This window comes from Bos grunniens, chromosome 16 (genome assembly GCF_055505025.1).
Source record: "Bos grunniens cultivar Pamir isolate PY7600 chromosome 16, Bosgru_T2T1.0, whole genome shotgun sequence".
Lineage (NCBI taxonomy): Eukaryota > Metazoa > Chordata > Mammalia > Artiodactyla > Bovidae > Bos > Bos grunniens.
This window is the reverse complement of record NC_141180.1, coordinates 66,673,089-66,745,177: the sequence shown is the minus strand read 5'-3', so window position 1 is coordinate 66,745,177 and position 72,089 is coordinate 66,673,089. Positions and strand designations below refer to the sequence as shown.

The 72,089-nt window shown below is 37.3% G+C and overlaps 1 pseudogene across 1 annotated transcript; it reads left to right on the top strand.

Annotated features, from left to right (window-relative positions):
• The first annotated feature begins 11,765 nt into the window (after window positions 1-11,765).
• Window positions 11,766-62,916, top strand: LOC147356950 (large ribosomal subunit protein uL24 pseudogene; annotated as a pseudogene). Its single transcript, XR_015142897.1, has 3 exons — window positions 11,766-11,941; window positions 17,363-17,431; window positions 62,405-62,916. The product of XR_015142897.1 is annotated as a large ribosomal subunit protein uL24 pseudogene (transcript).
• Window positions 62,917-72,089: the final 9,173 nt, after the last annotated feature.

Below are 72,089 nucleotides of genomic sequence, written 5' to 3'. Positions count from 1 at the left end.
ACACACTCCTTTTCTTATTTGGAACCAGTCTGTTGTTCCATGTCCAGTTATAACTGTTGCTTCCTGACCTGCATACAAGTTTCTTAAAAGGTAGGTCAGGTGGTCTGGTATTCCCAACTCTTTCAGAATTTTCCACAGTTTATTGTGATCCACACAGTCAAAGGCTTTGGCATAGTCAATAAAGAAGAAAGAGATATTTTCCTGAAACTCTCTTGCTTTTTTGAAGATCCAGCAGACGTTGGCAATTTGATCTCTGATTCCTCTGCCTTTTCTAAAACCAGCTTGAAGTACAATTCAGGAAAAGAAATGAAGCCTCCTCAGTGAAAGAGAAAATATACTAATGAACATATAGAAAAATGGAGCAAATTTGTTCTTAAAATAAGAGGTATATGTGAGAAAATACTGAAAATAAAATTATAATTTAAATAAAATATATTTATTATAATAACTGCATATTTTAGCATGGAAGTTAAATAGTATGGTAGAGATTTCAAATCTTACTAAAAACTATGGTCATTGATATGTGTTGCAGAACATCTTGGGAGTTTACAAATAAATTCTCACATTTTTGGTTGTTGAATTTTGACAGTGCTGACCATACAGTCCAGTTGGAAGAGAGAAGGTGTTTTCACAAATTGTTCTGTGACAACCAGATACTCATTTTATATGCATACACAACCTGCAAAACAGATCATAGACACAAATTTAAAACACCAAACTTTAAAACTCTTGGGCACAACATAGGAGTAAATCTTTGTGACCCAAAGTTAGGTAGTGGTTTCTTAGACAAGACCAAAAAGCCTAGGTGAAAATATTAAAAAAAAAATAGGTTTCATCAAATTTAAAGCTTTTGTGCTGCAAACAATTTCAACCTAGAGAATAGGAGAATATATATCCATATTTCTAAGAAGAGAAACATATCTGTAGTATGTAAAGAATACTTTCAAATAAATAGTAAAACAACTCAATTGAAAATGAGCAAAAAATTTGAATTATTTCACCCAAAGTTTATTTATACAAATGCTCAGTAAAAACTTATAAAAAGATCTCAACATTATTTGCTATTAAGGCAACGCAAAGCAAAAAAAAAAAAAAATGAAATACCACTTCGCACTCCCATTTTTAAAAAAATTTTCCTATAATTTTTTAAAACAAGTATTGGTGTGTATGCAGGAAAACTGAAACCCTAATTCATTGCTGGTGGAAATGTAAAAAGATACAGCCACTTAGGAAGATACATTAAGCATAAATTAATCACATGAGTCAGCCTTTCCATTTCCTAGGAACATACTCAAGAGAAATGAGAATATGTCCACACAAAATCAAGAACATAAATATGTATATCAGCATTATTCATAGTAGTCTATATGTCAATCAACTGGTGAATGGGTAGGAAAATATACATTTATACAAGGAAATGTTATTTGGCAATAAAAAAAAAGAATGCTGGAACATGCTACAATATGAAAGAATCTTGAGCACAGTATGTAAAAGAAGGAAGACCACACAATATATTATTTACATGAAATTTAAACGCTAGATACATCTAAAGAGACAGTAGGTAGTTTAGTTGCTTAAGGTTAGTGGTTGTGATACAAAGTGAACTCTGGTGGACATGTGGTTTCATTTTTATGGAGATGTAAATGTTTTAGCATTAGGTCATGGTGATGGTTACAGAACTCTGCAAATATATTAAAAAACATTGAACTGTATTCTTTAAAGAAGTTAATTTTATATGTAAATTATAACTAGATAAACTTTAAAAATATGGTATACCCAACTGGAGACAGATTTAGTGAATGGACAGTTAGGTCAGAGAAAATCACTTAGAATTAACTATAATGAGATAAAATTATGGAACAGAAGTTAATATACATGAAGCATAGTTTTTAAAAACCAATAATACACATAAGTATTGTCATAGTCAATGAATAAGTAAAAACTAAGATCAACTAATTAATATTTTAAGTGGTGAGAAATTTCCAAAATTGAAGAATGACATGAGATTTTAGCTCCAGTCTAAAAAATTATCAAATTCACATCCATATATAACCTGTGTGTGTGTGTTCAGTCACTCAGTAGTGTCAGACTCTGCAAACCCATGGACTGTGGCCAGTCTTATTTGTCTTGTCCATGGGATTGCCAGTCAAGATTACTGGAGTGTGTTGCCATGCCCCCTTCCAGGGGATCTTCCTGACCCAGGTATCAAACCCATAGCTCCTGCATTGGCAGGCAGACTTTAACAGTGAGACACCTAGAAAGTCTCACTATATAGCCTAGAAATATTTAAAGTAAATTCTTAAAATAACAGATAAAAATGGTAAAATCTCAGAAAACAATACAGACAAGTGAGCAGACCACTTTTCATTCTCCCCACTGCTAAAAAGATATAACAGAAAAAATAGAACAATATAAATCTGTATTGTTAAGAATATATACCTACTAGATAATTCCTTCCATGGAAAGTAATAGTCTGGGATGTTTTTATGTCTAATGTCTTTACCTGTAAGCATTTATTACAATGACCTGGCTTTTATATCAAAATTATGTTATGAATTATTTTTCAATTTGTTGTTGTTCTGTTGCTAACTCATATCAACTCTTTGTGACCCCATACACTGTAGTATGCTAGGTTTCACTATCCTTCACTGTCTCCCAGAGTTTGCTCAAACTCATGTCCACTGAGTCAGTGATGCTATCTAACAATCTCATCCTCTGCTGACCCCTTCTCCTTTTGCCTTCAAGCTTTCCCCGTGAGTCAGCTGTTGGAATCATGTAGTAGTAGTAGTAGTTAAGTCGCTAAGTCGTGTCTGACTCTTGCGACCCAATGGACTGTAGCCTGCCAGGCTCTTCTGTCCATGGGATTCTCCAGGCAAGAATACCAGAGTGGGTTGCCATTTCCTTCTCCAGAGGATTCCTGGGTTCAACCCAGGAATCGAACCCAGGTCTCCTGCGTTGCAGGCAGATTCTTTACCGACTGAGCTATGAGGGAAGTGGCCTAAGTATTGTAGCTTCAGTTTCAGTATCAGACCATCCAAAGAATATTCAGGGTTGATTTCTTTAGAACTGACTGGCTTGATTTCCTTGCCATCCAAGGGACTCTCAAGAGTCTTCTCCAGCACCACAGTTCAAAAGCATAAATTCTTCCATGCTCAGCCTTCCTTATGGTCCAATTCTCACATCCATACATGACTACTGCAAAAACCATGCTTTGACTATATGGACCTGTATAGGCAAAGTGGTGTCTCTGCTTTTTAATATGCAGTCTGTTGTTCAGTTGTTAAGTCATGTCCAATTCTTTGCCCCCCACCCAGAGACTGCAGCAAGCAGGCTTCCCTGTCCTTTGCTATCTCCCAGAGTTTGCTCAAACTCATGTCCATGGAGGCAGTGATTCCATCCAACCATCTCATCTTCTGGCACCCCCTTTTCTTCCTGCCCTCAATGTTTCCCAGCATCAGGATCTTTTCCAATGAGTCAGCTCTCTGCATCAGGTGGCCATAAGAGCTTCAGTGCCAGCATCAGTCCTTCCAATTAATATTCAGGGTTGATTTCTTTTAGGATTGATTGGTTTGATCTCCTTGATGTCAGAGGGACTCTCAAGAGTCTTCTCCAGAACCGCAATTCAAAAGAATCAATTATTTGGTGCTCAGTCTTCTTTATGGTTCACTTCTCACACCTGTACATGACTATTGCAGAAACCACAGCTTTGACTGTAGAGACTTCTGTAAGCAAGTGATGTCTCTGCTTTTTAACAGGCTGTTTAGGTTTGTCATAGCTTCCCTTCCAAGAAGCAAGTGTCCTTTAATTTCATGACTGCAGTCACAGTCCACAGTAATTTTGGAGTACAAGAAAATAAAATCTGTCACTGCTTCCACTTTCCCCTCTTCTATTTGTCATGAATGATGGAACTGGATGCATGATATTCGTTTTTTGAATGTTGTTTTAAGCCAGCCTATTCACTCTCCTCTTTCACCATCAAGATGCTCTTTGGTTTTTCTTTACTTTCTGCCATCAGAGTGGTATCATCTGCATATCTGAGGTTGTTGATATTTTTCCTGGCAATCTTGATTCTAACTTGTGATTCATCCAGCCTGGCATTTCTCATGATGTATTCTGCATAAAATTACATACGCAGGGCAATGATATATAGCCTTGTCATACTCCTTTCCCAATTTTGAAGCAGTTTGTAGTTTCATATCCGGTTCTAACTGTTGTTTCTTGTCTTACATACAGGTTTCTCAGGCAGTCTGGTATTCCCATCTCTTTAAGCATTTTCAACATTTTGTTCTGATCCAAATACTCAAAGGCTTTAGTGTAGTCAATGAAGCATAAGTAGATGTTTTCTTGAAATTCCCTTGCTTTCTCTATTACCATATAATATGAAAATAAAGAAAGTGAAGTCACTCAGTAATGTCCAACTTTTTGCGACCCCATGGACTGTAGCCTAGGAGGCTCCTTGGTCCTTGGGATTTTCCAGGCAAGAGTACTGAAGTGGATTGTCATTTACTTCTCCAGGGGATCTTCCTAACCCAGGGATCAAACCCAGGTCTCTCACATTGCAGGCAGATGCTTTACCTACCAAGCCACCAGGGAAGTTATGCAATATAGTACCCCACAATTTAGTGTCTTAAAACAATAAATATTTTTACAATCTCAGTTTCTGTGGGTCAGAAATTTAGGTAATGCTCAGCTTAATCTTTAGGCTTGCTATCCCCCACAAGTATGCAGTTTGGGTGTTGACTGTGAATGTACATATTTCAGGATTCAAGTAAGGGAAAATTTGCTTCCCAAATCAAACATATTATTGTTGGAAGAATTCAATTCTTCACTCTTTTCAGAAGCTAAATGTGGAAGGTGGATTCCATCACAGCAAGTGAGAGCAAAAGAGAAAGAGGATAACAGAAGTTCATCTTTTTATTATGATTATTTCATATAATTTATTCCTTCAAGTGAGTCAGTTTTCACATGCAAGGGGGAGATTATACAATGACATGAACAGGAAGTAGTGATCACTGAAAGGCATTTTAGAGGCTGCCTACCACTTGATCATTTGCTGTCTGCTTTCCTATTGTCTGTCTACCTTCTCAGCCTATAAAGTAGCTGAGGCCATTCAGTTTCTAGTCTCATGTCCATGTAATTCCGAATTATCAAGTGGGAATATTGGATGATATTCCTGGGAGTGATGAGAACTTGACCACACTCTTGCTGTGTACACTCTCTTGTACATCTTGTCTTCTAGTTGATGTTAGATGACGCTTAGTTTCATTTAATGAAACTAAGGAGATGAAGTGTCTCCTTAGTTTCATTTTGATCTGAATTTGAATTACTGTCAAGCGGAGCAGACCTTTATATCACATCAGGTTCCATTTCCTTTTTTCCCACTGCTTTTGGAATTCATTGTTTATTTATTCCTCAATATGTCACTTCCATAAAAACATACAATTTCAAATCTTAATTAAATTGGAAGTTTAAAAAATTTCTTCTTTTTCTTGGAGAAAGGTAATTTTTCATGATAAGGAATGCAAAGAAATCAGAGATGCTTTTCTAAAATAAAAATTTTTTGAGCATTCCTGAAAAGAAAATTTGAGAAAAAAGAAAACAAACCAATAAATCAAAACTAACTTGAACCTTATATATTTGTCTTCATGGTGTATGGCTACATGACATTTCATTGCCAATTTCACATGTCTTCCTAAATATGCACACTTTTAAAATAAGTTATTAGGTATATGATTATTGAGAGGACCCTCCTGATCAGATGCATATGTGTCTCTTGTGTTCCTGTTTTCTTTGTGCTGGTTGTATATCTGCACACTACATCAAAACCACACTAGATTTTTAAGTCTTTTTATGAAATCTTGAAGTTACTTGTCTTACCCACACCAGCGCCCATCTGGAACTTAATTTATGCTTCCCTTTCTGTTGTAAATGAATTTTCTCCTTCTCCTGTCACTAACCATAGATCCACAGACCTTGTGAAACTAACTGCTACTAATAATTCATATCTTTTTTTTTATTTGATTTTATTTTTTTTATTTATTTTTTTTTTACATGTGTTCCCCATCCTGAACCCTCCTCCCTCCTCCCTCCCCATAACATCCCTCTGGGTCATCTCAGTGCACCAGCCCCAAGCATCCAGCATCGTGCATTGAACCTGGACTGGCATCTCATTTCATACATGACATTTCACATGTTTCAATGCCATTCACCCAAATCTTCCCACCCTCTCCCTCTCCCACAGAGTCCATAAGACTGTTCTATACATCAGTGTCTCTTTTGCTGTCTTCCAATAATTCATATCTTAAATTAAATGTTTCCTTGCCAAGAAAATTACTCTTTGACATCCTTAGACCAGAAAATTACCTTTAATAATAAAAGCTAATAATATCATATACATATACATGTATATATATGTCCTTTTTGTTGAAGTAAGTTAATTTACAATATTGTATTAGTCTCACATGTACAGCAAAGTGATTAGTTTATATATATATATATATATATATATATATATATCAGATTATTTTCCAGTATAGGTTATTGAAAGATACTGAATATAGTTCTCTGTGTTATACAGCAAATCCTTGTTGTTTGCCTATTTTATATATAGTATATTTTATCTATTAACCCCATACTCCTAATTTATCCCTCTCTCCAACATCTTATATTTTTGATAGCTCATCTGGTGGTCTCTAATTAAATTTCTGTAATTTTGTGATTTATTTTATCTACTTATTAACCTGTGCAGCCCTTGAGGACAAAAGATGTGCTGCTTCTTTTTTTCTTTCTCAATCATGGCAAACAGAGTGTTAGGTCAGTGTCTACAAAAAGTAGATTGTCCACAAGATTGGTGGAGTGTATGAATAAACAAATGGAGGAGATATAACTGAAATTTAGTAGAAATACATATAAATGTACACCTGTGTTATTGCCGTTCTGCAAAGGTGAGAGAGACCTCCACCCAAAATTTAATTTGAAGTTTGAGGCTGATGGAGCCACACACACAATAGGGTATGAATAATTTATTAGTTACATAAGGAAGTTTCCAAGGAGAGCTGGCATACTTCCCAAGCTGTCCTGAAATGACTTGAGAAAGAAAGGAGACTGGCTTGTGGTTAGAGTGTAGGACTGGGGGACAGGATTTTGTATCTGAGCAAGAGATTGTGTTCTTTGGTACTTAGGCTAGAGCCCAAACGGGCAGCATCCTGCTTTCTTATAAACTGAGCCAGATAATAAGCAAAAGGGGATGAAGGAAGGGTGAAGCATAAAAGCTGTCAGCACACATCTAAAAAATAGGTTCTGTGTATTTACTAATTTATTTGTCACTGTGTTGTGTTCTTTTTATTCATTTAATCCTCATAACAAACTTAAATTGCCAATAATACTACTGTATTATACAGATGAATAAACAAGACAGGAAAGTCAATTCAATGGATCACACTTAATCTCAGCAGAACTAAAAGAAAAGGAAAGGTATATTTGATTCAAAAACCTATTATCTTAAACATAATTTAATCTTCTTTCTCCTGACCTGGATATTTTACCCTCTTCCTTATTTTTTTACGGGTTTCTCTCGTAGCTTAGTCAGTAAGGAATCTGCCTGAAGTGCAGGAATCCTGGAGAAGGAAATGGCAACCCACTTCAGTATTCTTTCCTGGAAAATCCCATAGACAGAGGAACCTGGTGGGCTACAGTCCATGGGGTCCCAAGAGTTGGACATGACTTAGCGGCTAAACCAACATAATTACATATCTGATGCCTTATTTTTCAAAGACATACATAAATATGAATATAGAAAAGAAAAGGTTACTAGGATTGGGTATGTTCATGCATAAATCACACTGAGATTGAAAAAGTCACATTAAGATAATTACACTTTTAATGACTTTTTCAATTTCAGTGTGATTTAGCTCCTGTATAATGTCTATAGGATCTGTCAATCAAAAAAAATTTGTAAAATGATTTAAAGCTAATATACACATGGTCCTATGACATTGGTATTGGGATTTAGTACTTGTAATATATTTTTGATCTCTCACAAGTTACTTTTTCTTTTTATTATTCTAATACCATGTATACATGTCTACCAGCACATAACATATAGAAAAAATAATAATCCCTAACTTTACCCATCATTTCTATTTTTTTTCATAGGTTGTGGAATCAGAGATAACTGACTTTAAATGTTGGCTCTGTCATTTACAACTTGTGTTACAAAACCAATTTGAATAATGCTTCCTACCTGACATATTTTGAGGATTGAGAAAAAGTTTAAAAAAATGCTTAGCATAGCAACTGTCAAAACCATATAATCAATAGTTCTCTTTCTTTTCTTTCTTTTTAAGCTTTCTCTTTAATTGTCTCCATTGAATTTTTAATTTCTTTATTTAGATTCCAGAGCTTTTTAAATAGATTAAAAACAATATATAAAAAATTATTCTGGCAACATATTTTTAGACAAAATCATATTATGTTGATACATTTGAATCAGTAAATATTATCAGACTAATAGCCTGTTAGTTATTATTTAGTACTTTAACAATTTAAAATGCATCTTTATTGTATGGAAGATGAATTATTTTAATTTTATTTTAATAACACCTCTAACAACTTATCTTTTGGTTTCTATTTGAATAACCTCTATAACAAGTGCATGAATTTAGATGCTCTGCTGTGTAGTATTTATGGTGGGAAAGTTGATGACATCTGACATAAAATGGATTTTGTCTAATGTTCCATAATAAACTCTTCCTAAATTTCTCCTTGCATGCATGCATACTAAGTCACTTCATTCGTGTCTGACTCTTTACGACCCCATGGACTATAGCCAGCCAAGCTCCTCTGCCCATGAGATTCTCCAGTAAGAATACTGGAATGGGTTGCCATGCCCTCTTCCCAGGATCTCCCCACCTCGGGGATTGAACCCACATGTCTTAAGTCTCCTGAATTGGCAGACGGATTCTTTACCACTAGCACCACCAGGGAAGCCCCAAGTTTCACATGAAGCCCTAGGAAAAGAGTAATTATAACTTCAGCATTTCTAAAATTTACTGATAGCAACCACTAGGATTTAGAGAGGCATTTCAAGTACTTTGGGGCTTTCCTGATAGCTCAGAGGGTTAAAATTTGGCCTGCAATACAGGAGACCTGGGTTGGGAAGATACTCTGGAAGAGCACATGGCAATCCACTCCAGTAGTCCTGTCTGGACAATCCCATGAACAGAGGAGCTTGCCAGGTGATAGTCCATGAGGTTGAAAAGAGTCCAATGGGACTGAGCGAATAACACTTTCAATTAATTTGGGGGAGATTTCAATTAATGACAGTGAAGCTATACAGGATACAGAAACATAATGTTGAGTAATAACAAATTTACCTTCTGACACTGTGTAATAATACAGAATTCTCTCAACTTTTTTTTTTTTTAACTAAGAGGTGCATGCTATGTACTATGAAGAATACCAAGCAGCCTCACTTTAAACACAGATCTTGCTTTTGGAGAAAATCAACTTTATCCCCATTACATCTATATGCCTCTTCTTCTTCTTCTTCTTTTTTAATCATTACTCTTCTCTGTTTATGTACTTCTGTTTCTCACTGGTCTAATTGATATTCTCAATATCATCAATTCTCAAATATCTCAAAGTGATCTTAAAATGTAAATTTGTTTACTGTTTCAACCACTTGAATAAATGATTATAATTTCCTATTTCCTTGAGTAAGAAACAACAAAAAAATGTCTTCAGTGGTATATTACTATCAAATGTGTGTGAATTTATTAATGACATTTTATTATATTGTTTCTATATGTTTTTAAATGCAATTACTTTATCAAGTCCTTCCCATGTGACAGGAACATTGCTAAACACTTTAATATTTTAATTGCATTATCTCACTGAACATCACAATAGCCAACGAAGTACATATTGTTATTATAGTTGCCATTATAAAGATGGTGGAATTAAAGCTTATAGAAGCTTTTAGAAGTTAAACAAATTGCCCAAAGATATATATACTCTTTAGCAATAAAGCAATAAAGTTGGTGTTCAAACCAACTGATGGATATAGAGATACATACAGACTGATTTCCTATATAGCCCTAGTATGAAATACTTGTTGAAAAAAGTGAAAATGACATATGTGTATAATTATGGTTAGTAGAGTTAGATAATTGCTCAGAATTATGGGTAGGTAATCAACAGAACAAATTTAAATACATGGGTAACTCTTTCAAGGTAGGATTTGCTGCCTTTTGAGTGGAATGAGCACTTTAATACAGATAATAATATCTGGAAATTAGAAATAAGTATAGAATGTTGACAAAATTTACCAAGCTAATGTGAATTTGTCTCTTAATGAAAGTGAGCTAATGTACCAGTGCCTATGCTGCATTCTATGGGCAGACGGTTTTGTTATAATCCATTATCAGCTCTACTAGTATTGGATTTCATAGTGCGATAAGAGCTTATCTCTTTTCACCTTGAGGAATATAGGCATCCTCACTTCAGGATAGTTTAAATGAGTCTGCACTAGCAAGTTCTGCCATCTGTATATCCCCCCTCCCAGAAAAAATGAAAATTGTCTTAAAAAATAGTAATAACCAGCAGGCTGCACATCTGCACATGTAAGGAACTCAGAAGTCACTACCAGAAAATCACTACAAGTGAAAATCTGAACAGCTTGTTGGCTCCTTGAGACTGAGATTACAGGGAAAACCACTGCCCCCAAGACTGCAGAGACTGACAATTTGGAGAAACTAAGGGGTGAATACAGGGAGCCCCAGTTTATTTGAACAGAGATTCATGAGCAGAAACCACCAGGAGAATAAGCCTTGTGTGAGGACAGCAAACCCTGAACTTGACTTGATGAATGGCTGGAGGTCCAGTGTGGACAACTTGGACAGCAAATGCTAGAGGGAGGCTGAGGCATGGGGTGGGGACCCTCAGTATTGTAACATTTATCTCCAGAACCTCAGCCACACTCCCACAGTATCACAGGGAAAAAAAAAGAGAAAACATACCTTCAGGCTTCTGGTAGGGAGAGGGAAAAGAGGTAAGCATTTTGAAATACACGAGTGCCCTCTTCTTCTTCTTCTTCTTTTTTGTCCTGCTCTTAGCAAGACCTGTCTTATAAAAAGTTAACTTGAGTCTGAAATGGATGGAGTATTTTCAAACCTAACAGACCTGGGGAAGGGAAATAACCAACTTCAGGACCAGTCTAGCCATCCTGTCCCACCTAAAGGAAAGAGAAAAAAAAAAAAAAAAAAGGGAGAGAGAGAGAGAGAAATTCTCATGAAATTCAGTCCAGAGGCACAAGCTTACTAAGAGTGAGACCTAATTAAAGATGATAGAACACTTCCCTTTCCCCTACACCTCACTACTATACCACCAAGACCTGTTTACAGCTCCTGCTGCTGCTGTTAAGTTTATAGCAGTTCCTTTACTCAATACATTATGTAGTCCTGTCAAAAAATAAATAAATAAATAAAATGCCTACCAAAAAGCAAAAACACAATTTGAATAGAAAGAATAAACATCAGACCGGAAACTGTAGGGATGTTGGAAGTATTGAGTATTGATTATACCAAGAATATAAAGCAGCTATGATTAAAATACTAAAGCTGTGATTAAATACTTGATCTCTAAATGCTGAGGATGCTAAAGGATGAGGTGACAGCATTCAAGAACAGACAGGCAATGTAAGCAGACAGGTTGGAAGTTCTAAGAACTAAAAAGAAATGCTAGATTTCCAAACTGTTGCAACAGAAATGAAGAATGTCTTGAATGCGCTTATTAGTGGACTGGACGTGGTTGAGGCAAGGATCTTTGAGGCAGTGAATATAATTGATAGAAACCCGGAAAAACGAAATGGAAAGAAACAGGCTGAAAAAAGCAAAACAATATTCAAGGACTGTGGGACAACTACAAAAGATATGACAGATGTGTAATGGGAGTAGCAGAAGAAAAAGAAGAGAGAGGAAATAAAAAAGGAACAGAAGAAATATTTGAAACAGTAATGACTGAGAACTTACCCAAATTCATGTCAGACACCAAACAACATATCCAGCAAACTCAGAATATAACCCCTCTCCCAAAAAAGAACTCCACACCTAGGTATATCATTTTAAAACTACAGAAAAATCAAAGATAAAGTATAATATAAAATATAAAAATCAAAGAAAAGATATTCTGAAAGAAGCCAGAGGAAAATAAAGCACCTTATCTGTAGAGGAAAAAAGATAAAATTATATCCAGCTTCTCAGAAACCAGGCAAGCAAGAAGAGAGTAAAGTGAAATAGTGTTGGGAGAAAAAACTACTAACCTAGAAAATTCTGTTCCCAGTGAAATTATCCTAACAAATGAATAATAAATAATATTTCTTCTCATAATGTTTCTCAGGAAGAAATATTCAGATAATTTTTTGCCAGTATACCCGCCTTTGTAAAAATGTCAAAATAAGTTCTTAAGGTAAAAAGGAAATAATAAAGGCAGAATAAAGTGAGTAAGAGCACGGAAGAAGGAATTATACCTTATAAATTATACCTCATTTGCTATATTTCGTAAGTTTAAAATTGTTTTGAAAGAAAAATTTTAAATGTCAAGTTTTTAATCCTTGTTTCTTTTTCTCAATCCAACCCTTCTCCCAGGGTGATCTCAACCAGTTTTATGGTAGAAAGTACACCGATACTTTTTAAAAATTTTATCTTTGGCACTGCCCTCATTCTGCTGGTATATTTAAATAAAAAATAGATATCTTAGGGTAAATAATCATAATAAACACTATTTTCAACTCTTAAATTTATCCTTCCACAATTATTTTCTTCTCAATAAATAGCACTGCTACACACCCAATAGTTCAATACTAAACACTTTGGTTCCTGCTGCCCTCATCACCCAGTTTACCCTGTTGCTACCACCTTGCAATGCTTCTCAACGTTCTCCTCCATTTCGACTCCTATTTCTCTAACTTTCGTCCCTGTCAATCTCCGGGCTGTTTTAACACAGTAGCCTCTTGTCTCCTACTTTCGGTCTTGTTCACCTAAAATTATTTCCACACACAGCAATCACAAATCATAGTTTGGATCATAGCCTTACCCCACTTGTATGCTTTTGAAGTGTAACATCCACCGGCAAGTTTCAATTCGGTCTAGCTCTTGCCCAGCTCTTCATCACGATTCCCTTTAATTCTCCCTTCCTTGCAGTCTACATCAGCTCTCCTAGCTTCCCTTCTGTTCTATTGTGCCAAATGCTGACTAAGTTTAATCCTTCATTTTAGGTAGCAACTCCCCATTCCTTAGTTAAAATTATCATGTCACAATAATTTATTTTACAGATTGTGACCCAACTAGAAATGATCTTATTTACTTTTTGACAGCTTATTTTTTGTCCATCTCTACCCACTCAAATTTGAAGACCCCTGGTAGCTCAGATGGTAAAGAATCTGCTTGCAGTGCAGCAGACCTGGGTTCAGTCCCTGGATTGGGAAAATCTCCTGGAGAAGGGAATGGCAACCTACTCTAGTATTCTTGCCTGGAGATTCCATGGACAGAGGAGCCTGGCGGGCTACAGTCCATGGGATTGCAAAGAGTCAGACATGACTGAGTGACTAACACCCACTCAAATTAAGCTCCATGATGGCAACAAATTGTTTGCCACCTCTCCATTCAAAATAATTAACTAACTCCAAAATGATCTTAGGAAAATATAAATTAGGATGGATATATGAACCTGTATCACTCTGAAATTAATTCCAGCTTTCTCTTGTAATGTTTTTGTACATCAGTTGGTGAATTATTTAAATGACAGACACATTGTTACATTTCCTTGTGAAGAATATGAGGCTATTATTGATATATACAGAAGAGAGAGAAAATGGAAATTAGCTGGTTGTCTAGTTGACTGACTCCAATTACCTGGCATAAGTCAGAACACAGCAAAGGGGTCCTGCCAAGAAAAGAGAGAAAGGCTCAGTCTTATCATTTCTTTGCAGGTGGCCATCATTCAGAGCTCACCGTGACTTTCTTGTGCATTCAGTGAAGATAGTTTCAGAGTAGTAGATATTGATGCACTGTAGAAAAAATTCATTGTTTTCAGTTAAAGAAAAAAAAAATCAACCTTAAGCATTCAGTTGCAATCACAGGTAAATGTTATTGTCCTTTAATGTAAAAAAGAGAGAGAGAGAAAAAAAAAAAAACTCATCTGCCAAGAACAAGAGAAATATTATTACTAAGACTGGTAATAATAGTGGCAGACACATTTAAAGATATTTAACTTACACTTCTCTTTTTTAAGCACACTTTCTTTTGGATGCCAAGGACAGACTGCTTGAAACAGCAGACCCAAGTAAATACTTCAGCACCTTCTGTCAGGGCAAGTGTAGCAACACAGAGCTGCCTTTCAGCTGCTATTTTGTAACTAGCCTCTTTCCTCAACAAACTATGCTGATTTGTAGCTTATGTTTTACCTTAGGAATGTAGCACTTGAATACCCCTGGAACTGTTGTTTGCTGGGCTAGACAATATTTGTTCCTTAGTTTATTTCAAAACAAGTGCACCTACTGTTTTATTCCTGTTAAAAGGGAGATCACATTTTTTATTTTTCTATTTGTTGGAAAGCTCTCGTAGCACTTTGTAATAAGTTAACTTCATTTATTCATTGTTAAAGTCGATCATTGAGTGACATATAAGCTATTTACTGATGTTCTCATACTCTCCCATTCTCTAAAGACACTGAGAATAAAACTGTGAGTAAAATTGTGTTACCCTCAGGATGCATAGAGTTTAGTGTGGAGACACATTGATCAGATGATCACTGAAACTGAAATGCTTGGAAATGTTGAAGAGCACATAATTGCTGTAATTGACCTAGACAATTTTATCATGATGGCCATAGTTAGAAAAATTTATGCTGCCATAAAATGTACCAGTAGGGAATCAGGCTGAAGAATGAGGTTTATGATTGCTTCTAGTTTTTTAAATGCACCAAACAAGACTCTAATATTTTAATACAGTAAGAGGTAGACAATGTGTAGATAAGAGGACATGGAATAAGGACAAATTCGTGGTTCTTGCCAGGTCATCACTGTTATGTCTTATAATGCAAAATCATAAGAAAATCAAACTACCTTAAGTGGCTCACTTTGCTTTTCATGTTTGCTTCATTGTATCTAGCATTATTTCATTCATTAATTTTACTGCAAGCCAGGAAATATTTCACCTTTGAGGATGTCATAAACAAGTAAAAGCTAATAGCCTCTGTCCTCAGAGATCTTACGGGTTATATCCGTATATATTAAAGGAGAAATTTTATATTTATACTAATACCTTACTTGTTCTTTTCCTTTAAAGGGAAGAAATAACAAATATCCATGCAAAAATTTAGGGAGGAGATGCTAAAGCTGAAACTCCAGTACTTTGGCCATGTCATGTGAAGAGTTGACTCATTCGAAAAGACTCTGATGCTGGGAGGGATTTGGGGCAGGAGGAGAAGGGGACGACAGAAGATAAGGTAACTGGATGGCATCACTGACTCGATGGACGTGAGTCTCAGTGAACTCCGGGAGTTGGTGTTGGACAGGGAGGCCTGGTGTGCTGCGATTCATGGGGTCGCAAAGAGTCGGACACAACTGAGCGGCTGATCTGATCTGATCTCTATTATATTTTCTCATAAATTAGTTTTAAGTAAAGCAGAGCATAATACCCTATTTTATTTTGTTTCTCTTGTTCTTCCATTAAGTAACTTTAAAAGTCAAAAAAAAAGGAGAATCTTGTAAAAATACATATCTTTTGATTAACCAAGTTAAATAATTTTATTGGCCAAATTAAAATTGATTTCAGAGGCATCCAAAATTGTAAACTGCTTTCTTTATTATTGGAGTTAATGATGAGGACATTGCTGCTGATACTACAAATATTTCTTCTATAAGTTTGTTAGGGAGTTTATAGGTTTTGGCAAGGAGCATTTACCTATTTTTAAAATAATTTTACTTATGTTTGGCTCTGCTGGATCTTTGTACTCTTCGTTGTGTTACACGGGCTTCTCATTGCAATGGCTTCTCCTGGTGTGGATCGTGGACTGTAGGGTGTGCAGGCTTCGTAGTTGTGTCATATGAGCTCAACAGTTGCAGCCCCCAGCCCAGTGCACAGGCTCAGTTGCTGCAGGGCATGGGTCAGTTGCTCTACTGCATGTGGGATTTTCCCAGACCAGAGATTGAACTCCTGTGTGTCTCCTGCATTACAGGCAGATTCTTTACTGCTGAACCACCAGAGAATCCCCCTGTTTACTTCTTTTTGACTGAAGAATAGTTTTTTTTTTTTAAAAATTTGGTTTTGTTGACTGGGTAGAAGGGAACGGTTATAGAGTAGTGAAAGACAGTGCCTAGACAGCCAAATTACTTCAATCTGGAAATAAATTGGGTAACAGATGTTATAGCCTCATATCCTACATTTCTATACATGCTTATATCCTCCATTTGACTATTTACAAAGTCATTTTCTTTGTTTGACGTTTTTCATCCAAAACAACAAAGCTATTACAATGCATATATGTGTCCACATTTTACAGATGAAAAACCTAAGACTGAGAGTTTCCTTTCCTTGCCCAAGTTCACAGTGCTTACAAATAACGGAGGTAATAAAAAAGCCGAGTTTTATGAATTCAAGTCTGAGGCTGTATGGATTAAGTCACTCTGCAAGATATGAAATCCAATGTGATCACTGCTAATTTAAATCTTTTAAAACTGTGACAATTATAGTAGAGATGGAAAAAGCTCTTAAGCCAATAAACCTTTTTGAAATGTATGCAGTACAAAGTGCTTATATTTGCTACTTTGGAGAAGATATGATTATGTCGATAAGTCTGAGGGAAATATAAAACGAAGTGAAAGGTCCCCTTCATAATTGTTATGATGTATGCACACTTATGTGGATTCAGATTTTCCACTTTCCTGTGGAGTTACTCATAAAAGCATTACAGTGTACTCTGAAAGATTACTTTTCAGTTTCTCTCTGTGATACCTGTGGTCATATAGTACTTAAATCCCTGCTGCTATTCTGAAAACTCGCATTTTCTGAGGTAGTTAGTAGATTATCCACTCCATGGAATGATTTGTGCCAACAGATAGATTGACACATACCTAATTTACTCTCAGCTACGTGAAACCTCTCATTTTCTTCAGCGTGCGCTTCAAATCAAGTGCGCTCTGACCATCTTGTCTGCTCATTACTTCTGAGTAAGTGTTGTGGTGGAACTTGCCATAGAAATGACAGTGGTGCTCTGACCTCGCTCAGATGGTAGTTCATGGAGTCCGTCAGTGAACTGGAATGTTTTCAGAGTTGGAAGTCTTGTTTCTGTTGATGTGTTTCAGCGTGGTGCCTCGGATACACAGCATTCACCAGTTCACCGTTTTAGAGATGACTGCCTCTGAGGAGCAAAAGTAATGATTCAACTCCTCAGATGAAAGTTGGAAACCCACTTTAAATGAAGTAGATTGTGCATCTCTTGGTGATGTATTAAATAAGTCATCTAAAGTGAACCGAGAAAATATGCCCAATTGTGAACAACTAACTTCACTTTATGGTCTTCCGATGTGGCCCAGCAGTGAAGAACCTGTCTGCCAAAGCAGGAGACATGGGATCCATCCCTGGGTAGGGAAGATCCTCTAGAGGATGAAATGGCAACTCCACTATTCTTGCTGCAGAATCCAATAGACAGAGGAGCCTGGAGGGTTACAGTTCATAGTGTTTCAGAGTAGGACATGACTAAGCACGCAGGCACACACTTTCCTGTATAATAGGAATCGTATAGAAATCCTCTGAGCTTGAAGCAAGAAGCACTAAGGATGGTGTTACATGTAAAAATTGTAAAGATATTCTGTAAGGCATTAAGACAGCATTCGTCAAACTAGTTAAAATCTGGAGATTTAAAGTTATTTTCTCTTTTTATTTCTTGATATATTTAAATGTACCCTCTCTCCCTCCCTCCCTCTCTCCCTCTCTCTCTCTCTCACTCTGCACATTTGTAAACCAACAAGCATTATTAAATAACTTGAAGCTGTCTCTGCCACGTGATTTAGAACTTTATGGAAATCTTATTGTTACTGTTGTGGTTTCTGTGTTTTTCCCTTTAAACATATAAAACTGTTTATAAATGATTGGGTTTTCTCTATCCCTTTTATCCATAATAATGAAAAAAAAAATTCTTTAAATCTTCATTTTCTTACTGATTGAATGAACTACTTTTCAAAATTCACCATGTGATTAAATTTGGAGTGGGAAGAAATTCTCAAATTGCCTGGAAGACTCTGTTATGGTAAATATAAAATGATATTTATAATGACTGTTGTAGAAACTGATATATTCTATCGAGTTTCATTCAGCATGTCATTCATTTCATTGTATGTCACCAATGACACTCAACATGTCATAATTGTACATAGGAAAAATAATTTTCTATTAGGCTTCTTTCTAAAATAACATAAGACCATATATTCCATATCATAGAACCAAGAAAGGCCTTAGACTTAAAATAGTCCTATTCCCTTTATTCTATGAGAAAGAAAATGAAAAAATAGAGACTATTGCAACATTTGTTCGAGTCACATCTTATTAACAGGAAATGGAGTAAAAATAATTTTATATTTATTTTTCTATTGAAGTATAACTGATTTACAATGTTGAGTTACATTCTGCTGTACAGCAAAGTGGTTCAGTTTATATATATATAAATTATATATAGTATATATGTAGTTTATGATTGTTCAGTCACTTTGTTGTATCTGACTTTATATATATATATATAATTTATATGTTATATAAATTGTTTATATATGTATAATTATTTTAAAATATTTTTCCATTGTGGTTTATCACAGAATATTGACTCGAGCTCCCTACCTATACCTTATTATCTATTCTATATATAATAGTTTGCATCTGCTGAACCCAAACTCCCATTCCATCCCTCCCTCCACCTACTTAGCAACCACAAGTCTGTCTTCTATATCTGAGAGCCTGTTTCTGTTTTGAAGATAGAGTCATTTATGTCATATTTTATAATCCACATATAGCTGAAGTCTAATTATAATCTATTATATGGTGTTTGTCTTTCTCTTCCTGACTTCACCTAGTATGGTAATCTAGATCCATCCATGTTGCTGCAAATGACATTATTTTGTTCCTTTTTTATGGCTGAGTAGTATTCCATTGTATATATGCACCACATCTTTATCCATTGATCTATTGATGGACATTTAGGTGGTTTCCATGTCTTGGCTATTGTGAATAGTGCTCCTATGAACATAGGGGTGCATATATCTTTTTGAATTATAGTTTTGTCCTGATATATGCCCAGGAGTGGAATTGCTGGATCATATGGCAACTCTATTTTTAGTTTTTTGAGGAACCTCCATACTGTTTTCCATAGTGGCTGCACCCGTTTATATTTACACCAACAATGCCAGAAAGCTCCCCTTTTCTCCACACCCTCTCCAGCATTTGTTATTTGTACAGTTTTTAATGATTGTCATTATGATCAGGGTCAGGCAGTGGCTCATTGTAGTTTTGACTTGGATTTCTCTAATAATTAGCAACAATGAGCATTTTTTCATGTGCCTATTGGCCATCTGTATGTCTTTTTTGGAGAGATGTCTATTTCATTCTTCCCCATTATTCAGTTGGTTTATTGTTATTGAGTTGTGTGAGCTGTTTGGTTATTTTTGAAATTAAGCTTTTGTTGCTCACGTTGTTTGCAAATGTTTTGTTTCAATCCTTATATTGTCTATTTTGTTTGTTTATTTGTTTGTTTATTATTTCCTTTGCTATGCAAAAGCTTATAAGTTTGATTTTGCCTCAGGAGGCTAACCTAAGAAAATATATTGGTATTATATATGTCAGAGATTGTTTTGCCTATTTTCTCTTTAGGAGTTTTATGATGTTATGTCTTATATTTGTCTTTAAGCCATTTTGAGTTTATTTGTGTGTGTGTGTGTTGTGAGAATGCGTTCTAACTTCATTGACTTACATGTGACTGTCCAGTTTTCCCAACATCATTTGCTGAAGTGATTGCCTTTATGGAAGATTAATTGACCATAGGTGTATGGGTTTATTTCTATGCTCCTTATTCTGCTACATTGATCATGTTTGTTTCTGTGCCAATACCTCACTATTTTGATTATTGTAGCTTTGTAGTATTGTTTGAAATTAGGGCAGAGGGGTTATGCTTCCTGCTTTGCTTTTTGTTCATTTTGTCCTTTTTCTGGAAATTCTGGATCTTTTATTGTTTCATACAATTTTAGGATTGTTTGTTCTAGTTCAGTTAAAAAATGTAATGGGTGATTTGATAGGGACTACTTAAATCTATAGATTGCTTTGAGTAAATATAAATATTGACTTATTTTATATGCTTTTTCAACTCTTCCAAACAGTCTTATTTAGGGAAATTTATGAAAACTATGTGGAGAAGGCAATGGCACCCCACTCCAGTACTCTTGCCTGGAAAATCCCATGGATGGAGGAGCCTGGTAGACTGCAGTCCATGGGGTCGCACAGAATCGGACACAACTGAGCAACTTCACTTTCACTTTTCACCTTCATGCATTGGAGACGGAAATGGCAACCCACTCCAGTGTTCTTGCCTGGAGAATCCCAGGGATGGAGGAGCCTGTTGGGCTGCCGTCTGTGGGGTAGCACAGAGTCGGACACGACTGAAGCGACTTAGCAGCAGCAGCAGCATGAAAACTATGTAACCTAGTTGAAATAATTGTGAACACCAGAAGGCTTAGAGGTGCTGTTTTGCTCAGACTGAGAGTTTTTCAGTGGCTAGGTATTATATTGGCTATTTAATTCATTTTGCCTATATATTTAGTGAATATTAGTGAGAATGGACTTTTGGCCAGAGCATAAATTTCTGTAGCAAAGGAAATACAGGGAAAAGAAGCCATATTCCTAATACCAATTGATAAAACTAATTAAAAACTAAAACATAGAGACCAAAAGCATATGTGTATCATTTCATCCCAATTTTTTTTTTACTTCAGTTAATTTTCCCATAGTTCTTAAATGTCATCACTAAAGAAAATGAACGATGGTCTTACTAAATTTCTTTTACTATGTCTCATTCGCCTATATCATTTAAAACTCAGTTTTCATCAACCAACCAACAAATAAATAATCTAAAATAAAAATCTACTTAGAGCTTTCTCCTTTTGGATAATGTCAATCTCTTATTTCTCTTTGTTATAAACAGATAATAAAATCTGCCTCTCAACTTTGCCATGATAATTAAATGGCTTATAACAAGAACTCAGGGTATCTCCCTCCCATCTTCTCTCTTTGTTTCTCTCTATCTCTCACCACTTCCACCTTCAAAGATTTTTTTTTTTTTTTTTACTTCAGAAAACATTTCACTTAATACAGCATACTTGGAGTGAGGTATTTTCATTAATTCCAATTATACACCAGAAATTGTAAATGTAATTCTTATTTATCTCTGGACTATGTGCAACACAAGCCTGTGTTGTTCTGTTTCTTCACCATATTCCTCTATCTGTCCTGCTTTGCTCTTCCCCACCAAAACCATCTGAGCACTGATTTTCAAGCCATCCCATTATACTTTCTGAAATGTAGTTTCCTTTACTGTAAATTTTTTGTAGTATGTAAACCATCAGAGATTTTAAGCATTCTGGTGGTTTTGTTGTAACCTGAAGTGAGAACTTAGTCTTTCACATCTATCTAAATCCTTTGCATGTTAAAAGCATTACTAGATATTCCATCTCCTTGTGTAAAATGTGTCAATTACAAATGCCAGACAAAGCAGTCTGTATATATATTATCCTTGATTTGCCATTTGTCAATATCTTTGACATTTCCTCAAATTGTAGTTAATTTCATAATCCACTGATATTGGGTCATTCCTCCTCATTTCAAAAGTATTATGGCTTACAGTTCATTTTAACTCTAATACTAATCCATCTTAATTTTTTTGTCATTTCAGTGTAGATGCATATAAAGGATTTTCCCTTTCCTTGAATCAATTTTTTGTCTCATTAATTATTTTCATCAGTGTAATTTCATGCTGGTGTTTCTCTCATCTTAAAACCAACCAACAAACAAATAAGCAACTAGCCAATGCCTCATTTTTCCCCCGCTTTGGCTATTCTTTTCAAAAGCAAAAGCAAAAGGATTATTTATAGCCTTTCTCCAGTTCTTCTTCTCTTTTATGATCTCTTTCCAAATCAAGATTCATACACTTCACCAGTTAATGTCATTGTTCTTACAAAGTTTGATAGTGATCTTCATTTTGCTAATCCCAGCAACCAGTTATCAGTTTTTATTTCAGCTAATGTATATCCTTCCTCCTTGATGTGTTTTGTCCTGTCTGGTTTCTAATCTCTCACATTTGTGCTTTTGCTCTCAGTGCTCTTCAGTCTCTATCAAGTCCTCTGCCTCTTCCTGCTCCATTAACATGAACACTTCAACCCTCCTCCACCCCAGTGGACACTCCTAGGTCTTAATTGTTGATTTTCTTCTTTATACCCTTGCCTTTTGTGATCCCACTTAGTATGTGAGATTAAATATCATCTATATGCCAATAATTAACAATTTCCGCACAGGTATCTCACCCTAATACCAGACCTTTGCTTTAACTTGTACAGTGGACGGTTGACATTTTACACTTGATAGATATCTCAAAATCTATATTTCAAGGATAACTTAATCTGAGCCATCAAACATATATTTCCTCCTGCTCCCTACAAGCACATACACATACATCTCTCATTTTGATGGCAGCTTTTTTTTGGGGCAGATTATTGAGTTCATCACTGACATCTTGCTTTATTTCACATTCTGTATTTAATGTGGGCTTCTGTGGTGGCTCAGTGATAAAGAATCCATCTGCCAATGGAGGAGATGTGAGTTTCAATCCCTGGGTGGGGAAGATCCCCTGGAGAAGGAAATGGCAACCCACTCCAGTATTCTTGCTTGATAAATGCCATGGACAGAGGAGCCTGGTGGGCTATCATCCACAGGATCTCAAAAGAGTCAAAGACAGCTTAGCTACTAAACAACAACAACATCTAATGTACCAGAAAATCTGTCTCTATCTTCATATATTAGAATTTTGCCACATCTCAATTCCTATTCTCATCATCACATTTTCCACTTTGGTACTATAATTTGCAGACTTGAAGTTTAAAGGTTATATTAAAAAAGTTGTGTAGGGTAGCTCTGTGTATGTGTGTGTGTTTAATGGTGTCTTGACTCAGGTCTAAGGCCTTGATTAGAAACTGACCAGTTCCCTTTTTGAGTAGTAAGTGAAGGTCACAGTCCAACCACAATGCCTGGTTGGGTTCTCCCACTCTGGGCCACTATGCAGTTGCCTTCATTGCCATGGGGCCCAGTACCAGATAGCTGGGGACAGTTCTTTGTCCTGATTCTAGGGAAATTATTCAAATTAGGTAATCAACAGGGAGCCCAGGAAACAGCCAACTGTACCCCAGTTACCATAGAGAAGCTTCCCCCCAAACTCCAGCTTGTTGTCCTCTCCCCACTATAGCCATCTCTGTAGCTCTGCTTGACATCCTTCTTTTGTTCAGAGGTGTAACCAAGAGTTCAGCTTTTCATCTATTCAGGTGACATATATTGTGTCCTACATCAAAGAATCTTTAAATCGCAAAAAGCACTTTGCCTTCTGAATTCTTCTTACTTTCTTCAAAATGGAGAAACTTACAGAACAGCAGATGAGAAAAGAAATTGGTTGGAGCATTCATTCCCTAGTTTCTTCTCTGGTGAAAGTGATTTTGGAGGGAGAGCAGTGATCAGTCCTGAAGAGAGATCTTAGTTCCCAGTCCAGGAATTAAACCAGGGTAACCTGGATGAAAATCAAGTGTCTTAGCCACTAGAATGCCAGGGGCTAGAGGCAAGAAGCAAAGTGGCCCTGGCTTTTGCCCCTGTTTGAAAGCAAGAATGTTTCAAGGAGGCAAAAATGGTAAAAACAGGTACAAAGTTTATTATTAGAGACACAGAACAATGCATGGGAGAGCACAGAGGAAAATAGTTTGTTTATCCAACTCAGAAGCAGGGCAGAGATGCACACCCAGAGAGAAAGGGTATAGGCATCCTCTCGAATGAAGGGGAGGGCAGTAAGTCAGGCACTAGGCAGACACACACCCAGAGAGAAGTGCGAGCATCCTGAGTGATGAGGAGCACAGTGCAGAGGTGATGTCAATCACTTATATAGGATGGTCCTTCTGGACGTTGTTCAGTTCAGTCACTCAGTTGTGTCCGACTCTTTGTGACCCCATGGAACACAGCATGCCAGGCCTCCCTGTCCATCACCAACTCCTGGAGTCCACCCAACTTCATGTCCATTGAGTCGATGAAGCCATCTAACCATCTCATCCTCTGTCGTCCCCTTCTCCTCCCACCTTCAGTCTTTCCCAGCATCAGGGTCTTTTCAAATGAGTCACTTCTTTGCATCAGGTGGCCAAAGTATTGGAGTTTTAGCTTCAGCATCAGTCCTTCCAATGAACACTCAGGACTGATCTCCTTTAGGATGGACTGGTTGGATCTCCTTGCAGTCCAAGGGACTCTCAAGAGTCTTCTCCAATGCCACAGCTCAAAAGCATCAATTCTTCGGCACTCAGGATCTTCGTTTACCTTTGGCCAATTATCTTTCTTCTTTCTTTACATCTGTTTGGTCCATGGATCCTCCCCAAGATGAATGAGCAAATTTTTGCTAAGGTAGATCCCACCACAGAAGCCTATGGGTGTATGTCCACGTTTATTATGGGATGTGTTCCCTCTCTTTTTGACCCCCAAGAAGCCTTCCCGTGCATGTGCAGATAAAGAAGTCTTCCTTGACCTCAGAAGTGGACACCTTATCTCTTTGTTCTAGTAGAGCTCAGCTTTTACCACTAACTTTGTCCTTGGAGAATCTTGGGGAGAACGAAGCTTAAATTTTACTTCCCTTGATAAATACAGGGTGTCTGGCTTAGAGACCACCTGTCTTGTACCTCAGAAGTTCAAAAGTGATTATGTTTCTCTACCAAAGGGCACAGCTCATAAGGTGACTTTTTCTATGGCTAAAAGTTTCACCGAGTTCTGTTCACTACTCATTCTCCTGATCTTTTAGGTGTGTGGTAGGTGTTTTCTTCTTGACTCATCATGCCTTGTTTCTTTTTATTTTTTCCTTTAAACAAGGAAGCAATTTTGTAAAAGTTTTCTTTATTATATTACATTTAATTATTTATAAATTAATATTTATTACTTTAAGAGTGCGATTTGTTTCCTCCTTGGACCCTGACTGATACTATTACTGCCATGCAAAATTGAACCATTGTCATATGTGCCTGGATTATAGTCTCCCAACAGGCATTCTTGCTTCCACCATTGTCCCTTTATAAGTTCTCTGCAAAACAGCCATAGGTTCAAAAACATATCCTTTTATCTATTACTCCTCTGCTCAAAGCCTTCCAGCAGATCTCCATTCTGCTCAAAGTAAAAGCCAAATTTTAAAAAGTAACTTTAAATAAAATGGACCATATTATCACTCTGATATTAGCTCCTATTGTCCTTTCTCTTTACTTAACCCAGAAATACAATCCAGATTGATTCCTCAGTGGTATAAGCATCTTCTAATGCTGGGCTTCCCTGGTAGCTCAGTGGTAAAGAATCCCCTGATCCCTGATTAGGGAAGATCCCCTGGAGAAGGAAATGGCAAACTACTCCAGGGTTCTTGCCTGGGAAATCCCACGGACAGAAGAGCGCTGTGGACCACAATCCATGGGGTTGCAAAAGAGTCGGACAAGACTTAACAACTAAAACAAAAAACAACAAATCTTCTGACTCTAGACAATTTCAGTATTAATTATATAAATATTTAAGACAATAAAATTACCTTCAATAAGTTTTCCTTAAAGAATCAAAAAATATATGTGATTTCAATTATTTGTCATTTTTGTGATTAAGAGAATTTAAACTATTGGATAATAGTTCAGTCTTTTAATTCCATTTATGATATCATATTGTGCAACTGAATTATATGTGTTTAAAGTGATATTTTGCTGATATAATTATATAATTTTAGGTATATTTCTACAAATATATCCCTTCTGCATACTCATGTTCATATAATTAAGAAATATCTTGTTAAAATTTTAATTTATTATAACCTATCAATTATTTTTTAAAGTTATGATAAGTCATTAAAACAGAAACATATTTGTTAAGGAAATTATCTATAGCAACTTTCAGTGCACTTAAAGTAATTAACAGTATAAACCAATTCAATAAATAGATTGAACACTAATTCAAATACTCCTAAAAGGAGTTGCAAATATTTACTAGACTTATAAATAGAAAAATAATATTTAGAAACTGAGCTTAAAAGACTTAGGAAGGACATGGATTTCGAACATAAATCCTGACTGAACTGATGGTACATTTATAAGACTCTAGTAACTTCTAAAAATTTTTTATTTGTACATAGAAACCGCCCTGAGGTTTCAGCTTTTGCTTGAATTGTATAAATCTACAAAGAGCAGTGCCCACCTTTAAGCAAAAGCAGACAATCTAAAAAAGTCACTTCCTTCCTTGATCCCATCAGAGAGGGAAGGGTGAGAGACAGGGGAAAGCTTCCACAGTCATGCAGGCATGGGGAGGGGAAAGAGAAGACATAGCAGGAGATGCACAAACCAGAATCATTCTTCTCATTTTCCCTGTGGAACAAAAGCCTTCGGCCATTGGAGAAAGGGCAGATTTAGTGTCACCTTATGGGGATAGGTGAAGGCTCATTAGATCTAAAGAAGGATAATAACTTCAAAAAAAAAGACCAATATAAGGGGCAACAAATACAAGTATTTCCTTCAATCGCTCTTCTGTTTTCCCCTGGAAATAAAAACATGCACACATGCTCCTTCTTAAAACCTGAACAAACGAAAAATATGTACTTTTTTTTTAAAGTGCTGCTCCTTTTCTCTTTTATCTCTGTGTGTATTTTCTTATTCTTCATCCACTCCTCAATTCGGTACAATCTGGCATCACTCCCCTAGCCCTCTATTGAGAACGCCAGTCCTAATTGCAGCAGCAGCCTCTGATTTGTCAGTCCTTAGCTTTTATACCCTACACTTTCTGTAGCACTTTGCTTTATGAAAATATGTCAACATTTCTATTTTTAAATGTCCAGTCCTTTAACTTCATTAATTGTACATTGTTTCTTGGTTTTCTGCTTATTCTATGAGAGGTTCACCTGCCTTCATTTGCAAGGGATTCTTTTCTTACACCTGTCCTTTCTCAGTTAAAATCTTATCTACTGTTCTCAGACCAACCCCTTTGTGATCTTTTTCTTGCATTAATGTCACTTCATGGGTACATTAATTCAAGACCCATCTTTCATGTTTCCTTGATTAGTGCATTAACTTTTTCAACCATTTTCTATTCAATACCTGTTATAAATGAAGCAGTGTGTTAGGCAGAGAAGGTAGAAAGATGAGTTAAGATATAGTTCCTTCTTCCACTAAGCTTATTGTTTATAGAAAGAAATGTTTTAATATAAAATAATACAGTTGCAACGATAGATATCTGTATAATAAATGCAAAAGGTTAGATTACTTCTTCAAAAAGGAAGAGCAATCACCATTGGTTTTTAAAAGGTGTTGATGATGGACTTGACTTGTAAATGATGAATATCTTTGGTTTCTGGGTGGTCTAACTGGGTAGGTACATTCTCTAACTGATCTTGCCTTCATTCTGAATATTCCTAACATCATTATCCACAAAGTAATAAGATATCTTTTCAAGAATTAAATTCTGATCATATCATTCCCCAGTTTACAATCTGTCAATGATGCCTATTGCTTTCTGAAAACATAACAGGAAGTGCAGTGACCACTTGGTTTGTCCCAGCCATCATCCCTTTCTACCCTTCCCCATTTCAGGATAATTTCACTACCCTGAAATGTGGCATGTTCTTTTTCCTAGTGACCAGAATGCTCTCCTCGGACTTTGTCACCTAACCAACTGCAATACATCCTTCAGATTACAGCTTTAATGTTGGTTCCTCAGAGAAGTCTTCTATAGCTCCTTAGGTAATGTCACCCCTGTTTATGCTCTCAGGAGCATAATGCATTTTCTCTTGAAAGAAATTGTGTCTACTGCAATTCAGTACTTGTAGTGATGATTTTATTTTTCAGTCTTTTTTCCCCCATTCTATGTTCAACAAAGGCATAGGTGATTTAGCTCAACACACAACTTTCTATATGGTATGTACCAGACATTCGATAAATGCTAAATGAATCATGAAAGACTACAAATTACCAACACTTTAGGCCCACATTTCATGAGCCCTTTATATACTTTAGCTGGAATATTAATGAAACAGGCATTTTAGTAATAGTCTTCAAAAGAAATAAAATGATCCAAATAATTATATATGTACACAGAGCATAAGCACATGCACATTCACCAGCGTTTAGTTGAGTGATATGATACAGAAGGGAAACTTATCAACTTGAAACCATGGATCACATTTAATTCCAACTTATAGTCACTTTGCTAAAGAGAAAATACCTCAAGGGCAGGGTAAAAAGTAAAAAAAACCAAGGATATGTAAATTTTTTGATATTAAAATTGGAGAAGTAAAATTAATTCACATTTATTGTGTTAGAATACATACAGACAGATGTAGTAAATTATTATATTGATAGGAAAAACATTAAAAGAGCTGTCTTAATTTTTACATTAGTTATGCTGTTATTGGTTACCAATGGATCATAAAAATCAAAGAATGAGAAAATGAGATACCATTTATGTCATAAAACCAATGCCAATCAATTAATTAGGTCTTTACTGCTTGTTGAGAATACTTCTAAAAGGTGGAAATATGAATGTGAATTCAGTTAGAAATAAGTTTGTACTTGAAGTAATAGTGATCCTCTCCCAAATATATGTGTACAGAAAAGTGCATACTATAGAGCAGAACAGAATTTTTATGACAGGTACAAAATTTGGAATCATATGCCCTGTTATTCCACTAGCTCCCTTACTTACTAACAATGTGACCTTTGCTGAATTAATCTCTTATGTTCTAGATTTCTTATCTACAAAATACAGATAATAAAATAACATTTCATATAGTTGATTTGCTCTCCTAATGAATTTACCAATGATAAGAACTTACTAAAACTCCTAACACATAGTAAGTACTAAAATGTTAGCTAGTATTATTGTTATCACTGTCTATCCAGTATTGTATGCACTAAAATACAGTCTTTAATTATTCAGATTTCATGTAATACAATTGTTTTGTTATTTCACTCAATTTTTACAAATAGGCAAGAGAAGAGAAGAAAGGATATTTTTCAAGAATGGGCTGGTGTGAAGTTTGAATTACTAAAAGAAAGCTTACAGATTTTAGATTTTAGAAGATAACATAGTAGAAAACCTAGATGACTTTGGGAATGACAGTTATACTTTAGCTACAACACCAAGGACAGGCTCTATGAAAGAAAAAATTAATAAGCTGGCCATCATCAAAATGAAGTTTCTTCTCTGTGAAAGCTTATGTCAAGGAAATAAGAAAACAAGCCACAGACTCGGAGAACTACTTGCAATAACATACCTGAATAAGGACTCTAAAAACACAAAGAACTCTTGAATGCAAACTAGTACAGCCACTATGGAGAACAGTGTGGAGATTCCTTAAAAAACTGGAAATAGAACTGCCTTATGATCCAGCAATCCCACTACTGGGCATACACACTGAGGAAACCAGAAGGGAAAGAGACACGTGTACCCCAATGTTCATCGCAGCACTGTTTATAATAGCCAGGACATGGAAGCAACCTAGATGCCCATCAGCAGATGAATGGATAAGAGAGCTGTGGTACATATACACAATGGAGTATTACTCAGCCATTAAAAAGAATACATTTGAATCAGTTCTAATGAGATGGATGAAACTGGAACCTATTATACAGAGTGAAGTAAGCCAGAAAGAAAAACACCAATACAGTATACTAACACATATATATGGAATTTAGAAAGATGGTAACAATAACCCTGTGTACGAGACAGCAAAAGAGACACTGATGTATAGATCAGTCTTATGGACTCTGTGGGAGAGGGAGAGGGTGGGGAGATTTGGGAGAATGACATTGAAACATGTATAAAATCATGTATGAAACGAGTCGCCAGTCCAGGTTCGATGCGCGATACTGGATGCTTGGGGCTGGTGCACTGGGACGACCCAGAGGGATGGTATGGGGAGGGAGGAGGGAGGAGGGTTCAGGATGGGGAACACAGGTATACCTGTGGCAGATTCATTTCAATATTTGGCAAAACTAATACAATATTGTAAAGTTTAAAAATAAAATAAAAATTTTAAAAATATTGTTAAAATTAAAAACACAAAGAACTCTTTAAAAATATATACAAAATATACAGAAGGTCTTAAAACACAGTAAGAATTTAAAGAACCTGATTTTTAAAAATAAGCTAAAGTACTTAAGAGACACTTTACCAAAGAAAAGATACAGATAATTGAAAAGATGCTCCGCGTTGTCATCAGGAAAATGCAAATTAAACCAAGATATCACTACACACCGATAAGAATGGAAACAACTTGGAACTCTGATGACAACAAATTTTGGCAGAGATGTGAAACAATAAGAATTCTCATTCATATTCAGAGGAATGCAGAACGGTACAGCTAGACTGAAAGATTGTTTCAAGATTTCTTACAAAGCTGAACATTCTTTCAACATATGATTCATCAATTATGTTCCTGTAGTCTATGCAAAGTATTTTAAAACTTGTATGTATGAAAACCCACATGTGTATTTTGTACCAGTCTTACTCATAGTCACCATGACTTGGAAGCAACCAAATTATATAATTCAGTAGGTGAATGGATACATAAACTTTGGTAAATCTAAACAACGGAATATTCAATTCAGTTCAGTTGCTCAGTCATGTCCGACTCTTTGTGACCCCATGAATCGCAGCACACCAGGCCTCCCTGTCCATCATCAACTCCCGGAGTTCACTGAGACTCACATCCATTGAGTCAGTGATGCCATCCAGCCATCTCATCCTCTGTCATCCCCTTCTCCTCCTGCCCTCAATCCCTCCCAGCATCAGAGTCTCTTCCAGTGAGTCAACTCTTCGCATGAGGTGGCCAAAGTACTGGAGTTTCAGCTTCAGCATCATTCCTTCCAAAGAAATCCCAGGGCTGACTCCTTCAGAATGGACTGGTTGGATCTCCTTGCAGTTCAAGGGACTCTCAAGAGTCTTCTCCAACACCACAGTTCAAAAGCATCAATTCTTTGGTGCTCAGACTTCTTCACAGTCCAAATCTCACATGACCACAGGAAAAACCATAGCCTTGACTAGACGGACCTTTGTTGGCAAAGTAATGTCTCTGCTTTTGAATATGCTATCTAGGTTGGTCATGACTTTCCTTCCAAGGAGTAAGCGTCTTTTAATTTCATGGTTGCCGTCACCATCTGCAGTAATTTTGGAGCCCAGAAAAATAAAGTCTGACATTGTTTCCACTGTTTCCCCATCTATTTCCCATGAAGTGATGGGACCAGATGCCATGATCTTCGTTCTCTGAATGTTGAGTTTTAAGCCAACTTTTTCACTCTCTTCTTTCATTTTCATCAAGAGGCTTTTTAGTTCCTCTTCACTTTCTGCCATAAGGGTGGTGTCATCTGCGTATCTGAGGTTATTGATATTTCTCCTGGCAATCTTGATTCCAGCTTGTGTTTCTTCCAGTCCAGCATTTCTCATGATGTACTCTGAAAATAAGTTAAATAAGCAGGGTGACAATATACAGTCTTGATGTACTCCTTTTCCTATTTGGAACCAGTATGTTGTTCTATGTCCAGTTCTAACTGTTGCTTCCTGACCTGCACACAGATTTCTCAAGAGGCAGGTCAGGTGGTCTGGTATTCCCATCTCTTTCAGAATTTTCCACAGTTTATTGTGATCCACACAGTCAAAGGCTTTGGCATAGTCAATAAAGCAGAAATAGATGTTTTCCTGGAACTCTCTTGCTTTTTCCATGATCCAGCGGATGTTGGCAATTTGATCTCTGGTTCCTCTGCCTTTTCTAAAACCAGTTTGAACATCAGGAAGTACACGGTTCACGTATTGCTCAACCCTGGCTTGGAGAATTTTGAACATTACTTTACTAGCGTGTGAGATGAGTGCAATTGTGCAGTAGTTTGAGCATTCTTTGGCATTGCCTTTCTTTGCAATTGGAATGAAAACTGACCTTTTCCAGTCCTGTGGCCACTGCTGAGTTTTCTAAATTTGCTGGCATATTGAGTGCAGCACTTTCACAGCATCATCTTTCAGGATTTGGAATAGCTCCACTGGAATTCCATCACCTCCACTAGCCTTGTTTGTAGTGATGCTTTCTACCCACTTGACTTTACATTTCAGGATATCTGGCTGTAGATGAGTGATCACACCATCATGATTATCTGTTTCATGAAGATTTTTTTTGTACAGTTCTTCTGTGTATTCTTGCCACCTCTTCTTAATATCTTCTGCTTCTGTTAGGTCCCTACCATTTCTGTCCTTTATTGAGCCCATCTTTGCATGAAACGTTCCCTTGGTATCTCTTATTTTCTTGAAGAGATCTCTAGTCTTTCCCATTCTGTTGTTTTCCTCTATTTCTTGGCATTGATTGCTGAGGAAGGCTTTCTTATCTCTTCTTGCTATTCTTTGAAACTCTGCATTAAGATGTTTATATCTTTCCTTTTCTCCTTTGCTTTTTGCTTCTCTTCTTTTCATAGCTATTTGTAAGGCCTCCCCAGACAGCCATTTTGCTTTTTTGCATTTCTTTTCCATGAGGATGGTCTTGATCCCTGTCTCCTGTACAATGTCACAAACCTCATTCCATAGTTTATCAGGCACTCTATCTATCAGATCTAGGCCCTTCAATCTATTTCTCACTTCTACTGTATAATCATAAGGGATTTGATTTAGGTCATACCTGAATGGTCTAGTGGTTTTCCCTACTTTCTTCAATTTAATTCTGAATTTAGTAATAAGGAGTTCATGATCTGAGGCACAGTCAGCTCCTAGTCTTGTTTTTTTGACCATATAGGGCTTCTCCATCTTTGGCTGCAAAGAATATAATCAATCTGATTTTGGTGTTGACCATCTGGTGATGTCCAAGTGTAGCGTCTTCTCTTGTGTTTTTGGAAGAGGGTGTTTGCTATGACCAGTACATTTTCTTGACAAAACTCTATTAGTCTTTGCCGTGCTTCATTCTGTATTCCAAGGCCAAATTTGCCTGTTACTCCAGGTGTTTCTTGACTTCCTACTTTTGCATTCCAGTCCCCTATAATGAAAAGGACATCTTTTTTGGGTGTTAGTTCTAAAAGGTCTTGTACATCTTTGTAGAACTGTCAACTTCAGCTTCTTCAGCATTACTGGTTGGGGCATAGACTTGGATTACTGTGATATTGAATGGTTTGCCTTGGAAATGAACAGAGATCATTCTGTCGTTTTTGAGATTGCATCCAAGTACTGCATTTCGGACTCTTTTGTTGACCATGATGGCTACTCCATTTCTTCTGAGGGATTCCTGCCGGCAGTAGTAGATATAATGGTCATCTGAGTTAAATTCACCCATTCTAGTCCATTTTAGTTCGCTGATTGCTGGAATGTCGACATTCAATCTTGCCATCTCTTGTTTGACCACTTCCAATTTGCCTTGATTCATGGACCTGACATTCCAGGTTCCTATGGCATCTGGTCCTATCACTTCATGGGAAACGGATGGGGAAACAGTGGAAACAGTGTCAGACTTTATTTTTCTGGGCTCCAAAATCACTACAGATGGTGACTGCAGCCATGAGATTAAAAGACCCTTACTCCTTGGAAGGAAAGTTATGACCAACCTAGATAGCATATTCAAAAGCAGAGACATTACTTTGCCAAGAAAGGTCTGTCTAGTCAAGGCTATGGTTTTTCCTGTGGTCATGTATGGATGTGAGTGTTGGACTGTGAAGAAGGCTGAGCACCAAAGAATGGATGCTTTTGAAGTGTGGTGTTGGAGAAGACTCTTGAGAGTCCCTTGGACTGCAAGGAGATCCAACCAGTCCATTCTGAAGGAGATCAGCCCTGGGATTTCTTTGGAAGTAATGATGCTAAAGCTGAAACTCCAGTACTTTGGCCACCTTATGCGAAGAGTTGACTCATTGGAAAATACTCTGTTGCTGGGAGGGATTAGGGGCAGGAGGAGAAGGGGATGACAGAGGATGAGATGGCTGGATGGCATCACTGACTCGATGGACGTGAGTCTGAGTGAACTCCGTGAGTTGGTGATGGACAGGGAGGCCTGGCGTGCTGCAATTCATGGGGTCGCAAAGAGTCGGACACAACTGAGCAACTGATCTGATCTGATCTGATCTGATGCAATATTTGTCTTTACAGCATTGGACCTTGCTTCTATCACTAGTCACATCCACAGCTGGGTATTGTCTGTGCTTTGGCTCCATCTCTTCATTCTTTCTGGAGTTATTTCTCCACGATACCCAGTAGCATATTGGGCACCTACTGACTTGGGGAGTTCCTCTTTCAGTTTCCATCTTATCATTTTCCCTTTTCATACTGTTCGTGGGTTTCTCAACGCGAGAATACTGAAGTGGTTTGCCATTCCCTTCTCAGTGGACCACATTCTGTCAGACCTCTCCACCACGACCCGCCAGTCTTGGGTTGCCCCACAGGCATGGCTTAGTTTCATTGAGTTAGACAAGGCTGTGGTCCTAGTGTGATTAGATTGACTAGTTTTCTGTGAGCACGGTTTCAGTGTGTCTGCCCTCTGATGCTCTCTTGCAACACCTACTGTCTTACTTGGGTTTCTCTTACCTTGGGCTTGGGGTATCTCTTCACGGCTGCTCTAGCAAAGCGCACGCTGCTCCTCACCTTGGAAGAGGGGTATCTCCTCACCACCGCCCTTCCTCACCTTCAACGTGGGATAGTTCCTCTAGGCCCTCCTGCACCTGCACAGCCACCGCTCCTTGGATGTGGGGTTGGTCCTCCCAGACGCCGCCCCTGGCATCGGGCATGGGGGAGCTCCTCCCGGCCATCGCCCCTGACCTTGAACATCAGGTAGCTCTTCTCGGCCGTTCCTGAGCCATTGCAGACTGGCACTCTCGGCCGCTGCTCCTGACCTCGGACGTGGGGTAACTCCTCTTGGCTGCCGCCCTTCGGGTATGGGGTCCTCCCAGCTTCTGCCTCTGACCTCGGACGTGGGGTAGCTCCTCTTGGCCATGCTTAGTGTAGCCGCCCGCACTTAGTGTGGAATATTATTTAGCATTAAAAAGTGGGTAGTTTCTATTGTGTGTGTGTGTATCTGTCACACCTTCTTTATCCATTCATCTGTAGATGGATGTTTGGGTTACTTCAGTGTCTTAATTATAGAAAATAATGCTGGTTTAAACACTGGGGTGCATGTATCTTTTTGAATTTGAGTTTTCTCTGGATCAAGAGGCATATAACCATGATGGTGTGATTACTCACCTAGAGCCAGACATCCTGGAGTACAAAGTTAAGTGGACCTTAGGAAGCATCACTCTGAACAAAGCTAGCAGAGGTGATGGAATTCCAGCAGAATTATTTCAAATCCTAAAAGATAATGCTGTTAAAGTGATGCACTCAATATGCCAGCAAATTTGGAAAATTCAGCAGTGGCATTTTCACAGGACTGGAAAATGTCTGTTTTCATTTCAATCACAAAGAAAGGCAATGCCATAGAATGTTCAAACTACTGCAGAATTGCACGCATCTAACATGCTAGCATGGAGAAGGAAATAGCAACCCACTCCAGTGTCCTTGCCTGGAGAATCCCAGGGACAGGGGAGCCTGGTGGGCTGCTGTCTATGGGGTCGCACAGAGTCGGACACGACTGAAGCGACTTAGCAGCAGCAGCAGCAGCAACATGCTAGCAAATAAATGCTCAAAATTCTCCAAGCAAGACTTTAACAATATTTGAACCAAGAACCTCCAGACATTCAAGCTGGATTTAAAAAGGCAGAGGAACCAGAGATCAAATGGCTAACATCCTTTGGAATATAGAAAAGCAAGAGTTCCAGAAAAACATCTATTTCTGCTTTTTTGACTATGTCAAAGCCTTTGACTGTATGGATGACAACAATCTGTGGAAAATTCTGAAAGAGATAGAAATACCAGACCGCCTGACCTGCCTCCTGAGAAATCTGTTTAGAGGTCAAGAAGCAGGAGTTAGAACTGGACATGGAACAACAGACTGGCTTCAAACTAGGAAAGGAGTATGTCAAGGGTGCATATTGTCACCCTGTTTATTTAATTTACATGCAGAGTACATCATGTGAAATGCCTGGTTGGATGAAGCACAAGCTGGAATTAAGATTGCTGGGAGAAATATCAATAACTTCAGATATGCAGATGACACCACCCTAATGGTAGAGAGTGAATAGGAACTAAAAAGCCTCTTGATGAAAGGAAAGAGGAGAGTAAAAAAGTTGACTTAAAACTCAACATTCAAAAAACTAAGATCATTGCATCTGGTCCCATTACTTCATGGCAAAGAGATGGGGAAACAATGGAAACATTAACACACTATTTTCTTGAGCTACAAAATCGCAGCAGATGGAGATTGCAGCCATGAAATTAAAAGAGGCTTGCTCCATGAAAGAAAAGCTATGAACAACCTGCTGCTGCTAAGTCGCTTCAGTCGTGTCCGACTCTGTGCGACCCCACAGACGGCAGCCCACCAGGCTCCACCGTCCCTGGGATTCTCCAGGCAAGAACACTGGAGTGGGTTGCCATTTCCTTCTCCAATGCATGAAAGTGAAAAGTGAAAGCGAAGTCGCTCAGTCAGGTCTGACCCTCAGCGACCCCATGGACTGCAGCCTTCCAGGCTCCTCTGTCCATGGGATTTTCCAGGCAAGAGTACTGGAGTGGGGTGCCATTGCCTTCTCCAATGAACAACCTAGACAGCATATTAAAAAAAAAAGTCCGTCTAGTCAAAGCTATGGTTTTTCCAATTGTCACATATGGATGTGAAATTTGGACCATAAAGAAATCTAAGCACTGGAGAATTGATGCTCTTGAACTGTGGTGTTAGAAAAGACTCTTGAGTGTCCCTTGGGCTGCAAGGAAATCAAACCAGTCCATCCTAAAGGAAATCAGTCCTGAATGTTCATTGGAAGGACTAATGCTGAAGCTGAAGCTTCAATACTTTGGCTACCTGATGTGAAGAGCTGACTCATTAGAAAAGACCCTCATGCTGGGAAAGATTGAAGGCAGGAGGAAATGGAAATGACAGAGGATCAGATGGTTGGATAGCATCACCAATTCAATGGACATGAGTTTCAGCAAGCTGCAGGAGGTGGTGAAGGACAGGGAAGCTTGTTGCAGTCCATGGGGTTGCAAAAAGTCAGACATGACTAAGGGACTGAAGAACAACAATGCCCAGCAGTGTGATTGTTGGATCATATGGCAGCACTATTTTTATTTTTTTTAAGGAACCTCCATGTTTTTTTTTTTTTCAATAATGGCTATACCAATTTACATTGCCACCAACGGTGTAGTAGGATTCTCCTCTCTCCACATCCTTTCAAGCTTTTGTTATTTATAAACTTTTTAACTTTGATAGGGATCACATTAAATATATAGATTTCTTTGGGTATTGTGAACATTTTAACAATATTAATTCTTTGAATTCAAGATTATGGGATATTTTTCCATTTCCTTGATTACCTTTAATTTTATCGATGTGTTATAGCTGTCAGCTTATGTTTTTCATCTCTTTGGTCAGGTATATTCCCAAGTAGTCAATACTTTATTTTTAATGCAATTTTAAAAGGGATTGTCTTTTGCTTTCCTTTCCTGATATCTCATTGCAACTGATTTCTGTAAGCTAATCTTAGATCCTGCTACCTTGCTGAATTCATTTATCAGTTCCAGTAGTTTTTGTGTTGAGTCTTTAGAGTTTTCTATATATAGTCATGTCATTTGCATATAATGACAATTTTACCTCTTCTCTTTCAAGTTGGTTACTTTGGGTTTTTTTTCCCTCATCAATTCTCTGGATAAGATTTCCAATACAATATTAAATATAAATGGTGAGAGTGGGCATCTTTGTCTCATCACAGATTTTAGTAGGAAGAATTTCAGCTTTGCACCATTGAGTATTATGTTGTCTGTTGGTTTGTCACAAAATGCCATTTGCAGCAATATGGGTGGATCTAAAGATTATTATGGAGAAGGCAATGGCACCCCACTCCAGTACTCTTGCCTGGAAAATCCCATGGACAGAGGAGCCTGGTAGGCTGCAGTCCATGGGGTTGCAAAGAGTCAGACATGACTGAACGACTTCACTTTCACTTTTCACTTTCATGCATTGGAGAAGGAAATGGCAACCCACTCCAGTGTTCTTGCCTGGAGAATCCCAGGGACAGGGGAGCCTGGTGGGCTGCCGTCTATGGGGTCACACAGAGTCGGACACGACTGAAGGACTTAGCAGTAGCAGCAAAGATTATCATACTGAGTGAAGAAAGAATAATCCAAATACCATGTTATCACTTATATGTAGAATCTAAAATATGATACAAATGAACGTATTTACAAAATAGAAGTAGACTTACAGAAAACAAATAAATGGTTACCAAAGGAGAAAGGGGGTGTTGTTGTTGTTGGGTAGGTATCTAAGTCATGTCGACTCTGCCATCCCATGGGCTGCAGCACCCCAAAGGAGAGATAAGTTAGGAGTTTAGGATTAGCAGATACAAACTACTATATATGAAATAAACAGTGCCCTACTGTATAGTATTGGGAAGTGTCTTTTTCTGACTTTTTTCACTTAGCATAATGTCATCATAGTCTATCTGTGTTGTCACAAATGACAAAATGTCCTTCTCTTTTATGGCTGAGTAATATTTCTGTGTGTGTCATATTTTTAAAATCTATTCATTCATCACTAGTCACTTAGGTTTTTACCATATCTTGGCTATTATAAATAATGCTGCAATGAATATGGGAGTGCAGATAACTTTTCAAGTTACTGTTTTTGTATTCTTTGAATGAATACCCAGAAGTGGAATGCTGCATTTTATTGCAGTTCTATTTTTAACTTTTTTGAGGAACCTCCGTATTGTTTCCTATGGTGGCTTCACCAATTACTTTTACTAATGTACTAAATTCATTAGAGTATGTTAAAGTTCTTATGTTCCTTATCATGAAAGAACTTATAAATGTGAATAAAAAAACACATGAGGTAGAAAACTAGCCTTGGAAAATCATCTGGAAATGAAACCTATTTGTGAATAACAAATTATCTTGATTACAAACATAATTATTTTATTAGTTCGTAAAATGTGGAACTCATTTAAGCATCAATTGTTAACAAAATTGGTATTATTTGATACCAAAGATAAAAACTTATAAGACCATAAGCCTTCAGTATAAAGTTTATAATTTTTCCATACCAAACTAAATAATTCATATAGCAGAGCAAAAATTCCATGTATTCAAATGAAATAGAAATATAATAGAGTATGACTTACATTTCTTATTTTCTTAGAATCTTACTTTTAAATAAGAAATTAGGAAGGACACATTTTGATGAGGATCATTATCACATATTATAAAATCAAAATTGCTGGAAGATTATAAGACATAACATTATTTTCTGTAACACTGTTTTTTTTTTTAAACTCCTCATTAAAGTTATTTCAATAATTATAAGATGCATCATGATTCAAAGATGTTGAAGTGTGGGGCATAAGTGCATCTTAGAGTCTTTAATTTATATGGTAATTTAGTAGGTATAAAGAAACGATTGAGTTTGGGTCCTGATTCACAAAATGAAGCTTTTCCCCTCTACCAAAAATCTTATGCTGAAATAGTGAATTAGAATCCTTTCTATAATTCTGTGCTTTTTTACCCTTTAATTTTTATTTTATATTAGAATATAATTGATTTACAATGCTGTGCTAGTTTCATGTGTACAGCAAAATTAGTTATAGTTATGTCTTTTTTTTTTTCAGATTCCTTTCCCTTCTAGGTTATTACAGAATATTGAGTAGAGTTCTCTGTGCTGTACAGTAGCTACTTACTGATTATTTTATTTTATATATAATAGCATGTGTATGGTAATCCCAAGCTTTTCATTTATCTCTCTCTACCTGCACCTTTCATCTTTGATGACTATAAGTTTGTTTTCTTTGTCTGTGAGTCTATTTTTGTTTTGTAAATAAGTTATTTGTATCATTTTTCAAAATTCCACATACAAGTGATATTGTGATATTTTTATTACTCTGTCTGACTTACTTCACTTAATATAATAATCTCTAGATCATCCTTGTTGCTGCAAATGGTATTTTTTCATCCTTTTCATGGCTGAGTAATGTTCCATTGTATTTATGTACCACATCTTCTTTATCTATTCCTCTCTAAATGGATGTTTAGGTTTCTTTTATGTATTGACAATTGTAAATAGTACTGCAATGAACATTGGGGTGCATGTATCTTTTCATTATGGTTTTATCTAGATATACACCATGTAGTGGGATTCCTGGATCACAGTGTAGCTATATTTTTAGTTTTATAAGGAACCTCCATACTGTTCTCCATAGTGGTTGCACTAATCCCCATCATCTCACTGGCTAGTAAAGTAATGCTCAAAATTCTCCAAGCCAGGCTTCAGCAATACGTGAACCGTGAACTTCCAAATTCCAAGCTGGTTTAAGAAAAGGCAGAGGAACCAGAGACCAAATTGCCAACATCCGCTGGATTATCGAAAAGGCAAGAGAGTTCCAGAAAAACATCTATTTCTGCTTTATTGACTATGTCAAAACCTTTGACTGTGTGGATCACAAGAAACTGTGGAAAATTCTGAAAGAGATGGGAATACCAGACCACCTGACCTGCCTTTTGAGAAATTTGTATGCAAGTCACGAAGCAACAGTTAGAACTGGACATGGAACAACAGACTGGTTCCAAATAGGAAAAGGAGTACGTCAAGGTTGTATATTGTCACCCTGCTTATTTAACTTCTATACAAAGTACATCATGAGAAATGCTAGGCTGGAAGAAACACAAGCTGGAATCAAGATTGCCAGGAGAAATATCAATAACCTCAGATATGCAGATGACACCACCCTTATGGCAGAAAGTGAAGAGGAACTAAAAAGCCTCTTGATGAAAGTGAAAGAAGACAGTGAAAAAGTTGGCTTAAAACTCAACATTCAGAAAATGAAGATCATGGCATCCGGTCCCATCACTTCATGAGAAATAGATAGGGAAACAGTGGAAACAGTGTCAGACTATTTTGGGGGGCTCCAAAATCACTGCAGATGGTGACTGCAGCCATGAAATTAAAAGATGCTTACTCCTTGGAAGAAAAGTTATTTCCAACCTAGATAGCATATTGAAAAGCAGAGACATTACTTTGCCAACAAAGGTCCATCTAGTCAAGGCTATGGTTTTTCCATGGTCATGTATGGCTGTGAGACTTGGACTGTGAAGAAAGCTGAGCGCTGTAGAATTGATGCTTTTGAACTGTGGTGTTGGAGAAGACTCGTGAGAGTCCCTTGGACTGCAAGGAGATCCAACCAGTCCATTCTGAAGGAGACCAGCCCTGGGATTTCTTTGGAAGGAATGATGCTAAAGCTGAAACTCCAGTATTTTGGCCACCTCATGGGAAGAGTTGACTCATTGGAAAAGACCCTGATGCTGGGAGGGATTGAGGGCAGGAGGAGAAGGGGACGACAGAGGATGAGATGGCTGGATGGCATCACTGACTCGATGGACGTGAGTCTGAGTGAACTCCGGGAGTTGGTGATGGACAGGGAGGCCTGGCCTGCTGCGATTCATGGGGTAGCAAAGAGTTGGACACAACTGAGTGACTGAACTGAACTGAACTGAACTGAATCCCCATCAACAGTGTAGGAGGGTTCCCTTTTCTTCACACCCTGTTCAGCATTTATTTTTCATACACTTTTTGATGATGGTCATTCTGACTGGTGTGAAGTGATACCTCACTGTAGTTTTGACTTGCTTTTCTCTAATAATTAATGATGTTGAGCATCTTTTCATGTGTTTGTTGGCCCCCTGTATATCCAAAGTATGATCTCTCCTAGTGGAGATCACTGAATACATCTTGTAATTTTTGTATGTTACAAACTGCCCACATACAACACTTTTCTTTGTATTTTGTGAAACAGTTTGTGAAATGCTAATTGACTTAGTCTACACTTTATGAAACAAAATATATATTACACAGATTGTGGTAGGCACAATAATGCCCACCCCCAATTTCCACATTCTAATCTTTGAAACCTATTAATATGCTAGGTGACATGTCAGGGGGAATGAAAGTTGCAGATGAAATTAAAGTTTGCTAATCATCTATCCTTAAAATAGGAATTACTCTGGATTATCCAGGTAGACTCAGTGCAATCACAAGGATTCTTAGAAGTAAAAGAGGTATACAAAACCAAGAAAATGCCTGAGTGATACTGGGTGAGAAAGACTCTACCAGTGCTAAGGGCTGTGAAGATAGATGGGGGCCACTAGCTAGAAAAGGCAAGGAAATAAATTCCACTCCAGAACCTCCACAAAGAAGTCAGCCCTGATGACAGCTTGCTTTTAGCTCAGTCAGAATTGTATCAGATTTCTGACCTACAAAAATTTAAGATAATAATTGTATGTGTTGTAACCCCTTGTGTGTGGTCATTTGCTATTGCAGCAATAGGAATCTAATACACAGATTCCTGTGTATTTTTTTCCCCTCAAAATAGTCCCTCAAAATCTCATACTCCTTAGAGTGTGGTATAATAATAATAATGTATTGAGAAAATATAGGTTAAACCCTAGATTCTTTATATGATTTCATAAATCCTCATAGTAATCCTTCAAGTTAAATGTTTTTATTCTTCATCTTTCAGTTGAGGAAACTTTTTCAAAGATACTAAATAAATTTCCCAGCATTGTAGCAGTAATTGGCTGAGCCAAGATTTGCAATTGGGCATTTGACTCCAGATCTCATAAATATATCTTTCTTGATTGACTTTTATTTAAAAACATTATTTAACATTTTAGGACCTTCCACTCATTCCCAACAGAAACTACATTGTCCAAAAGAGCAGAGCAGGTATAAATTCTATCACCTTTGTTTATATTCTTAGACTTTCAGAAATCTAATTCCATTTCCTTTAAAAAGTAGAATGTTATGTAACTATTATAATTACCATAAATATAATTTACTTTTTAATAAGTTCTAAAATTGACAATACTAGTAACTGAAACCCAATCTTGTAATTTTTTCTCTCTTCAGTGGTATATGTTAATTAATCCTAAAATTCCATATTGCAGTTTTTGTTACCAAATATCAGATTAAGTTAATAGAGTCATATATACATATATATGGGCTTCTCAGGTGGCACTAGTGGTGAAAAACCCACACGCAAATTCAGGAGACATAAGAGATGTGGGTTCCATCCCTGGGTTGGGAAGATCCCCTGAAGGAGGGCATGGCAACCTACTGCAGTATCCTTGCCTGGAGAATCCCATGGACAGAGAAGAATGGCGGGCTATAGTCCATGAGGTCATGGAGAGTCAGACAGGACTAGAGCAACTTAGCATGCATACATATACACACACACACACACACACACACACACACATATATACATATATATACACACATATATATGTGTGTCTGTGTATGAAAGTGAAAATGTTAGTCACTCAGTTGTGTCTGACTCTTTGTGACCCCATGAATGGTAGACTGCCAGACTCCTCTGTCCATGGAATGTCCATGTGAGAATCCTGGAGTGGATTGCCATTCCCTTCTCCAGGGGATCTTCTTGACCCAGAGATGGGACCTGGGTCTCCCTCATGGCAGGCAGATTCTTTACAATCTGAGCCACCAGGGAAGCCCATGTCTGTGTGTGTGTGTGTGTGTGTGTAATATATGTATATATGTATGTGTATGTATGAAGTGAAAGAAAGTGAAAGTGAAAATCACTCAGTCGTATCCAACTCTTTGCAACCCCATGAACTATACAGTCCATAGAATTCTCCATGCCAGAACACTGGAGTGGGTAGCCTTTCCCTTCTCCAGGGGATCTTCCCAACCCAGGGATCAAATCCAGGTCTCCCACATTGCAGGCGGATTCTTTACCAGCTGAGCCACAAGAGAAGCCTGAATTTCAATCAAAGAGTCACAAATTTCCTAGAAATCAGAAAGCAATGAAAATACTCAGTTTTGCAAGTAAGAAGATAATCCAACCCCTGCTTATTAATATTGCAGTCAAATATCTAGAGTTTAACTTCACTTCATGCTGCTGCTGCTGCTGCTAAGTCTCTTCAGTCATGTCTGACTCTGTGCAACCCCATAGATGGCAGCCCACCACGCTCCCCCGTCCCTGGGATTCTCCAGGCAAGAACACTGGAGTGGGTTGCCATTTCCTTCTCCAATGCATGAAAGTGAAAAGTGAAAGGGAAGTCGCTCAGTTGTGTCTGACTCTAGCGACCCCATGGACTGCAGCCTACCAGTCTCCTCCATCCATGGGATTTTCCAGGCAAGAGTACTGGAGTGGGGTGCCATTGCCTTCTCCGTCACTTCATGCATCACACAGTATATTTTCTGAAATTATAAGCATTTATTATTGGAGAAGTTAATTTTTATAATATAAACAGCAATATCAAATTAAGCTTTGACATGAGAATAGCTGTTTTAAGTTTCCTAAAAATAACATGGTCATTTTGTTAAATGTTAGCTAGCAAAGACAATAAAAGATCAAAAGACAAGGGTATACAGATATCTAATTATAGCAACAAGAGAGGATGCAGGAGAATCTGTGTTGAAAATGTGTAACAACAATGACTAACATGTTCATGAAAATGAACTCTCCCCCAAATAGCTAGAAGGGATATTTATTTATAATATTTGATACTGAAATCACATTTGAGAGGAAGAAGAAATTATTTCTTCCTGATACATGTGACACAAATCAAAAGAGTTTAAAGACCTTCAACTATTTCTGGATCTTAACTCTACTCATCCTACGATCAAATATTTCTATAACAACACAAATTCACTGTTTTCTAATGCATACTATTGATCATGAATGTCAAAGGAAGATAAATATATGCCTCAGTTTAAAGTTTCATCAACCACCACTAAACAAAGAAATGGATGCTGCTATTGTATGTATTTCAAGAACATATTTGCATATGTAGAAATAATGTGGAGGGCCTGCTGCTTGTCACAATGAAAGAGTTTTTCATTAAAAGCAGTAATTGTTGGTGATAATACAATATGGCATGGTAAATGGGTGTTTCAGATGTATAACTAAAAATTATTCTAGGAATTATTCTTTGATTGTCCAAAATTTTTATCTAGAATATCCTAGCAAAATAAAAATCAAGGAAAATAGAAAAGGAAAAAGCTTGTCTTTCAAAATATGAGAGAAAAATGATGCTTTAACATGTTTCTCTGTTACTTGGTATGATACTCCACTAAAAATTTTCACAACATTCATAAGGGATCAGTGTTTACAAAAGCTCTTGTATATGGGGAAATTTCAAGTTATTTTAGGGATCTTTATCAAATTAGCTTTCAAGATAATAAATAATGCATATTTGTATTTAATTAGAAGATCATCTATTCCTTTACAATAATATAAATCACTGTCTCTATTTCCTCTGTTGTCTGATATCTTGACTGGGACTTTTTTTTTGCTATGCTGCACATTACATGGGATCTTAGTTGCCTAACCAAGGATCAAACCTGCACCCATTGCATTGGCAACATGGTCTTTACCACTGGAATGCCAGGGAAGTCCAGGACATATTTCTTACCTTTAAAGAACTGCATCTTAAATATATTCCCATTATTTCTTATGCTATCTGGTTAATCAGAGATTTATTTTAAGTATTCTTACACAGTATGCAGTATTCTTTAAAAGTTTCATGGAGATATTTAAAATATTATAGAATCTAAATGAACTCATTCTCATTTAGGTAGATTTAAAGAAAAGATCACAATGAAGAATGGTATTTAGAAAGAAAATCTCAGTATTGGCATGAATTTATTGAGTTATTTTATTTGCCCCTGAGCAATAAGCAACCAAAAGCAATATACACAGTCTTGGGAAATGTCATTACATTAGTATTACTCAATTAATAATATTGTAATATTCTTTGTAATTTCTATACTAAAAATAAACTCTTTAATTGGCTACCATGGATAAATAAAGGAGAAGGCGATAGCACCCCACTCCAGTACTCTTGCCTGGAAAACCCCACGGATGGAGGAGACTAGTAGGCTGCAGTCCATGGGGTCGTGAAGAGTCGGACACAACTGAGCGACTTCACTTTCACTTTTCACTTTCATGCATTGGAGAAAGAAATGGCAACCCACTCCAGTGTTCTTGCCTGGAGAATCCCAGGGATGGGGGAGCCTGGTGGGCTGCCATCTATGGGGTCTCATGGAGTTGGACACGACTGAAGCGACTTAGCAGCAGCAGCATTGATTAAGAAAGGGGCAGATATGAGGTAAACATTCCAAAATATTTTCGTATCAAGCTTTATGTTTGCAATGTTTATCTTTTAGTGATGAAATGTAGGTTCCTTTTTTTAATTTTTCATGGAATACCGGGCCCTACAGCTACTATATTTTTCATTTTATCAAATGTTACCAAGTTTTCTCTATTCTGTGAATAGCTAATTTGTCAAATCCAGTATCTGTAGAAAATGCTAATGAGATTATTACATGGTATGAGTGAGTAAGTGATAGTCACTCAGTTGTTTCTGACTCTTTGCGACCCCATGGACTGTAGCCTGCCAGGGTCCTCTGTCCATGGGATTCCCAGGCAAGAATACTGTAGTGGGTTCCCATTTCCTTCTCCAGGGATCTTCGCTATCCAGGGATTAAACCCAGATCTTCTGTATTGCAGGCAGATTCTTTACTGTTTGAGCCATCAGGGAAGCCCATGAATCATTAAGTAACTCAACTTTGTACGGTACTTTCTTCTCCCCATTCATTTTGTTTTTCTGTATGTTCATAGGGAACTTTTGTTTTAGGTCGACTAAAGATCACACATAATATGGACATATGTGCTAAGTCGCTTCAGTTGTGTCCGACTCTCCAACCCCATAGACTGTAGTCCGCCAGTCTCCTCCATCTATGGGATTTTCCAAGCAAGAATACTGGAGTGGGTTGCCATGCTCTCCTCCAGGGGACCTTCCCAACCCAGGGATCAAAGCTGTGTCTCTTGCATCTCTTGCATTGATCTCCAACTAGTTCCATCTCCTTGCTGCCAAAGGGACTCTGAAGAGTCTTCTCCAGAACCACAGTTCAAAAGCATTAATTATTTGGTACTCAGTCTTATTTCTGGTCCAACTCTTACATCCATACATGGCTACTGGAAAAACCATAGCTTTGACAAAATGGATCTTTGACAGCAAAGTGATGTCTCTACATTTTAATATACTCTCCAGGTTTGACATAGCTTTTCTTCCAAATAGAAATATCTTCTAATTTCATGTCTGCAGTCACTGTCCACACTGATTTTGGAGCTCAAGAAAATAAAGTTTATCACAGTTGCCATTGTTTTCCCATCTATTTGCCGTGAAGTGATGGGACCAGATGCCAGATCTTATTTTTTATTTTATTTTATTTTTAAACTTTACAATATTGTATTAGTTTTGCCAAATATCAAAATGAATCTGCCACAGGTATACATGTGTTCCCCATCCTGAACCCTCCTCCCACCTCCCTCCCCATACCATCCCTCTGGGTCGTCCCAGTGCACCAGCCCCAAGCATCCAGTATCATGCATTGAACCTGGACTGGTGACTTGTTTCATACATGATATTATACATGTTTCAATGCCATTCTCCCAAATCTTCCCACCCTCTCCCTCTCCCACAGAGTCCATAAGACTGATCTATACATCAGTGTCTCTTTTGCTGTCTCATACACAGGGTTATTGTTACCATCTTTCTAAATTCCATATATATGCATTAGTATACTGTATTGGTGTTTTTCTTTCTGGCTTACTTCACTCTGTATAATAGGCTCCAGTTTCATCCACCTCATTAGAACTGATTCAAATGTATTCTTTTTAATGGCTGAGTAATACTCCATTGTGTATATGTACCACTGCTTTCTTATCCATTCATCTGCTGATGGACATCTAGGTTGCTTCCATGTCCTGGCTATTATAAACAGTGCTGCGATGAACATTGGAGTACACGTGTCTCTTTCCCTTTTGGTTTCCTCGGTGTGTATGCCCAGCAGTGGGATTGCTGGATCATAAGGCAGTTCTATTTCCAGTTTTTTAAGGAATCTCCACACTGTTCTCCATAGTGGCTGTACTAGTTTGCATTCCCACCAACAATGTAAGAGGGTTCCCTTTTCTCCATACCCTCTCCAGCATTTATTGCTTGTAGACTTTTGGATCACAGCTATTCTGACTGGGGTGAAATGGTATCTCATAGTGGTTTTGATTTGCATTTCTCTGATAATGAGTGATGTTGAGCACCTTTTCATGTGTTTGTTAGCCATCTGTATGTCTTCGTTGGAGAAATGTCTATTTAGTTCTTTGGCCCATTTTTTGATTGGGTCATTTATTTTTCTGGAGTTGAGCTGTAGGAGTTGCTTATATATTTTTGAGATTAGTTGTTTGTCAGTTGCTTCATTTGCTATTATTTTCTCCCATTCTGAAGGCTGCCTTTTCACTTTGCTAACAGTTTCCTTTGTTGTGTAGAAGCTTTTAAGTTTAATTAAGTCCCATTTGTTTATTTTTGCTTTTATTTCCAATATTCTGGGAGGTGGGTCATAGAGGATCCTCCTGTGATGTATGTCGGAGAGTGTTTTGCCTATGTTCTCCTCTAGGAGTTTTATAGTTTCTGGTCTTACATTGAGATCTTTAATCCATTTTGAGTTTATTTTTGTATATGGTGTTAGAAAGTGTTTTAGTTTCATTCTTTTACAAGTGGTTGACCAGTTTTCCCAGCACCACTTGTTAAAGAGATTGTCTTTAATCCATTATATATTCTTGCCTCCTTTGTCAAAGATAAGTTGTCCATATGTGCGTGGATTTATTTCTGGGCTTTCTATTTTGTTCCATTGATCTATATTTCTGTCTTTGTGCCAGTACCATACTGTCTTGATAACTGTGGCTTTGTAGTAGAGCCTGAAGTCAGGTAGGTTGATTCCTCCAGTTCCATTCTTCTTTCTCAAGATCGCTTTGGCTATTCGAGGTTTTTTGTATTTCCATACAAAATGTGAAATTATTTGTTCTAGCTCTGTGAAGAATACTGTTGGTAGCTTGATAGGGATTGCATTGAATCTATAAATTGCTTTGGGTAGTATACTCATTTTCACTATATTGATTCTTCCAATCCATGAACATGGTATATTTCTCCATCTATTAGTGTCCTCTTTGATTTCTTTCACCAGTGTTTTATAGTTTTCTATATATAGGTCTTTAGTTTCTTTAGGTAGATAAATTCCTAAGTATTTTATTCTTTCCGTTGCAATGGTGAATGGAATTGTTTCCTTAATTTCTCTTTCTGTTTTCTCATTATTAGTGTATAGGAATGCAAGGGATTTCTGTATGTTGATTTTATATCCTGCAACTTTACTATAATCATTGATTAGTTCTAGTAATTTTCTGGTGGAGTCTTTAGGGTTTTCTATGTAAAGGATCATGTCATCAGATCTTAGTTTTTTGAATGTTTTAAGCCAACTTTTTCACTCTCCTCTTTCACTTTCATCAAGAGGCTCTTTAGTTATTCTTCACTTTGTGCAATTAGGGTGGTGTCATCTGCATATCTGAGGTTATTGATATTTCTCCTGACAATTTTGATTCCAGCTTGAGCATCATTCAGCCTGGCATTTCTCCTGATGTACTCTGCATATAAGTTAAATGAGCAGAGTGACAATGTACAGCCTGGACATACTCCTTTCCCAATTTGGAACCAGTCCATTGTTCCATGTCCGATTCTAACTGTTGCTTCTTGATCTGCATACAGGTGACTCAGGAAACAGGTAAGGTTGTCTGGTATTCCTATATCTTTAAGAATTTTCCACAGTATTTTGTGATCCACACAGTCAAAGGCTATGAAGCAGAAGTAGGTGTTTTTCTGGAATTCCCTTGCTTTTTCTATGATCCAGTTAATGTTGGCAATTTAACCTAGTACTACTCATTTACTTTACCTTGTAGACTGATATGCTGTATTCAAATTCTAAGTTTTTGGGGATAATTTTATAACGAGACAACTGAGACATGGAATCTTTTCCTGCTGGATCCATATACAAGGATGTTACAGTCAGCAGCAATTGCAGCCACCATGGATGGTGAGCTGGTCAGCCCTGAGGTAACTCAAGAAGGAAAGAATATCTGATATCTCCAGTATTAAATACTGATAGTAAATGCCTATCTATCTCCAGACTGCAGCCACTCCCTACAATGAGCCCTGAGGAAAATTTAGAATGTGAAAACTCAGGATTCTGGCCCAACATAGCTGAGATGCATATCTCAGGAATGATTTCAATGAGCCTAGACACTTGCATCTTCCCATACACTGAAAAGGGCATTCCAAGTGGTGCATTGGTAAAGAATCTGCTGCCAATGCTGGAAACACAAGAGATGTGGGTTCTATTCCTGGGTCCAGATATCACCTGGAGTAGCTGCCTGGAAAATCCCTTGGATGGAGGAGCCTGGTAGGGCTCCAGTCCATGGGTTACCAAAAAGTCAGACACAACTGAGTGAATTCTCTTCACTTCACTACTTGAACTTACTAGGTGGAAAATTTTCCAGTCTGAGATGTACATTATGTGATAGATTCTTCTATTGTAGTCATGATACACACTTTTAATTCAGTCCATATTATTTGCTATATTCAAGTACTTAGAATATGGGATACTGGCTCTTTCAAAGAAGGAAATTTATAAGTTGGAGAAGACCCATTATCAATGAGGTTGTTGTTGTTAAGTCTCTAAGTCTTATTTGACCCTTTGTGACCCCATGGGCTGCAGCACATCATGCTTCCCTGTCCTTCATAATCACCCAGATTAATTAAACTCATGTCCATTGAGTCAGTGATGCCATCCAACCATCTCATCTTTGTTCTCCTTCTCCTCCTGCCCTCAATCTTTCCAGCATAGGGTCTTTCCTCATGAGTCAGCTCTTAGGATCAGATGGCCTAAGTATTAGAGCTTCAGCTTCAGCATCAGTCCTTCCAGTGAATATTCAGGACTAATTCCCTTTAGGAGTGACTGGTTTGATCTTCTTGTAGTCCAAAAGACTCTCGAGACTTTTTCAGTACCACAGTTTGAAAACATCAATTCTTTTTTATTGCCAAATGCAGACTTTAATTGAAGAAAGTAGGGAAACAACTCAATCATTCAGGCATGACCTAGATCAAATTCCTTGTGAATATACAGGGGAAATGCCAAATAGATTCAAGGGATTAGATCTGATAGACAGAGTGCCTGAAGAACTATGGATGGAGGCTCGTGAAATTGTACAGGAGGCAGTGATAAAGAACACCACCAAGAAAAATACGTGCAAAAAGGGAAAATGGTTGTCTGAAGAGGCCTTACAAATAGCTGAGAAAAGAGAAGTGAAAGGCAAAGGAGAAAAGAAAATATATACTCATTTGAATGCAGAGTTCCAAAGAATAGCAAGGAGAGATAAGAAAGCATTCCTCGGAAATCAATGCAAAGAAATAGAGGAAAACAATAGAATGGGAAAGACTAGAGATCTCTTCAAGAAAATTCAAGATACCAAGGGAACATTTCATGCAAAAATGGGCACAATAAAGGACAGAAATTGTACAGACCTAACAGAAGCAGAAGATATTAAGAAGAGGTGGCAAGAACACACAGAAAAGCTATACAAAAAAGATCTTCATGACCCAGATAACCAAGATGGTGTGATCACTTGCCTAGAGTCAGACATCCTTGAATGTGAAGTCAAGTGGGCCTTAGGAAGCATCACTACAAACAAAGGTAATGGAGGTGATGGAATTCCAGTTGAGCTATTTCAAACCCTAAAAGAGGATGCTATGAAAGTGTTGCACTCAATATGCCAGCAAATTTGGAAAACTCAGCAAGGCAATGCCAAAGAATGTTCAAACTACTGCACAATTGCACTCATCCCAGGGTCAGGGAGCCTGGTGGGCTGCCATCTATAGGATCCCACAGAGTCAGACATGACTGAAGCAGCAGCAGCAGCAGCAGAACACTCTGGTAAAGTAATGTTCAAATTTCTCCAAGGAGGCTTCAACAGTATGTGAACCAAGAACTTGCAGATGTTCAAGCTGGATTTTAAAAGGCAGAGGAAACAGAGATCAACTTGCCAATATCTGTTGGATCATTGAGAAAGCAAGAGAGTTCCAGAAAAAAAAAAAAATTACTTCTGTTTTATTGACCTCGCCAAAGCCTTTGACTGTGGGGATCACAATAAATTGTGGAAAATTCTTAAAGAGATGAGTATACAAGATCACCTTATCTGCCTCCTGAGAAATCTGTAGGCAGGTCAAAAAGCAGCAGTTAGAATTGGAAATCGGAAAACAGACTGGTTCAAAATTGGAAAAGGAATACATCAAGGCTGTATATTGTCACCCTGCTTATTTAAGTTATATGCAGAGTACATCATGAGAAACTTTGGGCTGGGTGAAGCACAAGCTGGAATCAAGATTGCTGGGAGAAATATCAATAACCTTAGATATGCAGATGACACCACCTTTATGGTAGAAAGCAAAGAAGAATTAAAGAGCTTCTTGATGAGAGTGAACGAGGAGATGAAAAGTTGGCTTAAAACTCAACATTCAGAAAATTAAGATCTTGGCATCTGGTCCCATCACTTCATGGCAAATATTAGGGGAAACAATGAAAACAGTGAAAGATTATTCTCTTGTGCTCCAAAATCACTGCAGATGATGACTGCATCAGTGAAACTAAAAGACACTTGCTCCTTGGAAGAAAAGCTATGACAAACCGAGACAAAGTATTAAAAGCAGAGACTTTACTTTGCCAACAGAGATCTGTCTAGTCAAAGCTATGTTTTTTCCAGTAGTCCTGTATGGATGTGAGAGTTGGACTATAAAGAAAACTGGGTGCTGAAGAATTGATGTTTTTGAACTGTGGTGTTGGACAAGACTCTTGAGAGTCCCTTGGACTGCAAGTAGATCAAACCAGTCCATCCTAAAGGAAATCAGTCCTGAATATTCATTGGCAGGACTGATGCTGAAGCTGAAACTCCAATACTTTAGCCAACTTGGGAAGAACTGACTCATTGGAAAAGACCCTGATGCTGGAAAAGATTGAAGGTGGGAGAAGGGTACGACAGAGGATGAGATGGTTGGACTGCATCACCAACTCAATGGACATGAGTTTGAGCAAGGTTTGGGGGTTTTTGAAGGACACGGAAGACTGGTGTGCTGCAGAGTAGGACACAACTGAGTAACTGAACTGAACTGAAATGCCTTTTAATTTCATGACTGCAGTCACTGTCTTCAGTGATTTTGGAGCCCAAGAAGTTTAAATCCTCTACTATTTCTATTTTTTCCTCATCTATCTGCCATGAAGTGATCTATGAGGAAAGTTATGTTAGTAACTGAAAGAATGAATAAAAGAGCCTAAGTTGAAAAGCCTAACTACTTGAGAAATAGGGGTTGGAATTATAGAGATATTAAAGGGGTTTCCAAGGGCTCAGATTTCTGGACAATTGTTCAAGAGTAGCTTTGTCAGAAAGTAATGGAAAGCTATTAATTCTACTATATACTGTTGATTCTAGGATAAAAATACGATGTCTATATTTAATACTATATCATTTAAAACGTACTTAGAGTGATATTATTAGGCAAATTTTTTTCAGTGATAAACTTCCAGACAAGTATATTTCAGGCTTAAGAAGGGATACATTCACTTGCAAGGTAATACAACAAGATCCATGGCAATAGTGAGTGTGTGCTTGTGTGTGTATGTATACACATTGAGTGGGAATATGGGCTTCCCTGGTGGCTTAGACAGTAAAGAATCTGTCTGCAATGCAGGAGAGCCAGGTTCAGTCCCTGGATCTGGAAGATTCCCCTGGAAAAGGGAATGGCTATCCACTCCAGTATTCTTGCCTGGAGAATCCCATTAACAGAGGAGCCTTGGTAGGCTTCAGTCCATGGTGTTGCAGAATTGAACACGACTGAACAACTAACACTTTTACTTTTCTTTTCATGGCAAGAGTATCTAATATCCTTTGCCTTACAGCCATTTTTATAGAAAAAATTATAGAAACATATCTTTATATTCAATTTTTCAGATATATAAAATTTCACTTTTTTTTATGCAGTCTTTCAAATTTGCAGTTGATAGTTGTAAATATCTCTCATCACTACTATCTTTTCCTTGTTTGTTTCATTTATAGCATTATCATAATCTGATCCCATAAAAAATGTGTCTGCACTTGCTGTATAGAAAATTAGATAATAAAGTTCTTGAGGGCAGTTAGTTTAGCTCTTTACCCACTGATAGACACTCATTGCTGGAAAAGTGTTATATGATAATGATTTATGAAATATGTAAATAAATGACTTAATTATACCATATCTTAATAGTTAATACTTAGTAATATTTAAATTTTTCAAATAACGTTTTGAATTTACAAGGGACAACTTAATAGGAATTTTTTGTTAATAGGAATTGCTTGCAATATAGTTTCTAACATAAAATTGCTTTAACAATGCATGAAATACTTGAGTCTCCATAGTGTTATTAAGCAATGTTATGATTAAAAAAAAATGGAATATAATGTCATGTAAAAATACCCAATAAAGAGGAATGTTAACATTGTGTCTCTGTATATACTCAGTTGTGTCTTACTCTCTGCGACCCCATGGACTGTAGCGTGCCAGGCTCATCTGTCCATGGCATTTCTCAGGCAAGAATACGGCAGTGGGTTACCATTTCCTCCTCCAGGGAATCTTTCAGGCTCAGGGGTTGAATACATGTCTCTTGTATCTCCTGCACTGGCAGGCAGATTCTTTACCACTGGAACCACCTGAGAAGCCTATGTTAAGATTAAAAATATATAATTGAACTTTGGTAAAAACTTTTCAGCTTTGTGTTAACTGACTTGTGTTAATGGCTAGAAATTGAAATGCATGGCAGTTTCTTATTCCCATGAAAATTTAGTAATCACTAATAAAATTTATTGTCCTAAATATATTGATAATAAAATTGATTAACATTATGTTTGTTATCACATGAGTATTAAATTAATCATCATTGTTGATTTGCCCATATTCTAAGTAAACTGTATTAACTATTTTATCTCTGTTCCAAAATGTCTTCTATTGTTTCACAGCCAGGAATCTTAGGAAAATTCTCTTCAAGATTAAACTTTAGCTCTTGTCCTATAAACTCTCAACAAAATACAAGCATGCTGTTTCAATGTTTATTTAAATTTTGGGCTTTCTGCCTACTAAAGAAATGAATATTACTAATGTTTATTATAAAATTCAACAAAAGAATATTCAATTTATTATAACACTTAACTGACACACAGTAATTGCCTTTTCTTCTAACATTCTGATTACTTTGAGAGGTCACTATTTAGAAACTTATCTGTAGCCAGTATGCAAAAATCAGTAAACAGCATGCAGTAAAATAAAATGCAGTAAGAATGGCAGTTCTTACAATCTACATTCTAATTTGCTGTGTTGAACAACCTAAAATGATCAGGTGAAACAATCATATTTGCATGTAGCAGTACTTGATTCTTAATATTGCTGCTGCTGCTGCTGCTAAGTCACTTCAGTCGTGTCCAACTCTGTGTGACCCCATAGATGGCAGCCCACCAGGCTCCCCCATCCCTGGGATTCTCCAGGCAAGAACACTGGAGTGGGTTGCCATTTCCTTCTCCAATGCATGAAAGTGGAAAGTGAGAGTGAAGTCTCTCAGTCATGTCCGACCCCTAGCAACCCCATGGACTGCAGCCCACCAGGCTCCTCCGTCCATGGGGTTTTCCAGGCAAGAGTACTGGAGTGGGGTGCCATTGCCTTCTCCAGATTCTTAACATTAGAGGTCATTTTAACAACTCTTAATTCTCCTTTTTCATTTTCAATAATAACCATCTTAACTTGTTCCTTTTTCTTTTTAATTATTTTAAACAAAGGACTTATACCGACAGGATTTCCAGCAGTTTTTGATAATTTGTGCTCAATGAAGTTTATTGATTTAAAGAAATAGGGAGGGGACAAATATCCCAGTTCATTTTTTTCATATTGTAATACTATTTTCAAGTGAATAATAAACAAATTCAGAGCTCACAGTGTGTTATTCTTAACTGGAATGATATAATCGAGTACCTTATTGGAAACATTTTCTACCATTTGGTTTAAGAAAACATTGGTCAGGAATATATTTTTGAATGATGTGCTTGTGTGTCTGTGCATGTGTGTGTGTGAGTGCATGCTTGCTCAGTCATATCCAGTTCTTTGTGATCTCATGGACTCTAGCCCACCAGTCTCCTCTGTCCATGGAATTTTCAAGGAAAAAATACTGGAATGGGTTGCCATCTTCTATGTTAGGGGATCTTCCCTACCCAGGGGTGGAACCTGCATCTCTTGTATTTGCTGCACTGGCAGGAGGATTCTTTTACGACTGGTGCCACCTGGGAAGCCTTTTATAATAATATATCAGCTAAAGTTTTTGGAATTATATTTGTCTAAAATGTGGTTTTTAGTTTATATATCCATTGCCTTCTCTGTTAGCAGCTAGAATCTAACTGGGAAATATGTGTCACATAGGTGTTAATATTATTAATTTCTATTATCTTCCAAATTCATTTTGACCGTTAGAAAATGCACCTTTTAAAAATTAAACTTTTAATGTCACACAGACTCAAATACACTTGTAAAAGACTCTAAAATGTCTTCTTGTTTCTATTCCAAATAATATCTCAAATCTCTCAACTTTTACAAATTCTACTACCTCTATATTAGTCTCTATTATCATTTCTTCCCAGATGAGAGAATTTCGCCCCTCCTCTTTTTTCTCATATGTCCTGCACCCAGATTTATGAATCATTAAAAAAAATTTTTAATTGATTATCTTAAGCATTATAATGTCTTTCAGTTGTACTTAAAATCACATCTGTGATGCTGGAAGTGATGAATCATTCTTCTGCCTTCCTCCCTGATTTCATCATGTGCCATGCTTCCCCTAGGTCAGAATGCTTCCAGGAGCTCTCCTCTTCTTATAATTCCTCTAGCACTGAAGACCTCCCCAATTCAAGTTTGTGCTCACAGATTTCATTACCTAGAAATTCCTTCGCCTTGACTGTTCTCCTCCAGCAATGACTGCCCTCCAGTTTTGCCTAAACCATTATTCTCTCACAGTACTATCTACATTATAGCTCCTATTAAAATAAGTAATCATATATCTAGGTATCTTTTATGGTTTTACATCTTTTTCTACCAATGCTTCATGGAAGTAAGTTATGTCTTTTGTGCACACCCATGTGCCCTGAAAACTAATGCAAAGTTTGGCAGATATGCTTGTTGAATGCCAAGAAGTATGAATAAGGAAATCAGTGGCAACTACTGTGACCCTTTCTTCTGTTGTATCTGTTCACTGGGACTATTAATTTCTTTTCTTAAGTGAATTCTCTATCTCTCTCACTCACATTTTTGAAGTTTCAATATCTCCCTCTCAAATGAACTTTTCTTTAACCTTCTATCTACTTTTTAAAATAAAAGCAATAAAGTAAAAGCATTGCCTTTTCACTAAATCATGAACAAATATCATATATCTTATGACATCTAAATTTATGAAAATGCCAAGGTCAACTAAAACTTTTATTGAGTTCTACTCTCAAAACAAATTTTCTAGGTTTTGTGTATTTCCTCTGAGCATTTTCTATGTTGAAGATGGTTTTCTTCCATCTGTCTGCATAAATCTGACCTATTCTCGTGTGCCAATCCCAAATACAATGTATATTATAAAGTTATTTATCATTATTACAGATAAGTTTTTTCTCATTTGTTTTCTCATAATATTTTTGTCTATGCAGTTATATTTACATCTTCTATTACCCAATAAAATATGTCTTCTTATTCTTGTAACAAAAGGGAAAAAAAGAATCTAAAAAATCTTAAAATAATTGAAAACCCCTTGACACACTAGAACTACAACAGAACTCGCTAATTATCTTCTTCAATTATTTCTCCCTGAAACTAAAATTTAAAAAATTTAATGAAAATACATCTTACCCCTTGGTCAATTTGCTTATTTATTCTTCTCTGTTTTACTAAGATATAATTAATATATACCATTATATTAATTGTAGGTGTACAAATTAATAATTCAGTATTTGTGTGTATTGCAAAATGATCATGGCAATGTCCAGATTACATTCACCACCACATATAGTTGCAATTTTTTTCTTGTGATAAGAACTTTTAAGATCTACTCTCTTTAATAGTTTTCAAATATATAATACAATGTAATTACCTATAGTCACTATGATGTACATCTCCAGAATTTTTAAAAATTTTATTTTTCTTTGGGACTTTATTTCAAAATCCAACTGTATTGGTGTGTTTTGTCATCTGTTGAATACCTTGGGAAGTATAGGCAATCATTTCATCTAAGGATTCTTATAATTGCCACATAGATATGTATCAGATCAGATCAGATCAGTTGCTCAGTCGTGTCCGACTCTTTGCGACCCCATGAATCACAGCATGCCAGGCCTCCCTGTCCATCGTCAACTCCCAGAGTTCACTCAGACTCATGTCCATCGAGTCAGTGATACCATCCAGCCATCTCATCCTCTGTCGTCCCCTTCTCCTCCTGCCGCCAATCCCTCCCAGCATCAGGGTCTTTTCCAATGAGTGAACTCTTCGCATGAGGTGGCCAAAGTACTGGAGTTTCAGCTTTAGCATCATTCCTTCCAAAGAAATCCCAGGGCTGATCTCCTTCAGAATGGACTGGTTGGATCTCCTTGCAGTCCAAGGGACTCTCAAGAGTCTTCTCTAACACCACAGTTCAAAAGCATCAATTCTTTGGCACTCAGCCTTCTTCACAGTCCAACTCTCACATCCATACATGACCACAGGAAAAACCATAGCCTTGACTAGACGAACCTTTGTTGGCAAAGTAATGTCTCTGCTTTTCAATATGCTATCTAGGTTGGTCATAACTTTCCTTCCAAGGAGTAAGCGTCTTTTAATTTCATGGCTGCAGTCACCATCTGCAGTGATTTTAGGGCCCAGAAAAATAAAGTCTGACACTGTTTCCACTGTTTCCCCATCTATTTCCCATGAAGTGGTGGGACCAGATGCCATGATCTTTGTTTTCTGAATGTTGAGCTTTAAGCCAACTTTTTCACTCTCCACTTTCACCTTCATCAAGAGGCTTTTGAGTTCCTCTTCACTTTCTGCCATAAGGGCGGTATCGTCTGAATATCTGAGGTTATTGATATTTCTCCTGGAAATCTTGATTCCAGCTTGTGTTTCTTCCAGTCCAGCGTTTCTCATGATGTTCTCTGCATATAAGTTAAATAAACAGGGTGACAATAAACAGCCTTGACGAACTCCTTTTCCTATTTGGAACCAGTCTGTTGTTCCATGTCCAGTTCTAACTGTTGCTTCCTGACCTGCATAAAAATTTCTCAAGAGGCAGATCAGGTGGTCTGGTATTCCCATCTCTTTCAGAATTTTCCACAATTTATTGTGATCCTCGTGTCTGACTCTTTGCGACCCCATCAACTGAAGCCAACGGGGCTCCTCCGTCCATGGGATTTTCCAGGCAAGAATACTGGAGTGGGTTGACATTTCCTTCTCCAGGGGAACTTCCTGACCCAGGGATCGAACCCGGGTCTCTCACATTGTAGGCAGACGCTTTACCATCTGAGCCACAAGGGAAGTCCCATGGATATGTGTAGAAAAGTCCTATATCTTTTAACATACCGTTAGCTAACCAGAACAAAATGTGATCTTATCAGTGTTCCTGAAGCTCTCTATCTAATATCACTTCCAAAGCTGAAGAAGTAAAATAGTACAATAATGTGTTAATGAATGGTTAGTATTTAGTTTTCCAAAAACTGTTAATACTTATATACTTAAAGAGTTAAAACTTATAAACTTTCCTGAAATGATATATTTTTGCAAAAGAGGAAATTCTGATGTAATATCATGAAATTTATAAAGAAAATATAAGAGCATTAATTTCAGCGTCCATACATTAGAAAAATTAAATTTTCTAAGGGAATATTCAATTCAAAAAGCTTATTAAATTCTTCTCACACAATACTCTCCATGCATACAAGAATAGATATACTCAAACCTCCAGAAAAAGATGACAGTTTTGGAAAGTACTTGTGGTACTTATTCCTGCTTAAATTATTTTGGAAATTAATGTTCTTGTTATTCATGTGTTATGTGATGAAATTTTGTAATCTGACTGGACATGGAACAACAGACTTGTTGCAAATCAGGAATGGAGTACGTCAAGTCTATATATTGTCACCCTGCTTAGTTAGCTTATATAAAGAGTACATCATGAGAAATGCAGGGCTGGATGAAGCACAAGCTGGAATCAAGATTGCCAGGAGAAATATCAGTAACCTCAGATACACAGATGACACTACCCTTATGGCAGAAAGTGAAGAAGAATTAAGAGCCTTTTGATGAAAGTGAAAGAGGACAGTGAAAAAGTTGGCTTAAAACTCAACATTCAGAAAACTAAGATCATGGCATCTGGTCCCATCACTTCATGGCAAATAGATGGGGAAACAATGGAAACAGTGAGAGACGTTATTTTGGGGCTCCAAAATCGCTGTAGATGTGACTGCAGCCATGAAATTAAAAGATGCTTGCTTCTTGGAAGAAAAGTTATGACCAACCTAGACAGTATATTAAGAAGCAGAGACATTACTTGTCAGCAAAGGTCTGTGTGGTCAAAGCTATTTTCCAGTAGCCACGTATGGATGTGAGATTTGGACTGTACAGAAAGCTGAGCGCTGAAGAATTGATGCTTTTGAACTGTGGTGTTGAAGAAGACTCTTAAAAGTCCCTTGGACTGCAAGGAGACCCAGAGAGTTAGTCCTAAAAGAGACCACTCCTTGGTGTTCATTGGAAGGACTGATGTTGAAGCTGGAACTTCAATATTTTGGTCACCTGATGTGAAGAGCTGACTCCTTGGAAAAGACCCTGATGCTGGGGAAGATTGAAAGCAGGAAAAGGGGACGACAGAGGATGAGATGGATGAATGGCCTCACCAACATGATGGCCATGAGTCTGAATAAGCTCCAGGAGTTGGTGATGGATAGGGAAAGCCTGGCATGCTGCAGTCCATGAGGTCGCAAAGAGTCGGACACGACAGAGCGAGTGAACTAAACTGAACTGACCTTAAAAAAGTAGTGATATATAAGTAACAGACTTAAGAATAGGGTTTCCTACTCATAAGGTTAAAGATGGATGAGACAATATTATCTGTTTCCCACTAAATTACAATTTTCTATCAATACTAGTGCGACTAGCACACAGATACTCCTATAATTTAGCACTCACAGTGTCTATTCTAAAAGTTACCTAGTGTTAATTCTTTTAGGGTCAGATTTTTCTCTTTTCCCATCAATTCCACACACTAGAACCAGATCTTTCTCCAGAGAGGCAGGCTTTGGTCATAGTGATGATCTCATTCAAAACATTTCTTTGAATTTCAAATCCCTGTAGGAAAGAAATGTGACATGAGATAGAAAGCTTTCCTAATTCTGCCATCCTCACCTGCACATAAAATCCATTTCATGTACCACTGCTGCCTTTTATTTATGCTTCAGAACTTCATATACCTCTTCTGCCTTAACATATTTTGTTAATTATTCTCCTTTCAAATGAATATCCTCCTGCATCATATCTTTCTATACAAATTTCACCCAACTTTCAAAGAAAAATATGTCAGTCTCTTCATAATATTTGCATTGATGCTGTAAGAAAACAAGGCTTGTTCTTTTAAACTCCTTGGAAATTTATTCAGTGTCTCTCTCAACGACACTTGCCACCTTATACCCAGTTTTCTGCATTTGTGCCCCAAATAACTTTTCTCATTACACAAATGTGGTGCTCATTGTCAGCATTGTTTTTCATGTTTTCATACTTTTTAGTTTCTAGTACATTGTATATGAAATCTCTTCATAAATGTTTGTTGAATAAAGGCCTAGGAATATAAACACTTTCAAATAATAAGTCATATGAGCCATAATTTCTTCTCAATTACCTTTTAATTGTACTAGCATGTCTCTGTTGAATTAAAACCTTGAGCATATCTAAATTTAGGCAAATATTTCTTAGCTCATGGAAGGCTCATCATCTTAGGGATGTCTCAGTTTCAAGTACCATAATACCTACCACCTTAAAACTGCTCATAAAAATCCACGTAATCCCTTTGTGACTTCTGACCGAAGCAAGAATCGAAAAAGGCATTTCAATGCGCCTTCCCACATTCTCAGGAAAATTATGTCTTCTCCTCTTTCTAAAGAGCTAAGACAGAAGTACAACGTTCGATCCATGCCCATCTGAAAGGATGATGAAGTTCAGGTTGTACGAGGGCACTACAAAGGGCAGCAAATTGGCAAAGTAGTCCAGGTTTACAGGAAGAAATACGTCATCTATGTTGAACGAGTGCAGCGGGAGAAGGCTAATGGCACAACTGTCCATGTGGGCGCTCACCCCAGCAAGGTGGTTATCACCAGACTAAAACTGGACAAAGACCACAAAAAGATCCTGGAACGTAAAGCCAAATCTCGCCAAGTAGGAAAGGAAAAGGGCAAATATAAGGAAGAAACAATTGAGAAGATGCAAGAATAAAGTCATCTTGTCTACAGCTTTCATTAAAAACCGTTAAAATGGAAAAAAAAAAATCCACATAATGGACTCCCCTGGCAGTCCAGTGATTAAGAACTCCATGCTTCCCATGCAGAGGGTGTGGGTTTGATTCATAGTCAGGCAAGTAAGATCCCACAAGCTGCACAGGCCAAAAAGAAAGGAAAGAAAATCCACTTAAGAAGAGACCTGAAAGTGAAGTCACTCAGTTGTGTCTGACTCTTTGCAATCCCATGGACTGTAGCCTGCCGGGCTCCCCCGTCCATGGGATTTCTCAGGCGAGAATACTGGAGGGGGTTGCCATTTCCTTCTCCAGGGGATCTTTCCTACCCAGGGATCAAACCCTGGTGTCCCACATTGCAGGAAGACTCTTTACCATTTAAAGAGAGCTGGAGTTAGGCATGTTAGTGTTGGGTGAGACAGCTTATCAGTACCCTGGCTTTGACTGGATTGCCTTGTGACTCCTTAGCCTTTTCACTGTCTGCGAGGGCATAGGGAAACCATGCAGGGGCCAAAGGCTCACATCCTCAGGCTACAGTGACCAGAACAAAAGAGTTCAGAAGATCAAAGGAAAGAAAAGAATCCTATTTATTCTTCCAAAAGAGAGTAAAGTCTTTCTTGAAAATGCTTGAGCCAGATTTCCCAGGCATATCATTGGCCAGAGTTAGTTCAAACACCCAACTGGTAAAGGAAAACAGAATCTTTTAAAACCAATTTAAAGCCATGATTTCTTACCTCCAAGTGCATATTGCTGTCAAAACAAAATTGTAAGTAAGAATAAGAAATGTCTGGTAGATAGAAAATTAACCATACTGTCATTGTGTAAAACCCATGATTAAAACTGAAACTCCTGTGTTATTACTTCAGCTTTATATTTATTTGCATATTCAACCTAGCAAAAATTGCAAACAACAGAAAAAAAAAAATCAACCAACCATAATACCCAACCAAAGGAGCCAAATAAAATATTGCACTGAATTATTTCTCTACAATGCTTGCATCCTATTTTTCATGTGAGTTGAAATACAGAAACATACACCAATACTGCATATGGTTGTTTATCTGTACTGAACGCATTATATCTGTTCCTTCTCAGATAATAATACTACACTTAGGGTACACTTCCTGTTATAGTTTTCCTCACATTGCTTTGTGATATATTAAAATGCCTTGCTTCTTCACTTAAATATCAGTTTTTAAATGGCAGGCAAATCTTTATATTTTTGTAGCCTTGCAGATTTGGATACTACTAGTTCATAGGAAATAAATAAATATTTATCATATGAATAGATGTTGAGGAATAATGAAGCCGAGGAATATGGATGGATGAATGAATAACAGTCTTGTCATATTGAGGTTTAATCATTGTTTTCTGTAGGGAAAGTCAATATCATTCTTTCCAGTTTATTCTTAATCACTAACTAGCTACACACTCAGTTGGATTTCTATTCATGATTGCAAGTTCTTTACAATTTTAATTGGCTCACCAGACAGACTTCTTGTTTTTGAGTTTTAAAATGAGATAAAATAGATTATCTATCTTATTCAAAAATGAGCTTTAGATTGCAAAGTATAAATCTTTTGGACTGCTATGCTTTTGTGTGTTTATAAAGAATAGTGTAGTGTTTTTCTAATATGTCACCTTAACTAAACTGGATCTATATATATTTCCCAGAATTTCATTTTCTTTTGGTTCCAGGTTAGTGTTGGCCTAAGAAATTCACATGTCATTTGTTAAACAGAAGTGAGTTAGCGTTTCCCCACTGTGAAGGTGCTTGTAGTCAATGCACACTTTGAATCTCATGTATATTTTTACTAAACAGCTGGCTCACATGGCTGGTGTCTTCCAGCAATCAGTTCCTTCATTCTTTCCACTTTCATCTGATCCTCCACCTTTTCCAAATGCAGGACCGGATGCAAATACACGTCTGAACTAAAAGGCTGCATCCTGCAGGTTACTGACATTACCAATGGTGTTGTTTACGAGAGATGGAGTGGGGTTCAGTTTTAATTTGTGAGTTTCATTTTATTCTTGTGGGTTCCAGTTTGGGCTTACTCTCCCTCATTTCTTGCCAACCTTCTGTTCCCAAGTGCTGGCCCTAATGACCCTGTTCACAATACTATATGCAGAAGCAACAAGGTTACACGATTCTGCAAAGTTTAATCCCTACAACAAATTCCTTAATGGATATTGCATATAGTAAATTTACTGATCAAACTGATACAACTAATACATGATGTATTATAGGTTCATGAATTTGAGCAATTAAAATTTTTCCTGGTTGTATTAAAATGAAGAGTCAATTTTTGTCTTAAAATGGAAGAATTAAGAAATAAACCTTTTGAAAAACTCAGCAGAGCTGCTGAGAGAGACCCAGAGCTGTCATGCCAAGATCCAACCCCAAGCAGAATGACAGGCACCTTTCTAAGCAAAGCGCTTCCACACAGAAGCTTTTCTTAGAGAATAAGCAAACGCAACTTTCATTTTCTTCTGGTATATATTACTTCATATGATTATTATTTCAGCTAATAATTGACGGCACCACTTTTCTGTCTTTAACACTCTGTTGTAAGCTTCTTAAGAGTCTATGTGTTTGTAGATCTTGGACACGTGGTTGGTTCTCAAAAACATAAGTTGATAAATGAATACTCTAGCAGAATACACTGAAGGAAAATGCAGCTTCACAAATGTCACTGTACATAGGTCTGACTAGTAGCTGGAGTTTAGAAACAGAGTGGTTGAAGGAAAAAAAAAAAAAAAACACGGTTCATGGGAACAGCAAGCCCAGTATGAAAAGTAAGGGGTAAAAGAAATCATTAGTTAAGAACACACAAGAAAATCCCATATGAGGTTGCGAAAAGAAAGAAGGTGATAGAGAGTAAGAGACAGAGAGAGGGACAGGAAGAAAGAGGGAGAGGGCCAAACAATTTCAAAACCCATATAGTTTTCTTAATTTGACATGGATAAGGGCTTTAATAATTCCTATTGAAGACTTAGTTTATTATTTGAAGGAACTGTATAGTATACACAGTTGTTAGGAAAATTGAATGATAATTGACTATTAACTAAATGTAAATCAAGCAGTTTTTATTTTGATTTAACGATTCTTCCAGGAATTTTTGTGAACAGATTTCCAACAAAGGTGGACTATACATGATGTTTGGTAAAATTTTGCTACCTTATATTACAGTCTTCTTTCACAAGGTTCATTGTTTCTTTATGTGACATAAATTATTTTCTTTCCTAATTAGAACATTTTTATTGTTTGAGACTTGACCTGAATGTCCATAAATCTTCACCATTTAGAACTTCTGCTTTATAAATGTTTAAACTATCCATATATCTCTGATCTTATGTTTGGCGTTTACTGAACATTAATTAATTCATTAGTCAGCTAATTAAAATTAAATCCAAGGGAAACTGAAGTGTGGCATTATGAAAATCAGCATGCACAATTAATTCATTGTCTCCTTGGCTTACAAACTTCACCAAAAATAACTTTTATTTTCTGGTCTTCAATAGTCTAGGAGGCATGTTCTGTTTCATTGCCACACAGCTACATTATTAGGATTTAGAATTCAAGGGTATTTCTGTTAATTCTATAAAGAAGGCCCATTAAATTTATAAATATGCTAATATTTGAGCTCAAAACTAAATGCATAAGATTCACAGTAAATAGCTCAAGGAGATGGAGAATAAAAGTGGTTTCTTATGATTAAAGGAAGTAAGCACTCTATTCAATAGTATGAAAAATGAAAGTTGAATGGTCAACAACACATAAGGAGATGAATAAGTGCCACATATAAACTTACATATGGAGCTTAGTGTATCACCTAGAAGTTCTTTAATCTGCAAAAATCATTAACTTGCCTGTTTAATCATCAGTGAAATAAACAGGAGTGTTGTTTATTTTTGAGTAACAGAAAACTGTGGATATGCTGTTTTTGCCAGTGGTTTAAAATTGTGAAAACCAACTTTTCTATGATTCTCTTATCTTCTCTTTATGATAGTAAATAGTTGCTAAAGCTCCAAGTATTATAAGCATGTTCAGTGCAGGAGAAAGTATTAAGGTGCAGAGCCAGCTGTGACCCCTCCTATGAGGTAAAAAGTTTTAAGCAGCCTTTCACAAACCCAATAATCAGAGTTGAATGTCTTAGTAATGGTTCTGGGGAAAATGTGTCTAAATATGATTCAAATTCACATATAATGAAAGAAAATATTGACACATTTGAGAATATTAAAACATTAAATAAACTTTTCCATGAGGAATAAAAGGAAAGATAAAAGACGAACAGGGGGAAAATATTTGTAATACACGCTACAGAAAATTCTAAAATCTGTAATAGGACTTTAAAAACATCAAGGGAAAAGATCAAACCGCAGTGAAAATGGAGCAGAATATATACACAGACAAATCACCAAAGCTCTTAAACATAAGACAAACTGCTAATGTCACTAATGAGAAAAAATGCAGTTTCAAATTATTCCAAAATAACCATTTCTCATCGGTCAGTATTGTCAATATTCAGAAGTTTGACAACACACTCTTTCAGTCAGTCTGTGGAGAAACAGGCAATCTCCTATATTTCTTGTAGAATTAAAAATGATATAACCTACATGCCAATGCAGGAGATGTGAGTTCGATTCCTGGGTTAGGAAGATTCCCTGGAGAAGCAAATGACAACCCACTCCAATAATCTTGCCTGGAAAATCCCATAGACAGGGAATCCTGGTGGGCTAGAGTCCATGGGGTCACAAAAGAGTTGGACATGACTTAGCGACTAAACAACAGCAACCACCCTAGTGTAAATGTATTTCACAGTAACTATAAAAATATAGATTGCCCAGGAAATTCCATGGAAAGAGGAGCCTGGTGGGCTATAGTCCATAGAGTCACAAAGATTTGGACATGACTGAGCACGCTTGCAAAAAAAAAAATATATATATATATATATACACATATATGTGCATTAATCCATTGGATCAAAAATCACACTTTGATACAGTAACTCTAAATATTCATCTCTAAAAATATTCCCAACATGCAAATATGTACTCTTCTGGTATTATTCCTAATAACAAGCTATAAAGTGAAATCACTCAGTCATGTCCGATTCTTTGTGACCCCATAGACTGTAGCCTACCAGGCTCCTCTGTCCATGGGATTTTCCAGGCAATAGTACTGGATTGCTATTTCCTTCTCTAGGCGATCTTCCCAACCCAGGACTGAACCCGGGTCTCCCTCATTCTAGACAGACGCTTTACCATCTGAGCCACCAGGGAAGTCCTATAACAAGCTATAGGACACACCTAAATGGGCATACCTTGTTGTTGTCTGGTTGCTCAATGGTGTCCGACTCTTTGCAACCACATGAACTGTAACACACCAGGCTTCCCTGTCCTTCACTGTCTCCCAGAGTTTGCTCAGATTCATGTGCATGGAGTCAGTGATGCCATCCAACCATCTCATCCTCTGTCAGCCCCTTCTCCTCCTGCCTTCAATCTTCCCTAGCATTAGAGTCTTTTCCCGTGAGTCAGCTCTTTGCATCAGGTGGCCAAAGTATTGGAGCTTCAGCTTCAGCATCAGGCCTTCCAATGAATATTTAGTCTTGACTTCCTTTAGGATGGACTGGTTTGATCTCCTTGCAGTCCAAGGAACTCTCAAGAGTCTTCTGCAGCACCACAGCTTGAAAGCTTCAGTTCTTCAGTGCTCTGCCTTCTTCATGGTCTAACTCTCACATCCACACGTGACTACTGAAAAAACCATAGCTTTGACTAGAGGGACCTTTGTTGAAAAAGTGATATCTCTTCTTTCTAATACACTATCTAGGTTTGTCATACCTTTTCTCCTATGGAGCAAGTGTCCTTTAATTTCATCACTGAAGTCACCATCTGCAGTGATTTTGGAGCCCAAGAAAATAAATTCTTTCACTGTTTCCCCATCTATTTTCCAAGAAGTGATAGGACCAGATGCCATGATCTTTGTTTTTTGAATGTTGAGTTTTAAGCCTGCTTTTTAACTCTCCTCTTTCGCTTTCATCGAGAGGCTCTTTATTTATTGCTTAAATGATTTTTTATCTATACATTAAACTACAATATTAAAAAATGAAGAGATTGGATTCTGGCATGACATTTTAAGGGGCTCCATGTACCCAATTCTCAGTGAAAAGAATAAAAGACATTTAAGAATAAAAACATATGAAGTCTTTGGGAATAGACCTAAAAGTACAGCAAATGATGGAACATTTAGTCAAGAATGTCTACTGAAATTCCACAAGAACAGAGAGAAGCTGTGGTGTTTGCTTTACGACCTGCCCCTTTCATTCTGCTAGCCCAGAGTAATGGAACCCCCAATCTCCAGATGGGTGCAGCTAAGGACACAGGCTTCCTTTCTCCCAAGGTCCCAGTTTGGGGACAATGACACCTGATCTGGATGGGCAGAACATAAGCAGTTTTCATCCTTTCCTCAGCTACCTTTTGCAGACATTAATTTTGATATAATTGGGGATAAGAAATTGAAAATTCCTTCTTTCTTTCAGCCACCACTTGTGGCAAGGTGTCTCTGTGTGAGGGCACAGCAGACTGTAATTCTAAATACCTATATTAAAAAAGAAGAGATAGCTCATAGATCACATCAGGTCTGATCAGTTCAGTTCAGTCGCTCAGTCGTGTCCGACTCTTTGAGACCCCATGAATTGCCGCACGCTAGGCCTCACTGTCCATCAGCAACTCCCAGAGTTCACTCAAACTCACCTCCATAGAGTCAGTGTTGCCATCCAGCCATCTCATGCTTTGCTGTCCCTTTTCCTCCTGCCCCCAATCCCTCCCAGCATCAGAGTCTTTTCCAATGAGTCAACTACTCACATGAGGTGGCCAAAGTACTGGAGTTTCAGCTTTAGCATCATTCCCTCCAAAGAACACCCAGGGCTGATCTCCTTCAGAATGGACTAGTTCGATCTCCTTGCAGTCCAAGGGACTCTCAAGAGTCTTCTCTAACACCACAGTTCAAAAGCATCAGTTCTTCGGCACTTAGTTTTCTTCACAGTCCAACTCTCACATCCATACATGACCACAGGAAAAACCATAGCCTTGACTAGATGAACCTTTGTTGGCAAAGTAATGTCTCTGCTTTTGAATATGCTATCTAGGTTGGTCATAACTTTCCTTCCAAGGAGTAAGCGTCTTTTAATTTCATGGCTGCAGTCACCATCTGTAGTGATTTTGGAGCCCAGAAAAATAAAGTCTGACACTGTTTCCACTGTTTCCCCATCTATTTCCCATGAAGTGATGGGACCAGATGCCATGATCTTCGTTTTCTGAATGTTGAGCTTTAAGCCAACTTTTTCACTCTCCACTTTCACTTTCATCAAGAGGCTTTTGAGTTCCTCTTCACTTTCTGCCATAAGGGTGGTGTCATCTGCATATCTGAGGTTATTGATATTTCTCCCGGTAATCTTGATTCCTTCTTGTGCTTCTTCCAGCCCAGCGTTTCTCATGATGTACTCTGCATATAAGTTAAATAAATAGGGTGACAATATACAGCTTTGACGTACTCCTTTTCCTATTTGGAACCAGTCTGTTGTTCCATGTCCAGTTCTAACTGTTGCTTCCTGACCTGCATATAAGTTTCTCAAGAGGCAGATCAGGTGGTCTGGTATTCCCATCTCTTTCAGAATTTTCCACAGTTTATTGTTATCCACACAGTCAAAGGCTTTGGCATAGTCAATAAAGCAGAAATAGATGTTTTTCTGGAACTATCTTGCTTTTTCCATGATCCAGCAGATGTTGGCAGTTTGATCTCCGGTTCCTCTGCTTTTTCTAAAACCAGCTTGAACATCTGGAATTTCTTGGAAAATTTTGAGCATTCCTTTACTAGTGTGTGAGATGAATGCAATTGTGTGGTAGGTTGAGTATTCTTTGGCATTGTCTTTCTTTGGGATTGAAATGAAAACTGACCTTTTCCAGTCCTGTGGCCACTGCTGAGTTTTCCAAATTTGCTGGCCTATTGAGTGCAGCACTTTCACAGCATCATCTTTCAGGATTTGAAATAGCTCCAGTGGAATTCTATCACCTCCACTAGCTTTGTTTGTAGTGATGCTTTCTAAGGCCCACTTGACTTCACATTCCAGGATGTCTGTCTCTAGGTGAGTGATCACACCATCATTATTATCTTGGTTATGAAGATCTTTTTTGTACAGTTCTTCTGTGTATTCTTGCCACCTCTTCTTAATATCTTCTGCTTCTGTTAGGTCCATACCATTTCATTGACTTGCTATTCCACCTTTGGAAACAACGGCAACAGAAAATATCAAATTAAAGCAAGCAGAAAGAAAGGAATAACAAGGGCTAGAGTGTATATAAATGATATAGAGACTAGAAAATCAAAACCACAAGACAACAATTTAATTGTACTAGAATATGTTATAATTAAAGTTCAGATAATATGTTTTTAATGTGGATGGATAGAAGTTGACATCCTCATGTATTGTTGGTAAGAATGTAAAATTTTACAGATTCTTTGTAAATCATTCTGTTATATTTTCTAAAAGTTAAACATAAAGTTGCCATTTAATGCAGCAATTCCACATATACATGTATACATAAATGAAATGAAGGATGGACAACTGAATATCTATCAAGTAATGAACAGATAAATATAATATACATAACACAAGCAAACTATGTACACATACATACAATGAAACATTATTTGACCATAAAAAAGAATGAAGAACACCACCACATATGATGAACTTTGAAGATACTGTGCTAAGTGAAAAGAGTCATAAAAACACACATATATTATTCTATTTATGTGAAAGTTCCAGAATAGCAGTACATAGAGATAGAAGATTAGTGGTTCTCTAAGGCTGTGGGTCATTGTGGATTGACTGGTTATATCTAAAAATTATGGAATTTCTTCTTGAGGTGATGAAAATGTTCTGTAATAGATGGTAGTGTAGGTAGCAAAACTCTGTGGCTATGCTAAAAGTTATTGCACTATTCATTTTTAGGTGGGTGAATTCTATGGCATGTGAAGTCAATAGATCTCTTATAAAAATAATAAAGAACTCTATGTACTGTTATATAGATATTTTCATACTGTATCAAGAGAACAAAAAAGGCACACTTTTTTGCTTTATGTATATTATGTACTATATCTGATTAAGAAATATGAAGAAATAAGA